This window comes from Orcinus orca, chromosome 3 (genome assembly GCF_937001465.1).
Source record: "Orcinus orca chromosome 3, mOrcOrc1.1, whole genome shotgun sequence".
In the NCBI taxonomy this organism is placed as follows: domain Eukaryota; kingdom Metazoa; phylum Chordata; class Mammalia; order Artiodactyla; family Delphinidae; genus Orcinus; species Orcinus orca.
The window spans coordinates 183,879,022-183,951,110 of NC_064561.1; the positions used below are offsets into that span (position 1 = coordinate 183,879,022).

The 72,089-nt window shown below is 48.7% G+C and overlaps 1 pseudogene; it reads left to right on the forward strand.

Annotated features, from left to right (window-relative positions):
• Window positions 1–45,793: 45,793 nt before the first annotated feature.
• LOC101276771 (eukaryotic translation initiation factor 4B-like) lies at window positions 45,794–47,599 on the forward strand (annotated as a pseudogene).
• Window positions 47,600–72,089: the final 24,490 nt, after the last annotated feature.

Genomic DNA, 72,089 nt, shown 5'->3' on the forward strand with positions numbered 1-72,089 from the left:
CTCAAAGATATAGCTCAGGATAGTATCAATGGCCCTTGAGGAGGAACTAAATGTCCAGGACTTTGCTTTATGGCTAAACTATTAATATTTTGTCTTGCTTAACTGTTTTCCTTTCTTCCTGCATTTTCACACTTCTCTGGTTAAATTTGCTCTTTGGAACTTAGGGAAAGCCTTGGAGGCTAAAGCTTTTCTACAAACAAGAGGCAGGGGACACGGGGAAGGTCTATCCCTGAGGAAGCCCCACAGCGTCCTGCTCGGTTTCATCCCCAGTCATCAGCCATTAGACTGCGTTTGCTCCTTTTTTTTTACTTAAGAAAAAGGATAGCCAGAACTAGAAGTTGTCCACTGCTCCTAACCCATGTAACACGGGGTCAAGACACATGTGTGAGATGTACAAGTGTAAAAATATCCATCTCTAGCATCAACATTGGAGCCTAGAGCACATCTCGACGTCATCTTAAATGAATAAAGTAATCACCGGAGAACATTATGTATAACTTAGAAATATTGCCTTAAAGAAATGCTATTCTGCTATTTAACTGGTTAATTTTAGCTCTTCTCTTCCAGACTTAACTCCTTTGTCTCACAGACTCAGAGAATGTGTCTAGTTTCCAGCGCAACAGATTTCGTCTCAAGATTCATGCACTTCATTTTGTCAAAATCTTTTTGAAGTTTCTTTGCTCACTTTTGCTTATTCCTCCACTTCAGTTTCAGGTCAGCAGCAAACACACCAGCTGTGAAATTAGCCTTCAGGCCTGCATGATCGCGCATCCAGGTGGGGGCGTGGGGGACGGGAGCCGCTCGCCTTCTTGGTGCTGCGTCCTTTCCCAAAGCGTAGACTGGAGATGGACATTTTCATAATTACCTTAGCACAACGGTGAGTTCGTTTGGAAAATTTCAGCAAAGCCTACTCATCTGTTTTGTTGTCGTGGAAAACTATGGAAGGACAAGCCATGGGAAATGAAGAAAAGGTAGGCACAAGGTAACTCAAAAAGTCCCCACTTTAAAAAAAAAAAAAAAAAGTCCCCACTTTAAGTTAAAACTTTACAGGGTCCGGAATTCAGAGACGAAAATACAGATCAAATACATTTTAGAAATCACAGAAAATGCAGTTCTATTTTGTCCTCTGATTCAATCTGTCACCAGCATATCTCAAACTCTTAAAATATGAATATAAGTCTTCATGATACACTTCCCTAAGCTCAGGGGGCCAGCGGCAAGGTTTTTACAGGAGGGAACCTGGGTGGGAGAAGGCTCTGTAGGTGACTAATGCTGCGAAAATAATCATCAGATTTCACGCTTACAAAGAAAACTTGAGGTCAGGACTCGTGTATTAAGACAGACTTAGATTCAAGGATACTGACTTTATTTTCATCATTCCTGTCTGGTTTTAAGAAAGGTGTGTTTCTCTACTGAGCCTTCCTGCCGTGGTTGGAAAAGCAGAGGCAGGTCCAGCATTGCCTGCCATTCTCTCTGGAGGAACCTAACTTCCACTGGGGTAAACTAGCCATATTTCCCTTAATCACTTCTAGTGTCATTCTCTGCCCCATATTTAGAATTGGGTGCTTATCTACTCCGTTCACGGAGGTGATGTGCATTTTCATGTCCCTGAACTTCTTACCAGAACAAACCTCCAGGTTTGCCTCCCTGAATCTCATCACAAAAACCACAAAACAAATACAACGAACTTTCAAATCCACATCCAATTGTTTTCTGGATTTAACTCATTGTTACTTGAACTGTCCTTTATTCTTCTTGGTGGATGTGCTCGTTCACGCCTCTTTCACAGTTGGTTCCCTTCAAGCCTCTCAACCTCATACATGCTCCTGTACAATTTAGTCTGAGATATTGTACAAGGGACCACTCATGGATGGAACCCAGTATCCAGCTAACCATGCTGTTTCCCCAAAACAGTGCATTGTTCGTTGAAGACATCTTCATGACTTTTGCCGTGAACATTACCACCATTATCTCCGACCCTCACTGACAATCGTCACCCACAATTATTGCCCTTGACAGTGGCCTCTGACCTTCACTGACAGCCATGGTCCATGACCATCACCCATAACCATTTGCTTATGACCACTGCCCATGACCTTCACTGTGACCTCTCACGACAATTGCCCACGACCGTTAGCCAGGACTGCAGACTTGTCCACGGATTTTAGCTTCCTCCACCTGAAGTTTAGAGAGTGCAGCCTATGACAACGGGATGGACTTGGATCCAGGATAACATCATTCCTGGAGAAAAAGGTGACACCCACGCTTCAACTGGGAGAGGTGGGCAGACCCCAAATGTGTGGGGAGTGACTGGCCACCCACATAACCACCTTCTCTCCCTTGTGCCCTGACAGCTCTGGGACTCCCACGTAGAGGCGGGAACTGAGGCTGTAGCAGCCGCGACAAGGTGGCCCTGTACTGACTGCATCCATCCCCATCCAGAGCGTCAGGCCCGTGGGGGCAGGAGATGAGCGCTGTGACCTGTGTGGTGCAGCGTTTTGCAGGATTTGCTTCAGTTCCCCAGAAGACTCCACATCTGTTTGATGCGTCCTGTAAAGAGACAGGTCAATTCACAATATAGGAGTTTTCAAAGAAAAGGTGTTTACTAATCTGTGAGCTATACCTGGCTGAGAACCGGGTGGAAACATAGACCATGTACCCAACTGCCTACTTTGTTCATTGCAATAACTGACAACGCTCAACATGAGTATTTTTATGTATTTTGTCCTTGTTAAAAATAGGGACTCGTGTATCCACTCAACACTGTCGTTTTAACACTTTGAAAATGTTCATCTTTGATTTTAGATTTCAAGAACCCTCCCATTTAGGCTACAGACTGTATTTACTGGCCCTGGAATGGCCTGGTCCGCATTTTCTTAAATCTCATTTTGCCTGCTGTGTCTAATTTTTAACCTTAAATACAGTATGTTTCCTTCTTTTCCCACACGGAGGAGGTGCATGGGTCGAAGCAGCAGAGACTCCTGTGGATTTCCTTCACCTTCACTTATTCTGCTGATTCGTGTTGATTATTTCCCTTTGGAGTCTGACTTTTTTCCTGAAGAAGAAATTTAACTTCTTGGTCAGAGGATTGTTGAGTCTGTGTTAAATGCAAGCCCACCTCTTCTTTCTTCCTATTTTTCTCAAAAGTAGACTGATGAGATACAAATGGTGAAATAGATTCTAAAACCATAAATGCTATTTAGCATATTAATAAATACTTCAGAGTACGTGTAAAAATATATGCATGTATGTACATGTGTCTGCGTGTCTACACACATAGGCACATACTGTGTATGTATGTATGTGTGTGACTGATCAATTTAGTTTTGTGCCTAAGTGGGTCCTTGACGTAAAAACTACCTAAGTAGGACAAAATAGGTCAAAATGGCTTGTATATTGGAGGTTTCAGAAAGAAACCCTCTTTCTTGTGAATTTTTCTCTACCATAATGCAACACACAGACACACAAATATTAAAGTTACAAGCTTTAATATTTAACCAGTGGCCAGTCTGCTGGGGTGCGTTGCTGATTTCCAGGGGGGCCAGTACAAGCAGCGACCCGTTTTAATAGACATCGCACCTCAGAAAGGGGAGGACTGTTAAGTCGTGACTGGGCTGGCGCCGTGGGGCACAATATGTTCTGTGGTCAGAGCCACGTCCTCAAGGAGCCAGAGAACGAGAACAGAGTCTTTGTTATTAATCCGGAAATTGCATTTTTAGAACTGATATTGTCAACTACCAAAGTCCTTATTCCTTCCCCAGTGGCATTTCTTTCCCTGAAAATCAAACAAACTCCCCTCTGCTCCTCCGAGGGAGCCGTCCTCAGATGGGGATGCCTTGGTCTGCGCGTCCTTCAGGCCCAGGTCTGGCGGACACCAGCCCCGCAGTATCTCTCCGGCAGATGGAGGCCGGCAAAGATGGCCTCTCCAAGAGACAGACTGTCAGGCCAAACGTGACCCAGAAAGTGCGGGGTGCTCTCGGACGACTGTTCCGGAGGGGCGGCTGCCACCAAATCCTTCCCTCCCCCAAGGCCGAAGGACCACCCTACACAACAGGACATGCCACCCACATGTGTTACTTTTATTTGCTAAAGGAATATAACTCATGCCCAGCGATGGGTGTCTTTTGGCCACCCTACCCTCCAATCCCAACAGGTTTTTCCCAGGGTGGGGTGGCCTCGAGGAGCCGTCCGTTTCTGAGCATCTCCACCCCCGTCCCCTCCCCACAGCTGGTTGTGTAGTGGGGTTATTGTGGGGAAGCCCGAAAAGGAGGATCGTGTCCTGAGGGAACTCAGGTGCACTCACCGGGGATCCAGGGACAAGGCTTCTGGTCCCGGCTCCCAGCTAAGTCATCTTGAACCATCTGGACAGTTTCCCCACTTGTCCCTGGGGATGAGCAGTCACCTGTTCCCTCCCCACGACTGGAGTGAGGCTCATACGTGTGTGCATGCACACGTGTGCGTCGATACAGCACACTCTACAACTGTAGAGTGCCATCTGTTCACTGACATGCTCTTTCTTCCCTTCCAACAATTCTGGACGCTGCTCACTGGGCGCGTTAAGGGTGGTGGGTGTGGGTTCAACCAGGAAAGCTGGACAGTGGTTTCAGGTCAAAGCTTCAGAAAACCCAAATGCCAGACTAATGGAACTGGCAGAGAATGGACCGTCCTGCCTGCTCGGGGATTGCGATGGGCCTCCCGTGTCGAGGGAGATCACGCTTTGCACCGCCCGCCCCAGCTGTGTCCCAGCATCCAGTACCTGCTGGACAGGGTGGATGAACAGCCTCGGGACCACAAAGGACAGCCACCTCTGTGGGAAGATCTGTAAGAAACGAGAAGGAAAGTGTGCAGACTTCCTACAGCCGCTTTCCTAGCCGTTCCGGGAAAGAGGGGAACTATAGAGGCCCTCAGCCCGACACAGGGGTTTGTAATTGCATGAATGCATTTCAATTAATACTGCCTTAAACACTTCCCTTATTTACAGTAGGGTCATTAACCCACGTGGCGATGCCGAGAAGTCTCCGGTATCAAAGATAAGACAGACAATTAATATAACGCGATACCTCTGAGCGCTCCTTCGGGCGCTTGCTTACGGGGGCTCTACAGCAATAAACCAGTTTACTCTCATTATTTAAATGATGAGAACCAACGTTCAAAACACATAAAACATGTCTTTAATGTTAGGAAATTATGTGCTTGTCCCAGACCTTGGCAGAAAGGCTCTGCAGAAAGGATGCTCTTTACGTTTCCTCCAGCTGGAGACGCAAAAAGTTACTCAGGTTCCAGACATCATGCTGGAAAATGGGTTCTTAAAAAGTTGTGCAGTCATTAATTAACCTCTGATTTCTCCCCCCCACCCCCCACCCCGTCCGGTTCCTGGCTACACGTCTCGCGTAGATGTAAAGTTATTTGCTTCTGCAATAGCCTGGCCACTCTGACTCCCCAGAAGTTTCTGCTGGATTTCTAGGCATTCTCTGGGGTGATCTCACAGCCATGGAGTCCCCTCTGCTGGCTTCCCAGGGCCTGAGACTCTGTGCTCTGGAATAAGGAGGAAGCAACTCAAGGACCTGCCGGACACTGGACCTCATTCCCCCGAGGAACTCAGGTCACGGCGTTTTGGATGAGGATGCCGCACTGACCAGACAGGATGATGCTGTTCCACAGCCAGGAGCACCTGAGTCAGGCCAGCAGGCTGGGGACGCAGTTTCCAGGTCCTCGGGAAGACCACACCGTGTTTGAATCAATGCACCACATCTGAGTCTGTGCAGCAATATGACTGTCAAAGGCACAACCACCAGAAATCAAGCTACCAAAGGTAAACATAAATTTAAATGGATGAATATGGTCAAACGTAAGGGTTTTCTAGATTGAATTCTGCTACTAAAAGAATTTCCTAGATTTAGTTTAAAAATAAAATTTACTTATGTGTGTTTTGCAAGAAATTAAATGAAAAAAATGTAAAATAAAAATATGGGGAAAATATATGAGGCAAATGCAAATAAGAAAAGTAGGCAGGCCACTGTTAATATCAGATAAAGTGAAAATTAGATTAAAAACATAAAATGGAAAAGGTAGATATTTTATAACAATAAAAGGTATAATTCTTGAAGAATATAGTCATGAGTTTTTATTCCCTTAAGAACAGAGCTTCAAAATATACAACAGAAAAATCATTACAAATGCAGGGAGAAACTGACAGATCCACAAAATTAGGGGTACCATTATCACAACTTTTAAAATTGATAGATAATAAAGTATGCAAAAAGGGAGGATTTGAATACAGATCAGCTCAACCTAATATATATATAAAATAAATTTCCTAACAGAGCATAGAAATTATTTGCAAACATCCATGGAGTATTTACAAAACAGAACATTTATTAGGCCACAAAGTTAACCTCAATGAATTTCCAGTCTATGATGTGGTACCAACTTGATCAAATATAATAAACCCACATTCACTCTCGTGAACATACAGACACACATTTACATCAGAATCCCCGAGCAAACATTGTAAGGAGAGATGAAATATCAGATGCCTTGTCTTTAAGTCAGGTACACACCATCATTACTTCCGAAACTATGGTCCCAGCCAATGCAATAAGGCAAGAATAAAATGATTCAGAAGTGGTATCTACTATAGAAAAGGCATCAATGTTAGTCAGTTTATGCAAAAGGTATGTTAATAACTTGGAAGAAACCATGCTGGTGAGTCAAAACCTGTGAATGGAGAGAATCAAATAAGGAGAAAAGAGAGGCGGACTGTAGAATGGTTTGCAGTTCTTTATCCCAGGAGTGAGGATTCCAAGAATATAATGGGATTCTTGTAGAGTTAAAATTCTCAGTCAGGGCTTCCCTGGTGGAACATTGGTTGAGAGTTTGCCTGCCGATGCAGGAGACACGGTGTCCCGGTCCAGGAAGATCCTACATGCCGCGGAGCTGTTGGGCCCGTGAGCCATGGCCGCTGAGCCTGCGCGTCCAGCGCCTGTGCTCTGCAACGGGAGAGGCCACAAACTCAAAGTTACTTGACTACCCTTATTTTACATCTACATATGAAGTTTAGCATTAGATTTTCAATTTCTACCCAAAAAAGGGGGGGGCCTTGCTAAGATTTTGATTGGTGTTTCACTGAATCCATATATAAATCTGGGGAGAACTGACACCTCAACAACGAGTCTCCCAATATATTTCTATATAAATCTCTCCATTTAATTAGGTCTATTTTAATTACTCAACAAAAATTTGCAATTATCAGTGTATAGGTCTTGCACTTTCTGTCAGATTTTTCCCTATGTACTTCATATTTTTATGATATTGTGAATGGTACTTTTTTCATTTTTATTTTCAATTGTGGTCAGTATATAAAGACAATTGATTTTTGTATATTGATCTTATATTCTGTGACTTTGTTTAAACTCACATATTACTTCTAGTAGCAGTTTTGTAGATTCCGTGGGATTTTCTACATAGTTAAGTGTGCTATCTGAAAATTAAGAGAGTTTACTTCCTTTCTAATCTGGGTGTGTTTTATCAGTTTTCTTGTATGATTGTTACCCTGGCTGGAACCTCCAGCACAATGTTGGATAGAAGTGCTAAGAATGGGTGTCTTCATCTCATCTTGCTCTCATGGGAGAAGTATTCAGAATTTCATCAGTAAGTGTGATATTGGCTGTAGGTTTCTTCACTAACTGTTTGGTTGTATTCAGCAGAGAAGCCATATGGTCCTGGAGTCTTCTTTGTGGGAATTTTTTTAACTATATATTCAATGTATTGGGGATGTATATATATATCCATCCATATATGTGTGTGTGTGTATATATATATATATATATATATATATATATTTGGTTTATCTATTTCTCCTCTATGAATTTTGGTAGTTTCTGTCTTCCAAGGTATATGCCTATTTTATCTAAGTTTTTTAATTTATTGGCATAAAATTTATTCAAACTATTCCCTTATTGTAATTTCAATAACTGTAGAACTGTAGTGATGCCATTTCTCTCATTTCTGACATTGGTACTTTGTGTTTTCTCTCTATTTTTTCCCCTAGTTTGACTTGAGGTTTATTAATTTTATTGATTTTCTCAAAGAACCAGATTTTGGTTTCATGGCTTTTGTCCAATGTTTTCTTCTGTTTTAATTGGTTTATTTCTGTCTGCTGCTTATTATTTCCTTTCTTCTCTTACTTTGAGTTTCATTTTCTCTTAGTTTTCTAATTCACTAAGGTGGAATCTGACATAAGTGACTTGAGACTTTTCTTCTTTTCTAATATAGAAATTTAGTGCTATAAAATTTCCTGCAAGCACTGCTTTAGATGCACCTTGAAAATTGTGATATTTCGTGGTTTTATTTGCATTAATTTTTAATACTTTCTAATTTCTCTCTTGATTTCTTATTTGACCCATGGGTTAGCTAAGAGTGTGTTATTTAATTTCCAAATATTTGGAGATATTCCAACATCTTTTTGTCATTGATTTCTAGGTTAATTTCACTATGATCAGAATATATACTTGTTATTACTTAAATCCATTTAAATTGGGACTTGTTTATGGTGCATTAATAGGCTCTATCTTGGTGCATGCTCCAAGTGCACTTGAGAAGAACTGTTATTCTGTGGTTGTTGAGTGAATTGGTCTTCAGATGCGCATCAAGTCAAGGTGGTTAGCAATGTTGCTCACATCTTCTGCACCCTTCCTGATCTTCTGCCTTTTTATTCTATTGATTACTGAGGGAAGAGCGTTGAAATCACTGACTGTAATTTTGGATTTAGGATTTATCTTTTTAGTTCCTTCAGTTTGGCCTACATGTTTTTGAATCTCTGATAAATGTTTAGGATTATTATGTCCTCTTGATTAATTGACACCTTTATCATTATGAAATGGCCCTTTTCATCCCTAGTAATAGCCTTTGCTCTGAAATAGACTTTGTCTCATATTAATATGGACACTCCTGCTATCTGTTGATTAATGTTAGTATCATATATATTTTTTCCATTCTTTTACTTTTCAACTGTATGTATCTTTGTATTTAAAGTGGATTTATTGGGACTTCCCTGGTGGCGCACTGGTTGGGAGTCCACCTGCTGATGCAGGGGACACGGGTTTGTGCCCCGGTCCGGGAAGATCCCACATGCCGCGGAGCGGCTGGGCCCGTGAGCCATGGCCACTGAGCCTGTGCGTCCGGAGCCTGTGCTCCACAATGGGAGAGGCCACGATGGTGAGAGGCCCACGTACTGCAAAAAAATAAATAAATAAATAAATAAAGTGGATTTATTTTAGTTAGCAAATTGTTGGGTACTGATTTTTATCCAGTCTAACAATCTTTACTTTTCAATCAGAGCATTGACCATTTACATTTAATGTGATTGTTGCTATGGTTGGTTTTAAGATTACCATCTTGCCATTTGCTTTCAATTTGTCCCATTTATTCCCCATTTACTTTGTTCTACTTCTGTGTTTTCTTTTGAATTCAGAGCATTTTATGATTCTATCTTATATCTTCTGTTATCTCACTAGTTATTGTCATTGTGCTATTTGAGTGATTGTTTTAGACTGTGTGGCACATGTATTTTACCTTTCACAGTCTACCTTCAAATGCCAATACTTCCATTCATTTCTCGCTCCTGACCTCTGTGCTGTCAAAATACATTTTGTTTCCATGTATGTTATAACACCAAATTACATTATTTTTATTTTTATACAGCTTGAAAAAATCAATTATCTTTCAAAGGAATCTAAATAATAAGAAAAATCCCTTTATATTTACCATTCTAGTGGCCGTTTGTGGTGCTCTTCTTTCCTTTGTGTAGATTCTGATTTCCATCTCTGTCATTTTTCTTCTGCCTGAAGGACCTCCTCAGCGTTTTTTATTGTGTAGTCCTGCTGGTGACAGTTTCTTTCAGCTTTGTATGACTTAAAAAGTCTTTATTTTGCCTTCATTTTTGAAACAGACTTTCAGTGGGTGAGGAATTCGGGGTTGGCATTTTTTTCTTTCAGTATTTTACAGATGTTGCTTCCCTGTCTTCTCTTTTCAACTGTTTATAAGAAATCTGCTTTCATGCTTATCTTTGTCCCTCTACTTATCTGTCATGTGTCTTTTTGTCTCCAGCTACTTTTAAGATTTTTTTCTTTGGTGCTGGCTTTATACAATATGATGATGGTGCACCCTGGTGTGGTTTGCTTCATGCTTCTTGCTCATGAGTTTTGATAAATTCTTGGATCTGTGGGCTTATAAGTTTCATCAAATTTAGGTATTTTTCAGTCATTATCTCTTCAACTACTTTTTGTCCTTCTTAATTTCTACTTCTTTCTATACCCGTTCGCTGTTGATTGGATAAACTCGATCTTTGGGATACTGGATATTTTTTATGTCTATAAAGATTCTTGAACCTTGTTCTGAGTTTGCCTTGGCTGGAAATCAGCTCGTGTAGTCTAGAGGGGTTTAGTGTCAACTCAACCAGGTTGTTTAGGGTGAGCTGCAGGGAGTGAATACAGACTATTTCTGCAAACAGCCATGCATCAGGTGTACTCAGCATCAGAGGTGATTCTAAGACCCTCTCTTATATACCACACAATTCTTTTAGTAATAAACTTGTAACAATAGTAATAAGCATGTAACGTAGGTAGTAGTAATTATTTTCTTGATGTGTTGTTTAGTTTTAAAACAATTTTAAAAGAACACACTTCAATTTTAAAGATCGTATGGAAACAAAGTAAAATATTTCAAGTATGAACAAAAATTTTCATTTGCCAAGCAGGAATCATATCTTATCATTTGCACTCTTTTTTTTATTTTAAACTTTTAAATTGAAACACAAATAGCAACTCCAAGTGGTCATGAGAGTGACAGAACCGGGTGTTCCTCTCTCTCCCTCTTGTCCTCGGGATCACTGTGCTGGTGTTCTGAGCTCCAAACCTACCATGGAGATGCGGGAACGCGCAGCACACAGGGCAGGGGACAAAACCTATCTCCAAAACAATCCCTAACCACTGAGAACAAAGAGCGACAGGCTCTGGAAACACATATGTCAGTGGCCAATTTTATCACTGGGCATTGGCCAAATTAATCTTCGTATAGAATGTGAATGTTTTACTAAAGTTCTAAAAATGAGCTAATAGTAGCCTATGTATATGTTATTATCCAAGTCATTGTGTGATTGTTTAGGACTCAAACAAACAAAGCTGCTTTCTAGGAGGAAGATTTGATGACTGGTGTGTGGCATCCACATTGAGTCCTATTATTGTTATAAACCCTCCACAGATGAGGTCACACGTCTTTTATTGGGGGGGGGTACACCTCAACCCACAAAAGCAATGTTGTATTGGAATAGTTTAAAGTAATGTAAATGTAAATTGCAAAAAGCTGTTATTTTATTAAAATGTTCATGTTGAGCATTCACTGTAATCATGTAAATTGGTCAGTTTTCTGTTTTGGGGGGTTTTTTTCTGTAAAAATACCTTTTCAAGGAAGGACACTTATCTAAGGAAAGTTACAGGAAAAGCACTGAAGGATTTGATGTAAGAAGGAGACCTCTGCATCTGAACCGTGGCAGGCAACCAGCACCAGAAGGGCAGGAGCTACTGAGAGCCAGATGTCGTCATTTTGGGTGAGGATGCCAGAGAGTCATCCAAGGAGAAGGGGAAGAACATGGCCAAGGTGTTTGCTGCTAAAACAGCTCCCAGTACGCCTAGTTAGCCCCTGAGAAAAACTTAGAGTCCTAATGGCATCAATGGGTAAAGTCCACCTGGGGTGACTGTTGTGCCCCAGAGTGGACAGGAGATAATCATCTCTCCTCTGATTTCTGCTGCCCAAGACGGTGAGCAAGGTGCTGCCTGGTGGCACATCCAGCTGCTGATGTAAATCTGCAGAAATAAAGACTCAAAACAGTTGTATATCAGAGTCCTGAATATAACTCCAGACACAGTTCACACCAAGTCACTGAATGTTGACATTTGGGAGAGTCAGGAAGAAAAAGAATTCTGTGGTGCCAACTTACACTCCCAGCTCATGTGAAATTAGTAACTATAAAATGACAACCCATTTTTGACAGCTAGACGTTGATGACTCTCATCAAGATGATTCACAGAGCGGAGGTTTGTTTTGGTAATGACCACATATTTATAATGGCAGCCGTCTGATACAAAGCAGCTTGGTAAGTGCAGGTCGTTTATGACGATTAACCAAATGAGTGATAATCAGAGGGCTTACCGGCCACCCAGCGGGTCCCGCACGTGGTTACGGAATAGCAGTAGGATAAGGAGAGGCTGCCTCTGCGGTTCAGGATTTCCACCCATCTTAAGGATCCTTAATTAAGGATCCTACCACTAATACTAGCTCCCTCTGTTCATTCCCTGTTTATTTTTATAAGGCAATAAGGGCAAAGGTGTAATTGCTCATCCATGTAACTTCACAACAAAGCATCCCTCACTGACAAGATCTTAACTAGATGGTAGTCACACCAAGGGATGACCGGATGCTTGCTTGTCAATCACTACGGAAAAGTCCAGATTTTCTTTGCGATAGATATTTTAAGATTTTCATCTACAAATATTAAAATTCAGGTTACCTGTAGGTTGAAGGTGTGGAAATTTAGTTTCCCACAGGTTTTTTTCCTCAAGCAATATGATCAAGGAAGATTCGTAAATATACCTTCTTACTTGTATCATCAAATTATTCTATATTCATAAAACTAAACTCAAAACGCACAGATGAAAGAACAAGAAAGAGTTCTGCCTTTAACAGCCCCCTCGTTTCCATAAGAAAAGGAAGGGATGACAGTCCTTTGTGTTCTGAGGTTTCCCCCCTTGAATTCCTAGCAAAGGGACGGCCCCCCAATCTTTGCTAAAAGACTGCTTATTGATGGACCCCCAACAGACGAGCATGGCTGAAGTACATGAGGCCCCCAAGTGTCTAATAGACAAATCCACTGTAGGAAATAAATAACAAAATATGATCCTTGTTCACTATACAGCAAGTAGGTACTGAAATCGGGAGTCAGCTGTGACCACCTCCCTTCAATCCAGTCGGGGGTCATGGATCCTGCCGCTGCTTAGCTGCTCACCTCAAGCACCTTGCCTTCCTGCCTCAGATGGTCCTTCTGGTGGTCCACGGACTGATCCCAACTGGACCCCACCCCCTTCTGTGGCAGCTTGGTTCTCATCTGTGGGATCGTTACCAAGTCCTGCATACCACTGACTAAAGCTAGATTACTGGATCCTTACAAAAATGACCATATGTATATGTTTACTTTCGTTGTTTTTAAAGTGACTTTTAGAATGAGAATATCATTAATAATGATCTTTTTCACTGAAATCCTTTTAACATCCACAGGCTATTAAGACATTAAAGAACACAGTATGGGGACTGCTGGCTGGCAAGGTGGCAAATAGGACCCTGCTTCATGAATGTGGCCTCGGAGCGCTGAATGCAGAAGACCGGCAGCTATTCAGGAAGAGACGAAAAGCAGGAAGCATACGGCCTTATGTGCTCAAAGCCTCAGGACTGAGAAGATAAGAGGCAATCAGGAGGTTTCCCACGTGGCATGAAATTGGAAGTTGGCACCCGAAGACCTGAGTCTTTGAGAATTTCGAAGGATGGGGAGTGTTTAATTTATCAAAAGTTATTGCTGTGGTGTGGAGCAAAATTATATGGAAGATAAAGTGGTGTGAAAGTTTAATATAAATCAAAGGTGATGTTCAGTAAGTAACAACTGTATTATCACAAATGAGGGGAATCCTGTGGTTCTTGGTGGGCGTGTCTGTTGGTTCCAACCTGTAACCCGGGAGGATTCTTAGGCCAGAAGCCTCTATCATCACGCCTCTGAATCTGACACTGGAAATTCTCCAGGCCCTCTCAGCAGAAGCAGCGACATCAATCCACTGACTTTCCCACCAATACAATTAAAGATTCTTCCAGAAGCCGAAGGGAATGCCCCTTCACAGTGATGCTCTTGGGTACCAGAAACTCTAAAATGAGCTCTTAGGAAGAGCAGGAACGCAGACAATGCAGGAAATGAAACTTATTAGAAAATGTTCTATGTATTTATATTCAGTGAAAGATATTTCCCACTCCTCCTCTCTATTTATTTTCTAAATTGAGTCTTCTGTATCCATTTCATCTTATTAAGAACATTAATTACAGAAAACCTAATTTCCTTTGTTTTTCTACCATATTTCTAGCATATTAATTTTGTATAATATTCTGAAATACTGGAAAAGCTAAAGTTTAACACTTCATGATATCTCAAATTTTAAATTGAAATTGCACTAATTTTAAATTGTTATTAGAATACAGAATATACATTTTCTTTAAGCTACCGAACAAAATCACATGAAGACATATACCAAATTCAAAAACATATGTATGTTATTATGTTTAATGAAATAAAAAAGGATCTGAAATCTCTAAGGAACCTAAAAATTTAAAGATAACAAAGATTTTAGTTTTCCCTGAAATTTCTTTTAATTGGTTTGTCTTTTTTGGTAGCAGCAGAGATATTTTTCTATCCTACTTCACATCTGCATGAAGTATGTACTATGATCTGAACAGTTACCCAGTGTCAGTATTGAACTTGGGACCCCCAGGCGTCAGAAGGCATCTCTGGGGTTTGGTGGGTCATCTATTCTGGGTCATCAACCTGGTCTCTTCTTAAGTGAACTCTGTCACCAGAGTTTGGGCTTTGGTGTACATTCCCTTTGGCAATAGCTGAAAGCCAAGATCCAGGACAAGGAGTTTGGATAAACACGATTAGACGAAAGAAATGGAGGGTTGATCGCCAGGTCGGGTCCTGCCACGGGGGACTCAGGGGTCTGCCTTGTACACATCAATATTGAACTGTGTCTGCCTTTGCAGGAATCAGCTTCCAGGAGTTTGCTAGCAATTGCGTCTAATACTCAATATGCAATAGGGATGCCTCTTTTCCTAATTTCAGCCATGATTAGATTAAATAACTATTTAAAGCAGATTTCATTAATGCCCCCACACTAACTTATACTCAACTGAACAAGGCAGCTTCACAGTAAAGGTATCGGGTGTCACCTTATTAAAATGAGGATTGACAGAATTTTGGTTAAGGATGACGTCTGATTATCTCGAACTAGAAAAAAAAATCCATCAGTATAATTCCATTTTCTTTAATGTACTGATGTAGATCAAATGTTCTCTACCTTAGTGTTGAAATTCTAATGAAACACTTATTTTAAAAGACCTGGTTCACTGTATCCTTTATTAAACCAAAAATTCTTGAGGGAAATATTTACATTTTGCTTTTCTTTTCTTCTCAGCAGTGTCTAGTATATGGTTGGTGATAAATGAATATTTAATGAATAAACAAGATAATGGAGGAAGGAAGGAAGACATGGGTCTCTTTAAAACAACTTACTATGTTAATGTTGGTGAGTTTAGAAATTTTAGGGTAAATCAAAATAAGTAAGTCTCTTTTCCTCGTAATTATAGATAGTCAACAGAATGAAAGATTTTGAAATCGACCATAAGCGCTAATCCTAAGAAAGTCAAGGGCCTATCTAGCATTTGGCACCAGTTACTGCTAAATGTTTTCCATACAGCGATTGCTTTAACTGTTAACATTGTTTGTTTTTTATCCCAAACTTAAGTCTTTACGTTATTACTTTTTCTGATGGCACAAGTAAATTTTTAATAAGTATTTTTAACTGAGTTGCAACAATTCTTTTTCTACCATAAAAGAAAGAAAGGAAAAGAACATGTGAAATAAAATTTTAAAAATCGCCCATACCACACAGAACTAATTTTATCTTTTGCTTTTCAGTCTTTATTCACATATGTACTATTTTAAAAGTTGCTATTATGTATAACTGATTCACTTTGCTGTACACCTGAAATTAATACAACATTGTAAATTGTGAATCAGCTATACCCCAATAAAAATTTTTAAAAAGAATATGTGTTATTTTGTACTCTGCTTTTTTTCTGAACATAATTATTACATTTTCCTACAGTATTCATAGTAATCTTTAAAAGAGCTATATAGTACTCATTGAGTACAGGTTCCACAATGTTTTTTATTATTATTATTTATTTTTGGCTTTGTTGGGTCTTTGTTGCTGCACACAGGCTTTCTTTAGTTGCGGCGAGCGGGGGCTACTCTTCGTTGCAGCATGCAGGTTTCTCATTGTAGTGGCTTCTTTTGTTGCAGAACATGGGCTCTAGGCGCGTGGGCTTCAGTAGTTGTGGCACACGGGCTTAGTTGCTCCGTGGCATGTGAGATCTTCCCGGACCAGGACTCCAACCCATGTCCCCTGCATTGGCAGGTGGATTCTTAACCACTACCACCAGGGAAGCCCCTCCACAATGTTTTTGTTTTGTTTTGTTTTGTTTTTTAAATAAATTTATTTATTTATTTTTGGCTGCGTTGAGTCGTCGTTGCTGCACCCGGTCTTTCTCTACTTGCAGAGAGTGGGGGCTCTTTGTTGTGGTGCACTGGCTTCTCATTGCGGTGGCTTCTCTTGTTGTGGAGCACGGGCTCTAGGCTCATGGGCTTCAGTAGTTGTGGCGCACGGGCTTAGTCGCTCCGCAGCATGTGGGATCTTCCCAGACCAGGGCTCAAACCCGTGTCCCCTGCATTGGCAGGCGGACTCTCAACCACTGCGCCACCAGGGAAGCCCCCTCCACAATGTTTTAACCATGTATCAATGTTGGGCATTTACACGGTTTCTAATTGTTCGCTGTTTAAAATAATACTCCAGTTACTATCTTTGTATATATGGGGTTTATGTGAGTTTTTATGAAATTCACATAACATGAAATTTACCATTTTAAGGTGTACAATTCACTGGCTTTTAGTCCCTTCACAGCATATTGCAACCTCCACCGCATCTCATTCCAGAGCATCTTCATCACCCCAAGCAGGAACCCTGTAGCCATTAAGCAGTCCCTTCTCCTTTCTCCTCCCCCCAGACCCCGGCAATCACTTGCCTGCTTTCTGCCTCTAAGGACCTCCCTTTTCAGGGTGTTTCTATAAGTGGAATCGTACAGTGTGTGGCCTTTTGTGATTTCCGGGTTCACCTGTGTTGCAGCGTGTCACTGCTCCATGCCTTTCTGTGGCTCGATAATACCCCCTGTAAGGACAGACACACAGAGCTCCTCCTTCACCAGCTGATGGGTATGTAGGTTGTTTCCACCTTTTGACTATTGTGAACACTACTGCTGCAAGCATCCAGATACACATTTTTGTTTGAACATATGTTTATAACTCTTCATTATAGCTAGAAGTGGAATCACTGGATCCTACGGTTATTCTATGTTTAAATTGACACAATAATGATATTATAGTGGTGGATATTTGTCATTATAAACTTGTCTAAACCCATGGCATGTCTATAGGTGCACTTGTTGAACAGACTGTCTTTACTCCACTGCATTGCCTCTGTTCCTTTGTCAAAGATCAGTTGACTGCATTCATGTGGGTCTATTTCTGGCCTCTCTATTCTGTTCCAGTCATTATTTGTCTGTTCTTTCACCAATACCACACTATCTTGATTACCGTAGCTTTACAGTAAGTCTGGAAGTCAAGTAGTGTCAAACCTTTAACTTCGTTTTTCTCTGTTAAAATAGTATTGGCTATTCTGGGTCTTTTGCCTCTCCATATAAGCTTTAGAATCATTTTGCCAGTATCCACAAAGTAACTGCTGCGATTTTGATTAGGATCGCCTTGAATCTGTAGTTCAAATTGGGAAAAACTGGCATTGTGAGAAAATGGAGTTTTTCTAATTTATATTCACAGAATATCTCTCCATGTATTTAGTTCTTCTTTGATTTCATTCATTAGAGTTTTGTAGTTTTCCTCATATACATCTTGTACATATTTTGTTAGATTTATATCTAAATATTTCATTTGGGGAGATACTAATATAAAAGATATTTTGGTTTTAATTTCAAATCTCACTAGTTCATTGCTGGTATTTAAGAAAGTAATTGATTATTAATATATAATAATTGTATATTAGCCTTGTGTCCTTCAAACTTGCTATAATCACTCATTCCAAGATTTTTTTTTCAATTTTTTTGGATTTTCTACATTGATGATCATGTAATCTGTGAACAAAGACAACAGTTTTATTTCTTCCTTCCCAATCTGTGTGCCTTTTATTTACCTTTGTTTTCCTTTTTCAAGATTGTTTTGGCTAATCAGAATTCCTTGAAATTCCAAATGAATTTTAGGATTGGCTTTTCCATTTCTGTACACGCAAAAAAGACCTTTGGGATTTTGATAGCGAATTGATTGTGTTGGGGAGTATGGCTATCTTTACAATATTAAGTCTTCCAATCCATGAGCACGGGATGCCTTTCCATTTATTTAGGTCTTTTTACATTTCTTTTGACAGTGTTTTATAGTTTTGGGTGTTCAGGTCTTGCAGCTCCTTAGTTAAATTTATCACTAGGTATTTTATTCTTTTTGATGCTATTGTTAATAGAATCCTACTTATACTGTCATTTTGGGGTTGCCTGTTGTTAATAAGTAGAAATATAACTGACTTTTGTATGTTGATTTTGTCCTCCAACTTTTGCTCTCTCATTTATTAGCTTTAAATGCTTTTTACAGATTATTTTGGGGTTTCTATCTATAATATTACGTAATCTGTTAATAGAAGAGTTTTGTTCTTCCTTTCCAATGTGGACGCCATTTATTTCTTTTTCTTGCCTAACCACCCTGGCTAGAGCTTCCAGCACAATTTGAAGAGAAGCCGTGAGCACAGACATCATCATCTTGTTCTTGGTCTTAGGAGGTAAGCTTTCAGGCTCTCACCATTGAGCATGGTGTCAGCTGTGGGTTTTTCCTAGATACTCTTGATCTTGTTAAGAAAGTTGCCTTCTATTCCTAGTTTATTGAGTCTTTTTATCATGAAAATGTGTTGGCTTTTTCACATGCCTTTTCTGAATCAGTTGAGATTATCCTTTTTTCTCCCTTCATTCTATTAATATGATATATTGCATTGTTTGATTTTCGGATGTTGAAACATCCTCGTATTCTTGGGATAAATCTCATTTAGTCGTGGTGTTTCAGCCTCTTAATATGCTGCTGGATCTGGGCTACTAGAATTTTTTTGAGGATTTTTGCATCTATATTCATAAGGGGTTATAGACCTATAGTTTTCTTTCTGTCACATGTCTTTGTCTGGCTTTGGTATATGAGGGTAGTATGGCCTCATAGATGTTAAGTAGAACTCTATTTGCTTATATGTTTGGAAAAGTTTGGGAATGATTGGTGTTAATTCTTTATGTTTGATGGAACTCAACGGTGAAGGCATCTGTCCCAGGCATTCATTCATTGTGAGTTTTTTTTTTAAATTATTGATTCAACCTCTCATTTGTTATAGATTTATTAAGATTTACTCTTTCTTCTTGAGTTAGTTTTGGTACCATGTGTGCTTCTAAGAATTCATCAATTTTGTTTAGGTTATCTAATTTGTCAGCATAAAATTTTTCATAGTATTCTCTTATAATTATTTTGATTTCTGTAAATTTAATAGTAATGTCCTTGCTTTTATTTCTGAATGTAGTAATTAGAATTGTCTCTCTATTATTTCTTGGTTAATCTAACCAAAAGCTTGTCAATATTTTTAGCTTTTCAAGGAACCAATGCTTAGTTTCATTAATTCTCTCTACTGCTTCTCTACTCTCTAGTTCATTTTTCTCTGATTTAATGTTTATTATTTCCTCCCTTTTTCTTCCTTATTTTACACTTCTTTTTCTAATTCCTTAAGGTGGAAGCTTAGGTTGTTTATTTGAGATCTTTTTCTTTAATGTAGGCATGTCTGACACTACTTTCACTCTATCCCACACGTTTACTACATTGTTTTCATTTTCATTCCTCTCAAAGTGTTTTCCAAAGTCCCTTGTGATTTCTTCACTGACTTGTTGGCTGTTTAAGTGTGTGTCATTTAATATCTGCATAGTTGTGCATTTTCCAGATTCCCTTCAGTTACTGATGGTTCATTGTGGTTGGGGAAGATATTTTGTAGCTTTTCAGCTTTTTTAAATGTATTAAGACTTGTTTCATGGTCTCACACATGTGGTGACATACGCATCACAAGCAAAGCAGACACCAAGGTAAAGGACGTTACTGGAGGAAAAGACAGGTTTTCATCACGCAAAAACTGTCAATCCACCAGGACAATATACGATTCCAATGAGTGTGCAGTTTCTTCTGTGTGCGGGGAGGGTGGCTCCCCATCGCCTCCCCATCTTCCTGGCAGATCTGCTGGATGAGCCAGAGGAGACAGATGAGCGGGTGAGTTACAGGCTGCAGCCCGGTGAGCCCTTAGCATCCCTGCCACCTCTCTCGCCGCCATCATGTCTCCTGCGCTTCATCCCCACGGTCCAGAGTGCTGAGGGCCATGAGAGTGGGCAAGGGACCCCGTCCTCTCCTCTGAGTCCCAAGTGCCTAGGACGGTGCCTGGAGAGGGACCGAGGCTTGTGGGACGAGTGGTATGAGTGAGCTGTCCGCTCAGCGTTTAAGGGCGGGGTTGATGAGATGTCTGTCCCGAGTTTCTCAGCCACCAGTGTCGGCTCTGAGGCCCCAAGATAACCCGTTTCTTCTCAGGGGCTGCTTCCCCAGGAGGTTCCTGAAACGGGGCATCAATTGGCTGAGGTCCTGTGGTGTCTACACAGCTCGGGGGAGGGGTCCTCTGGAGGCCAAATGGTCAGTGTTCAGATGCTGAGGCTTTTATAGCAATCTAGCACAGGATTTCCCCACAGTTAACATACTGACAAATAAAAATAAATTCTGCTTTTAAAGAGTTCGGATAAGTGTTGGCTGGAAACTAAGATCAAGGTAACGTTTCCTCAATCACTACCTTTGGGAGGTTGATTTGATGACACGTCTGGCTGCTTATGGTGGCTTAATAGGGCTTTTATTAGATGGAAAGTGGGGAGAAAGGGATGAAAAAGGGTATTAACTCAATCCTCCTCTCACAGCTTCCCTCTGAGCAGGTGTCCAGGTGTGGCCAAGCCCCCCAAGCAGTCAGAGGACAGGGCGTCTGAGGTGGGAGAGGAGGGCTGTCCCTCGGTCACCTGTCACCTCAGTGGCCCCCCTCTCGCCCACACCGCAGCTGTGAGGTTCGGGTGACCCAGAAGCTTAAAAAGGGCAAGACTGTCGATTCCACAGGGTCACTGGAGGAAGTCCCCAGAGTGCTGTTTGGACAGGGATACCTGGATCCCTGACAGGCTACCGTGGCACCTGGCATGCATCCTGGAGAGGCCGAGGAATAGAGAAAACCCCCCGCAGGCCAGCCTGGCCCCCAGAGGCGTCAGCGCCAGTGTCCACGGGAACACCGCTGGAGGAGTTGGGGGTAGGCATGGACCCCATGGGGAAGGCACAGCCACCTGCAGCAGATACAACAGAAAGAAATTTCCATCTGCAAAAGCTGAGTGGTGGCGTGGCTATAGCAGAAGGAGCATGGCCGTCCTGACCAGGCCTCGGAAACGTTGGTGTTTATTCCTCGTTGATGACGTCAGTTACCGAGTCTCATTCCTGCACATATAAAGTAAGAGCTGGAAAAATTTTAAAGCACAAATAATTAAATCCCCAAGTTCAGGAAGAGATTTTAACCCAACACTCTCAGTGACTCTAAAAGAAATAGACAAACAGGGATATGGATATAGAAACCAGAGCAATGTAGAAACTACCGTGGAATTGGCATGTGGAGAAGACATCTCCCGGGAGCAGTGACGTGTATTTCCGACAAGCACGTCCAGCCATTCTTCCCACACCAGGCCCCAAGCTAGGCCACAGCAAGTCCTAAAGGACTGAAGCTATCCAAAGAGTGCTGTCTGGTCACAGCACTCTTATCCTAGCAAACAACAACAATAAGGTGCCTAAACAAACCCCCATGTCTGGAAATTAAGAAGTAGAGCTCTAAGTAGCCAGTGGGTCAAAGAAGAACTCATGACAGAAATACAGCCACAGACTGAGCTGAAGGTAACAGACATCTTACATATTAAAATGTGTCCATACAGTTACCTTGTGCACAAGGAGATATTTACAGCCTTGAGATCATGTATTAGGAAAGAGGGAAAGCTGAAAAGTTACGTCGCTCTGCATTTATTCAAATAATGTTCACATACCTTAATGAAGTTTTCCAGTTTTCTCTAAGTACTTCTCCGCATCTCCCCCGGGTACCTCATGATTCTAGCAGCCAAGGCTGCACCTGGGGTGAGGATGATGGGGCACTGGCTTCAGCCTGAAAACTTTAGGTGCAGGAATGAGACTCGGTAACCGACATCATCAACGAGGAATAAACACCAGCATTTCCGAGGCCTGGTCGGGACGGCCATGCTCCTTCTGCTATAGCCACGCCACCGCTCAGCTTTTGCAGATGGAAATTTCTTCCTGTTGTATCTGCTGCTTGGTTTATCTGGTCAGGACTATTTCCGGGGGCTACGTTAGGCAGAATAAGGTGTGTTAGCGCTTGGACTGGCCTTCAGAGCTGTTGGGAGGCTGAAGAAGCAGCCGTGCAGGATCAGAGGTGCCCACAAGCAGGGGACACTGTACAAATGTCAGCCTGACACACAGGGCTGCCATGGGAGGTGGTAGGAGTGGGACCCTCTCTCACCGCCACCCCCGGGTCTCCGGCCGGTGCACCCGACTGCTGGTTGCGAGGGGCCGGAGGGATGTGGATTTGCAAACTTGCTCCTTGGTAATGATGTCAGAAAGCAGGTCTGGCCTCTGCGTGTGAACACTTTCTCATGACGCAGGTGGCTGTGCCTGCCCCATGGGGTCCACGCCTACAGCCAGCTTCTACAGTGACCTGGCCAGTGCAAAGCAGCACCTCACCTCACCTCTGTGCAATTCAGAGACAGAAAGCGGTGTTCCCGTGGACCCTGGCGCTGACGCCTCTGGGGGCCAGGCTGGCCTGCGGGGGGGTTTCTCTATTCCTCGGCCTCTCCAGGATGCATGCCAGGTGCCACGGTAGCCTGTCAGGGATCCAGGTATCCCTGTCCAAACAGCACTCTGGGGACTTCCTCCAGTGACCCTGTGGAATCGACAGTCTTGCCCTTTTTAAGCTTCTGGGTCACCCGAACCTCACAGCTGCGGTGTGGGCGAGAGGGGGGCCACTGAGGTGACAGGTGACCGAGGGACAGCCCTCCTCTCCCACCTCAGACGCCCTGTCCTCTGACTGCTTGGGGGGCTTGGCCACACCTGGACACCTGCTCAGAGGGAAGCTGTGAGAGGAGGATTGAGTTAATACCCTTTTCATCCCTTTCTCCCCACTTTCCATCTAATAAAAGCCCTATTAAGCCACCATAAGCAGCCAGACGTGTCATCAAATCAACCTCCCAAAGGTAGTGATTGAGGAAACGTTACCTTGATCTTAGTTTCCAGCCAACACTTATCCGAACTCTTTAAAAGCAGAATTTATTTTTATTTGTCAGTATGTTAACTGTGGGGGAAATCCTGTGCTAGATTGCTATAAAAGCCTCAACATCTGAACACTGACCATTTGGCCTCCAGGGGACCCCATCCCCGAGCTGTGTAGACACCACAGGACCTCAGCCAATTGATGCCCCGTTTCAGGAACCTCCTGGGGAAGCAGCCCCTGAGAAGAAACGGGTTATCTTGGGGCCTCAGAGCCGACACTGGTGGCTGAGAAACTCGGGACAGACATCTCATCAACCCCGCCCTTAAATGCTGAGCGGACAGCTCACTCATCACCACTCATCCCACTAGCCTCGGTCCCTCTCCAGGCACCGTCCTAGGCACTTGGGACTCAGAGGAGAGGACGGGGTCCCCTGCCCACTCTCATGGCCCTCAGCACTCTGGACAGTGGGGATGAAGTGCAGGAGACATGATGGCGGCAAGAGAGGTGACAGGGATGCTAAGGGCTCACCGGGCTCCAGCCCGTAACTCACCCGCTCATCTGTCTCCTCTGGCTCATCCAGCAGATCTGCTGGTAGGATGGGGAGGCGATGGGAGCCACCCTCCCCGCACACAGAACAAAGCAGAACCCCGCCTCCTGACGTCACCGATGGGGCCCTGATTTGTCCCAGGCACAGGGCCAGGTCCTCCCCTGAGGCACAGGTGGGCACAGGGCCGGATGCTGCCCTGAGGCACAGGTGGGCTCTATGAACACCTCTTAGTTCCCTTTAGTTTTCAGAAGCTACATTTCAACCCTGTGATGATTTTAGCATCACTTTGTTTCCTCTAGACCCTGACCTGAGCTAATCTCTTTCCAAAGACAGGAGGCATTTATGCATTGATTGACAAATTGAAATTCTTTTTTCCCTTCTTTGTGTTCCTGGAGGTTAGTAAGAAAAGCAGACGTGAACGTGAAAAGCCCCCCTGCTGTCAGTGACTAGAACCCACAAACACGTGTGGGCAGGACCCACGTCTGGGCGTGGAGCAAAACCAAGGCTTCAGAACCTTCACTCAGGTCCGAAAACCCTAGAAAAGAAGAGATGATCACAGCGGCACGCTGTTTCCATGAAGACTTTTCCTTAATATTCATTCCCTGGAATGTCACTGTGTGACTCAGATCCTAGTAAACCCGCCTGATGCGCTCATTCAGTCTTTGCCGGTGACGTGTTTCACGTACCATGTTTCTCGCCTGTCTCGGGATTGGCAGGGGCGGGCTAACTGCTCTAACAAACGGACATAAAACCCCACAAAATGTTACTTCCCTCTCAAACCACAGGGCAGAGCTGATGGGGCAGAGACCTCTGCTCCACACAGACACTCAGGGACCTAAGCTGTGTCCTGGCCAGCCCAGCATGGGGCCTTGAGTTCACCCTGGGCTGGGAAAGGAGATAGAGGACGGTTCCTTTATGGTCCGAGACCGGACATAGCGTCCATCTCTCCAGCCACAAACCACTGGTGAGACGCGAACAGTGCACAGGCACCATGAGCTGGGACTTAGCCATGTGCCCAGGGAAGGCAGACACACCATGGGCGTCAGCCTTCTCTGCCACCACGTTCTGTCCCGAAGCCCGAGGAAGCAGGTGCCACGCCTCCTTTTAGGTGGTCACGTTGTGGATGCTCGTGGCAAAACCTCAGGACCTGCCCAGCCCCGTCCTCCCAGCCACCCCCTCCTCCCTCTACTGAGAGGCTGCAGGAGACACGGGTCTGGAGGTGGAAACACACCTTCCCGGGGTCCCCGGTCACAGACTCACGGCCCTATCCCTCCCCTGACTCTCCCATCCTTGACTGTGTGTGGGTTGCCGTGTCCTTCCCAGGAGACTGTGAGATTTGGGTCCACGGTGCAAATCGCCAAGGGCAGGTTCCAAATGCAGGTCTCAGCAGCTGCGGTTTCTGCTGCCCTTTGGGACGAGATGCAGCAACGGGCCATGCCGCTGGGGTGTCTCCACACACCCCCCCATGTAAAACGGTGGCTGGATGCCTCCCCAGATCTCACTGAGTGTAAGCTGTCGGAGAGCAGGGCCTCACCCCACGTGTGCTCCCCTGGCGCAGGGCCTGTGAGGCCCAGGAAGCATCCCAGAGCCAGTTAATATTTAATGGGCGAAGATGGTACATCCTCCCAGGGCGATCCTGGGGGATCCATTAAGTGGCTCTTCTCCTCTGCCGCTGCCTGGATGTGTCAGGTCTCATCCATCTGGTCCAAATTCCTCAGTGTGTTTCAGGGGCCGTGAAGTCGTTCGATAGTCAAGTCTGCCATTGTTCGCTTTCACCCAGTTTGCCCCATTACTACATCCAATGATGCAATAGTCAAACTCAGACAAGGTTAAATTCATAGCACAGTCTAGGGTACCTGACATGGAAAACTGCTTTCCATTTCGGTGTATCGTCTGTGTGGCTATTTGATTCCAACATAAAAACCTATTTCTAAGAAGAAAGGCTCAGTAAAACAAGTTATAAGGAGGGAGCTCACACTGTTTTCTGACCTTCTCACAAAATATTTTATTGATAAACTTCTCCTAAAAACTCCTCACGGACTTTAAAGTTCATGAAGAGGGTCTTTTGGCAAAGACAGCATCAGGGGACGGGCCAAACCCAGAGCTTGAATAAACAATGAAGACTGTGTGTGAAGAGCCTCGCAGGCAATGGGAACCACACGCCCAGCCAGCACCCCAAGAGCACAGCAAGTTCTAATTTTCTTTTAGGGAGACTTCCCCGTTTTAACGTCCTCGGGACACCTCAGTAGGGGCCTCGTGGTGCCTGACAGGATGAGACGAGGTTTTTTCTTCCTCTCTTTCCAGAACCCCCTGGAGATGTTGTGGAGTTAATTACAGCCCTGGTTTGGAGACTCCTGCGCTCGGGCTGCGCGCTGGCGCAGAGAGGCTTTCCTGGGCTTGCGCGGACAGGTGTTCGAGTCACAACTGAATCGGGTCTCCTCCACCCCCTCTTTCTCCCTCCCCTCCTTGTCATAAAACCACCCAGCTCCTGCCAAGCCATTCTGGAAAGACACCCGAACCCTCCGCATGTCCCGCGCGGAGCACAGTTAATGAGTTGGATGGCAGGAGGCTTGGGTGGGTCACCCAGCACCTGGGCACAGAGGCTGCTGCTCAGATAATTGCTCCCAGTTGCTTTCAGATGCCAGAGAGGGACCAAGTGAAAGGAATTCACGCTCAGAAGAAAGGATTGGGGCAGACGGAAACAGAGGAGCCCACTCACCACCCGCAGTTGGCAGAGCTCAACCTTGGGGACGCTGAAACGAAATCAGACAACACCTACCTGCACTGAGCCAAAGAGGAAAGACCAGGATGGTCCGGGAAGGTACTGATCACGTCTGTATGTGTGGACCGGTCTGTGGTTCTTTGCAAGGATGGGCACCTGGCCTGGTTTAAAACCAGCAGTCCATCTGGTTGAACTGAGGCACTGGGTGTCTCACTCATGAGCCGGCTTGTGTGAGAACAGAGGGGGGAGGAGGGGAGACCAATTCAACAGGAAACACAGAGCCACCAATGCCCCTGGAAACACGTGGCTTTGAGGGAAAAAAAATTCAAGACAGCTGTTCAGCATGAGATACAGAGTATAACTGCGTGCTTAATGTTTTGTCATTTCAATGGCACCAAAGGTGGGGCTTTTGATATAGTTCTTTGAGGCTAGTGAGCCTCAGTGCCTCTGCATGAAACTTCTAACCTGTGCTAAAAATAATAATAATAAAGGCAAGAGCAATGAAAGGAAATGGAAGGAAGGAAGGAAGGAAGGAAGGGAGGGAGGGAGGGAGGGAGAGAGGGAGGAAGGAGGGAGGGAGGGAGAGAGGGAGGGAGGGAGGGAGAGAGGGAGGGAGGGAGGGAGAGAGGGAGGGAGGGAGGGAGAGAGAGAGGGAGGGAGGGAGGGAGGGAGGAGGGAGGGAGGGAGGGGGAAGGGAGGGAGGGAGGGAGGGAGGGAGGGGATAAAAGTACAACCACAGAAATATTTGTTTTCCTGGATATGTTTTGTCCTCTCTGACGATGAGAATGGTTTCCTCTCTCCTTGGTCAGAAGCCTAGAGAGGGGCTGTCCGAGCTCTCGGCAGGCATGCGTGATCCGCACTGTTCAGCCACCACCTCTCCTTCCCAGGTTACCACCCAGGCATCATCAAGCCTTTCCCTGGCCCCTTGGTCTCAGTGTCATGCTTGACCAAAGGGGAGCACCTGAGCGCTGTCCCCACGGTGCTGTGCTCTAAAGCCAGGCCCAGCTCCATGGCCGTGTGGCCTGTTAGTCACCCAAGGCCCATGCATAGCAAGGCTTCCCACTTAGTTTAATGCTTTGCCATAGCCGTCTTGAAATTCTTCACAATTTTTAAACAAGGGTCCCATGCTTTATTTTTCACTAGACCCTACAAATGCCACAGCTGGTCCTGTATCTGACTGCGTCTCAAGCCCAGAAAACACCCGTATGCCTGTTTGCAGCAGTGTCACCTGCAGTCGCCTGCACAGCCGCTGGAGCTCCCTGGCGCGCAGTCTCACGACAGCGGCGAGTCCAACATGAAGACCCCAAGGATGCCATTGCTGTCCAGAGGACCCTGAATTACCTGAAGGAAGCCTGAACTCCCCCTTCAGCTTCAGGCATGTTGCCACGGAGAGTATTTTGGGGTAAACATAAGGACTTTATGAGCAACAAAACTAGAGAACTCTTCCAAGCTGTTGTGGCACTGAGGTTCTGAACTTATGAACAGCACGGTAGTATTACCTTGTGGTTTCAGATACCTGTCGAGACCCAAATCCCATGACTTGCCTACATACAAATGGACAACTTGCCAGATTGCCTTTCTTTTGTTTCTTATAGGAAAAAAAAAATCACAGTTGTCTTTATTCAAGGAACGAAGCTCATCTAGCTTGTGGAACAGAAATGTAAGGGATAAAATAAAACGTTCCTTTGATTGAACCAAAGGACTTTACACTGAGTTTGGCAACCAGCCGTTCTCCCTCTATTTTTTGGAACGATCGGGAGGAAACAGTTTAACTGCAAATGTGAAGACAAGTTTCCTGCCAGTAGAGGTTGTTGAGTGTTCCCATGACCCACCCACGGGAAACTGTGGAATTTCCTCCTGCAAAGATCTCCCACCTCCCCAGGCAGACTCTATGGTTCTCAGGTCGTGTCTTCCAGATGTACTTCCTGTGGGTTTAAAAATCTCCCCGGCTGACAAACGGCACCATTGCCAGTGGAATGGCATCCAGCAGCCAAAAACAACGAAAGGGAGACTTGATGAGATGAACTTGGACACACTGTTCCAGAACCTTCATTCCCACCTAAGGAGCCAGTGCCCAGCAGAGCCAAGCCCATGTGGGTCGAGTTGGGTTGGGGTTTCCAGTCCCTGTTTGCCCAGCCTCTTTGGCCTATGGAAGGGCAGCCTGGCAGGTCCCTCACTGTCGAGCTGGCTCTCTCGGTATCCTCTAGGCCAACGCTGTCCAAAAGAAACAGAGTGTGAGCCACATGTGTATTATTAAATTTCCCACAGACACATTACAAACAGAAACAGAAACAGGTGAAAGCGATTTTAATAATATATTTTATTTAACCCCACATAGCCAAGGTATTATCATTTCAGCATGTAATCTATTGATTGCAACTGTTACTAATGAGACAGTTTGCCTTCTTTTCTTCTCTGAGTCTCTGATACCCGGTGTATAGCTCACAGGCAGGGCACATCCCAGCTCAGGGCAGCGACATCGCCGGCGCCAGACAGCCATGTGTGGCCGGTAGTTGCCGTATTGGACAGCTGAGTCCTAGACAAGGTGAAATGCCTCTGTGCCATCTTATTTCAAGTATAAAGTTGATATTTACGTGTACTAGACCTGGAAAATAACCCAATTCATGGATTTATTTCCTTCTGGGTGTTTTCCTTTGACTGCACTGAATTTTTAAAGGAGAAGTGAGGAAACACAGTGGTGGCCACCACTGGGCATTGGGTCTACCCTAAAAACTAAAAAGTCCAATTTTAGATGCATTAAATAATTTCCATGAGCAACTTTGCCCTGAATTTCCATATGCTGTTATTGGGCTCTTGTGGGTAGGAGAGACATAGGACTTAAAAGGTAGGGAAAGACGGGACTTAACTTTCGTTCTAGTTTGGAGATTACCTGAAGCAGTGAGAAGAAAGCCACCTCGGTTCCTAGGAGCTCACCCTGGGACGAGGGTTCTCGTGCCGGGGACGTCCTGCGGGGATGCTTCAGGACAGGGGTGAGGGAAGCAGGAAGGGGCGGGGAGGCGGTCTCAGCTGCCAGAGAGACCCACCCTGGTCCTATGGGAGGTTCCTCAGCCTCGGAAAGCCCTGGGAGCTGGTTGGGCACAGATTGCTGGGCCCTACGCTGCAGCATCTGAGTGGACCTGAGGGTCTGCGTCTCCAGCAAGTCCCCAGGTGGTGCTGTCACTGCAGGCTGGATTCACCTTGAGAACGGCTTTAGTCTACAGCGTGGACAGCACCGGAGTCCAGGGGCCAGGTCTGTGCCAACCAGTCACTGGGCACGGTGGGGCATGACCTCCTGGTCAAGGTGGCTCTTGCTGGCCCAGTGGAACTTGTAACGACCGTTGGAAGCAGACAGCTGCACAGTCAGCAGCACGCTCCCCGCCCTAGGGAAGTGGACACACCAACCAGAAGAAAGGGCCTGCGTGGGACATCGACCCCCTCCACCACCCGGCCGGCTCCGTGGATGGAGGTGGCGGAAGGGCCAATCAGCACAGGCAGGTGTAGCTGAGGAAGCAGCTTCACGGGCAGCACCTTCTTCACTCGAGTACCTGCACCCAAGCGGGGAGAGCAGCGCTGAAGCAAAATGCCCTGTGGGCCAGTGGTTGGGAGTTCTCATTTGTTAACACCTGGAGGTGAGAAGTGCTATGAAGCCCACCCCCCAGGCAAACAGGGTTGGGTCCAGGGTGTTCACAGGCTCCCCGAAGCTCCCCACGGTCTCAGCAGAAAGTCCCTCCAGGGATGCCAGCATGCTGGGGAGAACATTCAGGGTTCTGGTCCCCAAATAGGATCGGGGAAACCAGGGGTTCCCAGGTCCAGGGTAGCTGAGACAGGGCTGCCTGGTGCCCGTGGGCGTCCTGAGAACTGGCTGAGTTTCCCACCGCGGGTCAGTCCACACAAGAGGCAGAGCCATCTCACAGGACACCAGGACCAGGGGCTTTTCCAGGTGAGCTGACTGGAAGGAAAGTGCTGTGAAACCTGCCCGACGCAGCCAAAAGCCCCCATCCACCCCCCGGTCCGGGCTGGACACATATTCTCGTGTCCTGCCAGGACGATTTTAAGAGAAAATTAATAATACCTCGGCAAGTTTGGTCACCTAAGACATAAGCGATGACAGCCAGTCATCTTGTAAAATAAAGATGTAGACGATGCCTCCTTTCAGACCAGTGGGGACTCTCTCCGTGGGCACACTCGGCACACTTCACCCCAGCCAGCTGCCTCGGGTTACACCGAAGCCTGGTACAGAGACCGAGAACAGCAATAAAACACGACTAAGCAGAAAATATTCTTCATAATGACTTTCCGCGAATAGGAAGTAAGCGTCCAACTTTGAACCCTTGCAAATGAGAAGTGTTGTGGGCAAGAAGGAGCGTGGAGAAGGGCAGTGGGGAATGAGAGGCGACGTGGTACGAGGTGACGGACGTGGTACCAGGCGGTACTGCCTGAATTGCTGGGGCCTCTCTGAGCACGTCGTCATCTTACCTGGGATCAGACCGGACGTGATTCTCAACCCTCCACAGAGCTTTTTGTTTATGTGAGTTATACCTATCTGTATTTTCTACTAAAGTTAAAACTGAGGAAAAATTAAATAGTTATTGATTAACTCAATTTAAAAGTAACAAACCCAGACATCGTGACCTGTGGTCCCTACCGCCTCTTCTGTGTTTCTCTGTTCCACCATTTAAAGCTGTAAACTCCATTCTTAGCTCGAGGGCCACACTCAGCAGGCTGGCAGGCTGACCGCCCCACCCTTCCCCTGGAGCTGTGTCGTCCACTGCTGTGAACGCCACCCCGAGTGGCCATGGAGTGCTGGAACGTGGCTGGTCCGGACTGAGAGGGCCTGCGTGTGTGAAACACACACTGTTCAAAGAATTAGTACAAAAAGGAACGTAGAAGATCTTACTACATTTTTTATATTAGGAACATGTTAAATTAATAATATTTTGGATGTACTGGGTGAAATAAATTATATATTAAAATCTGTTTCCTCTGTTCCTTTTTACTTTTTTTCAACGTGGCTATTACACAATTTTAAATTACCCAGATGGCTTGAATCGTATTTCTATGAGACAGGGCTCATCTACAGCACCTTCATATTGGACCAGATGTCCTATATTTTCCTAGGACGAAATCTGCACTCTAAAAAAAAGTTTAAAACACACCACTTAGAAAATACTGGGGAAAAAATCTCTATCCATAAGCCTATTCCCCCATTACAAAAATTTATTTGCTAAGAACCGAAATATTTCCCAAGTTTCCCAGGCAAGATTCCTAAAAAAAACTTAAATATGATTTATTTTCAAAAGTAAAAGAAAAGAAACAGATCTCCTGGTGGGAAAGGCAGTTGTTGGGAGTGTGTTTCCGTGGCTGGCTGAGTGCCCTGCCCAGGTCAACATGGACTGGGGACAGTACGAAGTCGTTCATGGGCAGCTGAGAAATGATTTTAATTCCCACGCGTGTCTGAGCAAATTGCCGAAACGTAGCATTGGTTTTCCTGTGTCACCAGTTAGTAACCGGGCTGGATGAGGGGTTAAACTCCTAGAACACTGTCCACAGAGCTATGTGTCTTCACGAGGGCAGAGCCCCTGAGGACCTGCTTGTGAAGCCCTGTCCTCCACTGCCCTGTCCAGCCGACGTCCACCCTGAGTCCCTGCCCTGACGGAGCTTCTGTTTGGTGGGACATACGGACAAGTGCACGGACATTTACACAAACGGTCCTCTTAGCTGGCGATCGATGCTGCAGAGAGCACACAGTGGGGTAAGACAACGCATGGGGGTGGGAGGGTTTTAGGGTGGGCTGGCGGCCTGGGGCACATGGATGTCAGTGAAATGATGGAGCACGAAGACGGCACAGCTGCCTTCGGTAGAGGGCCACCCGCGAGAAGGCCAGCAGGGGCAGAAGAGGACAACGTGAAGGGCGGGAAGCCTGCAGCCACTCCTCCTGGACTCAAGTCCCAGGACGGGCCCTGAACCTGCCCGGGTTCCCTCTCCACGCACCTCCTGGGTGTGCTGTCGGGACTGGAGGGGCTGGCGCCTTCGCTCTGAGGCCCACCTGGCGAGAGGTAGCTGCAGCCGTGCCTCGATGGAGCGAGGGCGGACCACATGATGGACACGTGTCCCTGCAAGTCCCCTCCTCCTTCATCCCAGGGCGGGGCCAGGGAGGGTCCAGGGGGTGGAACGCAGCTCCCAGAACTGCCGTGTGAAAAGGCTTTTTACCCAATGTACGACTGAAGGGCTGCCTGAGGGGCCTTTGGGACGGTGGCACGCGTCTGTTTCAGCTACACACGTGTCTCATCCTGGCAAGGTCTTCCTTCTTTAACAGCTGGGGGAAACAAGGTCGGAGCTTCTGCCGCAGAGCAAGAAGGCTGTCTCGGCTGGAGAAGCGCCCAGGGCTGGACTGTGGGAGACCGGGGCGCCCCAGGAAGATCCCGGGGCTGAGCACTGGGGGCTGTATCTGGGTCAAGGGCGCTGATCTGTGTTTTCAGCGGGTAACGTTAGCTGCTGTGCTAAGAACAGACTCCGAGGAGTCAGGGTGTAGTCGGAGGAGGCCGCGCAGCCTGCAGCAGTCCAGGCAGGGGGGACAGAGCCGGGCCAGCGCCCCTGACGTGAAGGGGGAGCGGCAGGTGGGCCCGTCCTGCGGTGACATCCAGACATGGGTGCAAGGGCCCAAGAAGGACCCAGGATGGCACCTGGCTCTTGACCTGAGCAGCTTCGTGCGGAAGCTCTTTCGCCTCCCAGAAGGGCTGTCTCCTTCCCCAGCCCTCCCCGCTGCACCCCCAGGACGAAAGCACCTTCAGGAAAGCTCCCTGGTGCCCTGCGGAAGTGGCTCGGGCCGCCTTTGGGGAACAGCCCCTTTGTCAGCACCTGTGGGAATTTTACCATTTGCATGTCAAACGGACCTATGCAGTATCACCCTCTCTAATGTCTGACGCAGTTGTGTTTGTGTTATTCCACAATTTAACTTAAATATCTTCTCCTTAAGATGGACATTGCACCCTTTTTTCAGATTCCACATATAAGCGATATCATATGATACTTGTCTTTGACTTACTTCACTTAGTATGACAATTTCTTGTCCATCCATGTTACTGCAAATGGCATTATTTCATTCTTTTTCATGGCTGAATAATGAAAAGATACAAATGAACTTATCTAAAGAACAGAAATAGATCCACAGACTTAGAAAACAAACATTACCAAACTTTGGTTGCCAAAGGGGAAAGGGGTGGGGGTGGGGAATAAATTAAAAGCTTGGGATTAACATATACTCACTAGTATATATAAAACAGATATCAACAAGGACCTACTATATAGCACAGGGAGCTACACTCAATATTCTGTAATAACCTGTAAGGGAAAAGAATCTGAAAAAGAATATATACTTATGTATGTATAACTGAATCACTGTGCTAACACAGCATTGTATATCAACTATACTTTAATTAAAAAAAAAGAAAGAAGAAAGCTGAACATTGCACGGAACTGGCCAGTGTGCTATACCTCCTGCCATGAAGCCCGTCAGTCCCAGCCAGCAGCAGAGCGGATCCCATAGCTGGGAGAGGCCTGTTGGCAGGACCTTATCAGGCACCTTCAATGGTCACCCCCTGGGATGGAACTTGCAGCCATCTGCAGCTTTCGGAGCCATAGAGAAGCCGTTTAACCTTCCCATGCTAGTGTGTTTAATTAAGGAAAACCATGTTGCAACTTTAACCAGCAGGAAGGCAACAGGAAGCCGGGGTTCTCTGTGGGCCCGTGTTATACGCTCTGCCCACATCTGAGCTTCAGCGAGCCTTGGGGCTAAGCCCGGGGAGAGGCTGGGGCCCCCGGGCCACACGGGGTCGGGGCATGTGCGCGCACAGAGCAGTGGCCCTGACACCCTCAAGCAGGCTTCCTCCTCCAAGCTCAATTGCTGCTGCTTCTGAGGATGGGGGCCCACATGGCAGCCCTTCCCATCCCAAATCCCTCTCTCCACCTGCTAGCTCTCCTCCAGGCTGGGCTGGGGCCTTGTCTACACTCCTGGACCCCCCTGGCTGATGCCACCCACCCCCCGCCTCTGCTCTGAGGTCACCTGGTTACTGGTCGATCTCCCCTCGGTTCTCTGTGCAACCTCATCGTCCGCATCCCCAGAGCCTAACCAAGACCTGCCTTGACCAGCTCCCAGCGGTGCCTGCTGCCCACATGAACGTGCGGTTAAAACAAGCGTGGACGGTCAAGTGTGAACCACGCGGGCACGCTGTTTCTAGAATCCCCCACAATTCCTAGCACTTTTAAAGATTCATGCGTAAAGTTTTAGGTGAAGAAGCCTAACTGTCACCCTGAAAATGGACAACACAAAATATGCTTGACATGTTTAATCAACAGTTTTTGATCCTGTGATTGAAAAGGACGTGAGGATCTTTGGGGGAGAGCAGGAAGTGGCTTCTCACTGACAGGAAGAGCTCAGGGGGCCCCACATGGAGAGTTTTACGTCAGGTTCTCCTCCAAACATTTTCCAAAGGCACGCTGTACAAAACCAGCGAAAGCCATCAGTGCGTCCTCCCGCCTCCCAGGCCCTGCGCTGCTACACCAGCAGCTCTGTTTAAGTAACATTTCCTACTAGAGGTACAGGGCGTGCAACCCGCCCTGGGGCCCCCGGGTCCAGGGAGACATGTCCGCTCCAACCCCCTGTGGGAAGGTGTCTGAAGAACAAATTCTTGCCTTTGGCGCACAACGGTGCACCTGGGAAACAGACAGCTGACTTCATGGCATGGGGCCGCCCTGGGGGCTGGGGGACCACGTGGGCTGCACTCTGTGGGCTCCACGTTCCAGGACATGGGTTTTGTCAGCTCCACCCATGGATGAAGCAGCTGAGCCTCATGGTCGACAGCAGCAGGTGACAGAACTGATGTTCCAATCCAGCCTGGCTGAGCCCGGGCCCCGGGAACACTGCACCCCACAAAGCCACGCTTCAGAACTGCAGGAGGCCTTTCAGCCATCGTTCAACAGGAGAGTCGGTAGCATCCCAGTCCTGTGTGAGTTCAAGGCCTCAATTCTACCCAAAATCAGGGCCTTAGAAGTCAGCATGGAAACACAGATGTCCCTAACTGAAGAGGAGACAGCACAAACCAAAGTCATCCCCATAGACACAGCTGCCCTTGGTGAGAGCTTAGCTGCGCTGAGCCCTGCGGGGAGGGCCCTGCAAACCCAGGCTCAGGGAACTCTCGCAGCCTGAGGGCGGCACCAGGCCCAGAGAGGAAGCCCGGACACAGAGCGGTGCGGACTTCTGCCCACCGTCACCCGACCCGGTGTGACGGGGCTGGCGTCCAGCTCTGGTCCTTTGGGAGCTGCCATTGGCTTTCCCCACTGCCCTTCTCTCTCCCCGTGTTGGCAAAACCTGGCGAGGGGCCTGCAGGAGTGATTTCAGAGGGGAAGCATGCAGGGGGGAGCAACGTGGCAGAATCTGTTCAACTGACATCAGGGCCACAGGTCCCGCCGTGTGGCTTTTCACTCACCCACTGAGCGAACGTGCACCAGGCCTGAGTTAACTGTTGGGGTTTCTCCACAAAGTACTGCCTGGGTCTATCTAAACTCACCTGGGAATCTGCATTTTAACGCTGCTCTATCCCTTAGAGCAAACGCACTCTGAACTCACTCAAAGAACCGGCACCCCATTTTTTTTGCACCAATAAGAATGGTAATATTTTTCCTGTTAGAAAGCTACGTGTGACTAGTGTAATTCTTGCAGGGGTGTTGCAGTAACATTTATGAAAGAATGGTAAAGATTTTGTGTTAATACAATGTGACCCATAAGTAATTCTGAGGTTTAGAGTCAGAAGCTGAGGACGAGAAATCAAGAAATGTCTTCAGAACCGTAACTTGAGCTACTGTGTCTAAGCATCTTACAAAGAATAACATTCTGGACTCATTTTTATAGTAAGTGACGGACGATCTGTAAATGATCTGTGATGGGATAATTAAATCTAATAGCATGCTGTTTCTTCCAAGAGCATGCTGACGTGATTATATTGAAACACCCGTGATTTATTGAGGGAAATGCGGGTGCAGGTCTGAGGAACTCTGGAAGCCTAATTCCCATTCATAACACGGAACCCAGGAAAATTGATCCATGATCCGTACGGACCCTGGAGAAAGGGGCCATGTGGGGGGAATTATCCCCCAAACTCAACCAACTGAATATTGTGCAAAAACTGGGGTCTCCCATCCAGAGCGTATTTTAGCGTATTTTAGCGTTGCAGTGACGAAAAGTTTTACCAAGGACAGTTTAAGCTTGAAGTAGAGGAGAGTCCAGGGGAAATGTTTAGGTTCCTGACTAGAGAGAGGTTTGGGGGGTTGCAAATTGCAGTGAAGTGATGATCCAGGTCAAATCTTGTACCAAAAAATACACCGCCATAGCAGAATCTGATCCAAAGTAAGGGCACTCGGAAACCTCAAGTTTCCCAGCAAAATAAAAACTGTATTATAAAAAAATGTGATCTGAACACTTACATTTCCTACCATTGTTATTGCTGCACATAAGAGAATCCTTGCTGAAAACGCCCTCAGGGGGGTGGAGTGAAGACAATCTGTGTGTAGGGACAGAGGGGTCTCCTAAATGACTATGGGCTAAGGACAGACCATCCCTTTAAGGAAAAACGATCTTGATAATCTAATTGCCCAAGGTTTAAAAAGGAATCCCGTCTAATCCCAAGGCGATGACGGATGACGAATGGTCTGGGGGAGTGGGGACCCCTGGCCATTTGGGGAGGGCAGCAGGCTGATTAAGAAATCTCTAGTTCTTTTTCTTTTTGTTTCTTGTCTGGACCATGAACTGTGCCAAGGAGCCTCCTGGAATCTGGAGAGCATCCAGTGTTCCGTTCAGTGTTGAGAGAGGGAGGGGAGAGGGTGGGGGTAGAGGACAGCAGGGGAGGGGAGACCAGGATGAGTCTGTTTGGCCGTAAAGCAGTGAGGTGGGCACAGGTGATGGGAGGGTGGCCCCGAGCCTCGGGCAATGCCAGGTGCTGAGATGCGGAAGTCAGGGCGTGCAAAGGCCCCGGGAGCGGCCCGTGGAAGATGCCCAGAAGCACAGTCCTGGTGGCCGGGCTGGTTTGCTGAGCGGGAACGAGAAGTTCCACCTGGCTCAGCAGAGTGCCCACGCCACGCCTTCACCCCAGCTCCAGGGCCCGACGGGGCTCTTCCCCAACGTGAGAGAGAACCGTGACAATAAGGGAGACAGGGCATAGATTTTCAGGGGGCATCGCCTGGACCGCGGCACTGAGCTAAGAGGGAATCACACTGTGGAGAAAGCCCAGCACTTAACTTGACAGTAATTACCCAGAGTGATTAGCTGTGATTCTTAAGGACTCCTCAGCCCTTAAGTCCCGTGTTGTGACAACAGAAGGAGTGTGTTCACTCCTCCGAGGAGGAGGCTCGCGGCAGGGAAAGTGCTGCTGGGTGTCCTGGAACCCATCACCCTCCTTCCTCTGCAGCCGCGTCCCGAGGGCTCTGGACGGTGGGGGGAGGGGTCTGTTTGTTAAGACATCTCCCACAGTCGCAATTGGCAGGCCCCAGATTTGATCAACGGGGAAGCTGGGAGGATGAAGGAATGGAGGATGGATGCTGTGCCTGGACAGGTGCCCGGCTCCCGACCCTGCCGCTGGGGTCCACCATGGCGTCTCCCGCATCCGAGAGATGGGCGCCGCACTCTCGTTCTCCCTCAGCGCCGACCTGGGGCGATGCACCCTCCTGCGTGTCCGCTCCCCAAAGGGTGTGGCCACCCACCCCCGTCAAGGCCATAGCCCCACCAAAGCTGCCCTGGGAACCAGCCCAACCTCGCCTTCCTGGTGCCTGCTCTGTTTAAAGCGAATCTACGATGAAAGGAAATTGTTGGCTGGAAAGTGGAAACTTCTGCTGGGAAACAACTGATGAAAACCTGTAAGAACCATTAGAGCAGGCGGGTTCCAGCCGCTGACCCATTTCTGCCACGTGTCCTGAGGGTGGGCAGGAACCCAAGACCCCCTTGGTGGTGGGAGTGCAGTGGCCGCCCCTGGACACGTCGGCCAAGATGTCCAATGCGTCCGGCACCGGAGGGAGGCCCCCGGACACTCAGGGAGTGCTCACGGCCTGGCTCGGTCCTCAGCCCCAACGACCACTGTCCCCGCAGTCTTCGTCCGGTCGTCACAGATGCAGGCACAGCCTCTCGTGTTTACAGCAGGATCAGCCCTCTGTCCATCCGGGTCCACCAGGCTCAATCGGCAGGAGATGCATATCAGTTTTTTGCAGGACTTACCGCAAGGCGTCACCTCCCAGACCGTGGGGTCTGGCGAGGCAGGTCTGAAGCCCACAGGGCAGGCCAGGCTGGGACCCCGGGGCACCGGCCCATGCTGCCGTCCACACGTGAGCTTTCTCCTTCAGGGGAGCCTCAGCTCTGTTCTTGAGGTCTTTCAACCCATTCGATCAGGCCCACCCACGTAATCCAGAAAAATCTCCTTTATTTAAAGTTCCTTGGTTATGGACTTCACTCGCGTCTGCAGAGCTCGCTGGCAGCGAGACCCAGATGAGTATTTGATAAACAACAGAGCTGCGGCCGAGCTACCCACAAACCTGACCATTGCTCTGCCTCGCTGGCAGGCGGCCCTGCTACCTGAATCTGTGGGTCAGCAGCAGGGGATTCGGGACAAGGAAAGCATCCCACCCCCTCGTCAATAGAAGAACAAAACCTGTACATCTTTGTAGCCTCTCGTACGTCTCTGCTTGCGCTGCATTTTCCAGAGATGGGACGGAAGCTGGAGCCGAGCCTCTGGGAGCCGGGGTGTGTGTCTGAGAGTTTTAGATGCCAGGTTGGCAGCCCAGTGGCATTCAGGGCTCCTTTGAAGCAAACTTCGTGTGGAATTCAGGAGGCCAGGAGGCCAAGAATCCAGCCCTGGAAGGTCACTCATTGTGAGGTCAGGGCAGGTCACTGCAGTTTTCTGCCCCCGTTTCCCCGTCTACAAAGCGAGCCTGAAACCACTTGGTCCTGTGGGTCACTCAGGGTTGATTGAAAGAACAAGATTCAATCAGCTTCATATTTTACATCAAGATGATGAAAAGAATAGAATAAATGCATGGCAAGAAGCTGGTTTCAAGGGAAAATAGACTTCACTCCCTCCCCTCACCCTGCACCCTGACTCCGGCTCTAGTCCCCCCCAGCGCCTGGTCCACGGAGGCCAGGAGACGTGTCTGTGGGGCAGGTACAAGGGCTCTGCCAACCCTGCTCACGTCGGCCTCATGTGTGCTGCTCAGGTGTTGGATGGGGCAGACGCCCCGACGGGGCCCCCACGGCCGGGCAGCTCCCAGGAGACCGGTGTTCACGCCAAGAACAACCAGAGGGGCTGTCGGAAAAAATAAGGTGTTTGAGGGCATCAGAGACAAATCTCAGGCCAAAGGACTTGAGCGTCTAACACCAGGAGGGAAAGAAACTGGAGAGGAAAACAAAACTGTAAGACAAGAAAATGACGTCTTTCGTGTGTTTAGAGGAAGAAAAGGTCTACCTAAAATTCTACTCCCAGAAAAAAAAATACCCTTCAAAAGTGAAAGAAAAAGAAAGAGACCCTAGAGAAGTGTCTAGAAAAAGGGCATCAAAGGGACTTCCCTGGTGATCCAGGGGTTAGGACTCAGCCCTTCCACTTCTGGGGGCCACTGGTTAAATCCCTGGTCGGGGAAGTAAGATCCAGCATGCCGTGTGGCGCGGCCACAAAAAGAAAAAAAAAAAGGCATCAAAGTCACATCTCCAGGAGAACACGGGACGCCGTCCTCAGGCAGAAGAAAGTGGTCCCACTCAGACACAGCGACGCAGATAAATAAATACAAACATTTACTGCAAATGCTCTAAGGAAGGACCCAGGACGTGAGCTCTGCGGGGCGTTGGGCGTGCACACGTGCATTTAAGAGGCTGCCGGTTTCGTGGCTGCTTTTCAAAATCGCATGGACACTAACCTCAAGCCCTCTTGGGCTGAAGGACCACCCTTCTTTGTTCCCGGCATCCTGCCCAATATAGATGCAGCTCCGACAGCATCTCTGCCCTGGCAGGTGGGTACCACGCACCCCCCGGCTGCCCCAGCCCTGTCAGCTGCAGCACTTTGATCCAGAAATACAAGTGTGGATGGAGTGAACAGAAGGTCCCCATCCGGTCTGATATGTGGGAATAAACAACCCGACAGAGATGGGCAGAAGCTGAAGAAATCAAACCACACGGTGGCAGGAGGCATCCTCTGAGCCCTGAGGTGAGGGGTGAGGTCACCAGATGAGGGAGGTAACGGTCAGCCTGAGGTCCACGCAGCTCCAGGCGCAGGGCCGGACTCGCAGGCTCTGGCTCATGAACTCCTGAAGGAGCCCTCGCGTGGCGTCAGAGGCAAAGGAGAAAACTGCAAAGTTCAAGGCTTTGAAAACACACCTCTCCACATGTGGTAGGTAGGACATGCTGTTAATGTTTGCGTCTGTTTATCTGACGTCAGATGGCATAGAAACAGAGGCTGAACACTGATGGGCCACAAACTAGTCTTCGTGGACTTGGGACACCCACCCCTCCGCAGACCCTTGTGTGAAGACCCCCACTCCACTCCAGAATCTGTGCTGGGGCGGGCGGAAGGGTCTCCTCTCCCCGGGGCTGCGGAAGGGCCAGTGTCCAGGAGAAAGGCTGCTCCGACCAGACCCTCCTTAGATCCACTGCAGAGTCAGGGCTGACCTGGGCTCTCCCTGCCAATACCTGGGACAGGTAAAGCCAGGTACCAGGAAGACGTGTGCTAGGCTCTTGTCTGGCATTTGTAACATCAGCTTTATGACTGTGATGTGGTGCATGAGACGTGATGGCCCAAGCCTGCTGGAACACAAGGGCCTCCTTTGCACATTCTATCCAGGGATGTGCAAAGGAGGTCACAGCTGGATGCAAGGTCATGGTGCGTATTGGGCATTTAAAACAGTGAGTGGAAAGGTCACCCACTTCTCCTGCGTGCACTGCAGACACTTCTTTCTCCAACAGTCGGCATCCTGCACCAGAAGGAGAAGACACTGCTTCTGAGTAGTGAAAGCAGCGGGCCCGCGGGACCTGTTTCCACCTTCCGGGGACCTGCAGGTGAGCCGGTGACGGTTTATTTCAAAACCACCAGAGTCCTCACCTTAAACTTTGTTGCCGTTTTATTATCTCTCACTTGGTTTCCACCCCAGCATCTGCAAGGGGGAAGTGTGCGTCGCTCCGTCCCTCCTTCCCCAAGGGCACGTGGCTCCACCATGAGCGCTGAACACCAGGGGCTGTGCGGGACAGGGAAATGGGCGATCACACTTGTGCAACCTTCAGCGTTTTCTAAGGTCTAATTTTAACCTGCATGATTCCATAGTAGTTTAGGGCTATGCAGTCTTTGGTAAATTAACCTAAATTAGGCTAAGCTTTACATTTTGTCATCAAAAATAGGAATAATAACCCAACGTGTAAAATTATCATAACAGAAAAATGAGATACTATTAATCAAATGTTCAGTAGAGCCTCTGCTGCGTGGTAAACACTCAGTGATACTTAACAAGTCAAGAAAAGGATACGCTCCCGTTCTTTAAAATCCAGCCACTATAAGAGAGTAAACACCGTGGGCACTGGCCCAGCGCTTAAAAAAATACATATTATAGTGTTGAGAGAGAGAAATAGAGAGCGAGAGGTAAGAATGCCCTCCAAAGTGGTGATAATTGAGCCATCTGACAAAGCAGGTCTCTCAGGCAACCCCACCTGAACCCTTGAATCAATTCAGCAGATTGAGACACGCCCCATTCTGGCGCCGAGGCACGTGGACCAACAGCCAAAGCACACCCTGTTCCCGCTTCTCCCGATTCCCTGTTCATCTGCCCCTCCAGTCGTGTGTTCACGAATCCTGTCAGTTGTGTGCATTTCCAAAGTTGTTTGGGGCAATTGTATTTGTTATTTAATTATATTATTTAAATATCAAAACCATTAAAATGTGAATATAAAAGAAAGACAGAGTTTTTAATAAAAATTGAGTCAAATACCCTAGAAAAAGTGAGAGGGAATGGCTCAGGGGAGCCTGCTGGTGTTTTCTCAGAGGCAGCAGTGAGAAGAGGAGTTTCACCCACACAGCGATGGACCCACTCGCCACAAATTCCCCACCAGGGACACCAGAAGACCGCAGGGCGCTCTCACAGAGCTAAGGGGAAAATTGGCTACTGTCCACTCGGAAATCAGTGAGCAGTCAGATCACCCCTCCAGATTGAAGGGAAAATAAAGGCACATTCAAAGACAGTACAGTAAGACTCAGGAAGCCCCCCTGCAGATGGAGCGAAGGGCATGGTCAGTAAGAAAAAACTGAACCCATGCTCAAGAGGTAAGAGGCCGGGAGAGATGGTAACCAAGGAAATTGACAAACTTCGATAACTTCAGCGAGAGTTTCATAACAAGGAGACAGAAAAGTGCTAGATGACTAGTTTCTTAGATAGGCTGGTGGGAAAGGGAGACTGGAATTAAGGGTCCCTGTACAATCAGGTGATTCATAGAGATATTGATTAGCTTTATCCAATTTATAGTTAGATCTGAACTTAAAACCAACGGCAGGAAAAGAAGGAAGTAGATTGTATTAATTTAATAGAAGATGGGAAAATGGGGGTGGGAAGCAGCAAAAGCCACAGCAAATAGACAGTAAAATGAGGTGAGACTTTGTGACCTAGGGTTTGGCAAAGGTTTCTTGGTTTCTATGGTAATAACTGTAAAGGAAAATTGATACATTGGACATAATTAAAATGTAAAACTTGTGTTTGTTAAGACACACCATTAAGAATATGAATAGGTCAAACATAGACTGAGAGAAAATATCTGAAAAGCGCATACCTAAGAAAGGACCCGTTTGGAGGACGCACAGAGAAATCATACAACTCTATGATAAGACGAACAACCTAATACAGAAGTAATTGAAGATTCACTTCATAAAAGAAGACGTGAGAATAGCCAATAAAATGTATTCGGCATCATTAATCATCAGGAAAATGCAGACTATGACATCCACGCTATGCCATCACTGAAATGGGACATCCCGCATTTGGGACGCGGCCCTTTACATGTTAAACACACACTCACCTACTCACCAGCACAGCCTCTCCCGGCTATTCCCCCATGAGAAATGAGTGTGTGTCCACAAGACATCATGTACACAAATGCTCACCGTAGTTTTGTTCCTGACACCCAAAACCCAAGCGGCCCGCTGCCCACCAACGGGAGAGCAGACGACAGACAGCGGAGTGTGTTCAGACCACAGAAGTCGCTCCTACTGTCACAAGGACCTGGGTCAGTGTCAGAAGCAGTCCCTGAGGGAATGAGGTCTCACACAGGAGACATCGATTCCACTCCACACCAAGATCTAGAGGAGGTGAGACCAATTAGGATGGAAAAACAAGGCAGCTGGAAAAGCCAGTAGTTGCCTCTGGGGGGCTCGGGGCACGGAGGGACAGGGAAGGGGCCTAGGGAACTTCATGGCCTGGAGAAATGCCTGTCTTTTTAGAGGGTCAGTTTTCATAGGTGGATACATTTATCAAAACACAGAGAAGGTTCATTAAGATGAGGACATTTTCTTTATAATTTACAAATATTTATAATATTTATCTCCAAATTTTAAAAAAGCTATAAACAAATACTGAACTTTAGATAATAATGTGTGTGCTGAAAATTTAGGAGGAAGTGTACGGAGGTCTCTACTGGCTTCGATATGCGTCGGAAACAGGGTAGACGCGAGGGTGTGTCATGAAGAAGTACAGGGAAGGGTGCAAGAGAACCGAGGCAGTGCGTGAACAAGTGTTTGCTGTAAATCACAAAATTCTTGCTATTTTGCCGCGTATTTAAAATTTTTCATTAAAATGTGGAAAAAGTTAATGTGAAAAAAATAAATTAAATGGTAGGATTAAGACCAAGTACGCTACCCATCAAACTAAAGGAGACTGACTAGCTCCCTGCATTAGATGCACAGACACAGGCCACCCCTCATGGCATCCTTTCTGTTCGCTAAGAACCAGTTACGGGTCACACTCAGGGGAGGGGGTCACACCAGGGCTGGGACCTCAGCATCTCCAGGGGCATCTTAGAAGACCCCCAGCACCGTCCCCTCTGCTCTGGTTCCTGTCTGCCCCAAATTTCTCCTACTTGTCGCTGAGTGATACTCACAGCCTATGACCATGTGTCTGTCCTAACCTATCCTCCACGCCCTGCCCTCCCTGGAGGCATCCACTGGAAGGGTTTGGGTGATGACTCCAGGTCTTTCTGCTCTGATGACGCGTATATCTGTGCACACTTTTAACTAAGGCCACAGTTTCCCACATGATGACCAGGTGACCTTCATTCTTGTCCTCGGTTGGTCAGTTTAACAGACAAGGGAGGTCATGGCCTCCATCCCCTTGCTGCTCAGACAGGGTCCAGCAAGTGCCCATGTCTACAGATAAAACCTGCACTCTTAGTGGGGACAAGGGCTTCGTTTTTTTTTGTTTTAACAAACCCTTGTGTCGAGGGCTGACGTTCAATAGATGGTAGCGAGGAAGCTGCTTTGCCATGTATGAAATCCCAGCCCTGACAAGGTTCTTTTAAAACCCAAACTACTTTTGCATTAACAATGTTTTATGTATTTAAAAACTCATTTTTCTCTTGAGCTAGGTACAGCTGTAGTAATTCATGCGATGTTTAGCAGGGAGGAGTCTGAGTTCTAACAAAGCACAAATCGGCCTAAGGAAAGGATGAGAGCTAAAAGGGAACGTCTGAGTCCTGCATCTAGGCTTTAAAATATGTCGTGTGATCTCACCTGCAAAAAAACCATCCTGGGGTTGACGTGATCCATGGTGTCAAAGAGAAAAATCCAGCCCGAAAGGGCTTCAGAAGAGAATCAACCCTCAGAGAGGCATTTCTGGGAGCGTTCTCAGGGAGCTCTTCTAGCTCTTTTGTTGTAAGGAAAACTGAGGAAAGTATTGATGCTATAAGGAAACTGCAGCCAAGGAGTTTCCTGCTCAGAGACCACGTGGAATGAAACTGGGAAATATTCTAGTAGGTAGACACGAATGCTGAGAATGCCAATCAATGGAGATGGGTGTTATTCGAACCAGGTGATGGGTGCACCAGTTACAAACCACTAAGCTCGTCACTGGCATAAATTAAAACCTGAGTTTCCAATAAAAATAGTTGTGCCTTTGTATTCTCTCGCTCTCTCCCAAATGGCGGCCCCAGCAAAAAAGAAGAAGAAGAAGGGGAAGACCGTCTCCCTGACAGACTTTCTGGCTGAGGATGGAAGGAATGGTGGCAGAAGCACCTATGTCCCCAAACCAGACAGCTGAGCTGATGAAACAGACGACCTAGAAGGACATGTTTCAACCACTGGCAGAGTAATGATGATGACGTGTATAGGGCACCTCCAGATGACCGTTCCATCCTGCCCACTGCTCCACGGGCTGCTTGGAAACCTGAGCCATTGACTGGAGCCATCTTCCCGAATTGCCACCCTACACTGCTTTTCTAGGGAACCTGCCCTATGATACGGCAGAAGACTCCATTAAGGAATTCTTTAGAGGATTCAACATCAGTGCAGTGTGTCTACTGGGTGAACCCAGCAATCCTGAGAGGTTGAAAAGTTTGAGTTATGCTGAATTTGAGGACCTGGATTCCTTGCTCAGTGCCCTGAGCCTCAGTGAAGAGTTTCTAGGTAACAGGAGAATTCTGATTGTTCTTTCAGCCGAGACAGAAATCAGGATTCTGAAAAAACAGATGCAGATTGGAGGCCTGTCGTGCTGCAGCTTTGATGGCCACCCACCTAGAACAGGTGATGAAGGCTTAGAGACAAATATAGAGATTGTTATTATTCAGACCGATAGCGTGATGGGTATCGGGACAGTTACCGTGATGGCCCACCCCAGGACATGGATCGATATGGAGCCAAGATTGCTATGATCACAGAGGCAGCAGAGATTACAGTAGAGGCTGCTATGCCAGGATGGGCAGTGGCAGAAGAGCGTTTGGTAGTGAGTACCATAGGATGACGTCTACAGAGGAGGTGAAGACTGCTATAAAGACAGATATGACAGACAAGATGACCAGTCATGGAGCTCCAGAGATGCATACTCTTGGGATGACTGTAGGCATGATGATAGATGTCCCCCCAAAGACCCAAACTGAACCTAAAGCCTCGGAGTACTCCTAAGGAAGATGATTCCTCTGCTAGCATGTCCCAGTCCAGTCGAGCAGCCTCTCTCTTTGGAGGAGGAAAGCCTGTTGGCACAACTGCTAGAGAACAAGTAGAAGAGCCACTATAGAAGGAACAGGAGAAACTGCGACATCAGCTGGATGAGCCAAAGCTAGAACAACGGCCTCTGGAGAGATACCCAAGCTGGCAAAATGAAGAAACTCAGGAACGGGAATGGTCGAGGACAGGAAGTGAGTCATCACGGACTGGGACCTCAGCCACATCTGGCAGAAATGCACGAAGGAGAAAGAGTGAGAAGTCTCTAGAAAATGAAACACCCAATAAAGAGGAAAACTGTCAGTCTCTAACTTCTAAGCCTCCCAAACCTGAACAGCCTCTAAAGGTAATGCCAGCCCCTCCACCAGAGGAGAATGCTTGGATGAAGCGAAGTTCTAAACCTCCTGTTCGATCTCAGAGCTCAGACACAGAGCAGCAGCCCCCTACACGTGGTGGAGGGAAAGTAGTTCCAGCTCAGCCATCTGAGGGAAGACCAGCAAGGAAAGATGAAAATAGAGTAGTTGGGGTGAGTGTCCCAAAAGACCAGAGTGGTAACTCCAGCCGTGGTCCAGGAAATGGAGGGAACAGAGACCACTGGAAGGGGTCAGAGAGGAAAGATGGCAAAAAGGATCAAGATGCCAGATCTGCACCTGAGCCAAAGAAAACTGAAGAAGATCCAGCCTCTAAGTTCAGTTCTGCAAGGAAGTACGCTGCTCTCACCACTGATGGTGAAAATGAGGGAGAAGATGACACCAAACAGACCTCTGCACTCTGTGCTTTCTCCTAGTCTCTCTCCCTGCTGGAACATTCGAGAGCAAATCAAACCTCTATACAGACAAGAAAAAATAAAACTCACCATCTCTGGAAAAGAAAACTTTGTAAAAAGCACATACTCTTCCCATTCTCAAAGAAGTGTCTTCACTTTGTTTCTTAGAGACCTCCAACTCCACGTAAACTGTCTAGTGGTAAAGTGCACTCGACACCCAACCACACACTCCAGAGTTGCTGGGACACTCACGATGTTCTCGTCACAATTTCTCTACAGTCCTGGGATTGTTGATTATAATACTAACTGTATATTCACCTAAGAAGCTTTCGAAAAATCCAGTATGAACACAATTCACAAGTCGAAAAATGTATTGTCAAGTTATGCATCCTGCTTTTGAATTCAGGAGTGATGGTCACTAGCTCTGGCAGATGAAAGATGGGGTCGCCTTCTTTGACATGCCTTCCATGGAGACATGGGGTCTATGTCCCCTCCCCTTGGACCTGAGCCAGCTCTGTGACTGCTGACTAATAGAACACAGAGAAATGATGTGACTTTTCAAATCCAGGTCTTAAAAGAATGACAACTTCCTCTTCTGGTCTCTTGGAAAACTCACTCTTGGAGCCCAAGGTAACCGTGGAAGAAGTGTGACTCTCTTGCTGGAAAGATCATCTAGACAGACCTTTAGACAAGCGGAGGGGATGAGAGGCCCAGATGGGTCTGCCTTCCAGCCATCCCTTTCAAGGTACCTGAGAAGTGAGAGAGAAATCCACGTGAAAAGTGGACCCTCCTGCTGCAGCCACCTAGCCTGGCATGGATCAGTGAAACCTACTCAGAAAATCCCTTCCTGCACTCCTGAACCTACAAACCTTGAGCAAATAAATGGTTTGTTTCAAAGTATGAAGTTTGGAGATAATTTATTTCACAGTAATATCTTCCAGGAACTGAATTTGGTCCAGGGAATGGGGACCCACCATACCAAAAACTTCAGACAAGTGGCTGGAAGGGCCTTGAGCTGATGGTGGATGAGGGTTTGAAGGACAGAAAGAAGATTGTCCTTTGGGGGCTAGAGAGAAGGCAGCCCACACTACATAGCAGCAGAAAATCCAGCTGCAATGCATCCCATGGCAGCACAGAGAGGAGAAAATATACTTACTGAGCTGGTGGATTTGGTGAAAGTATTTCCTGGCAGAAAGCTGAAAGTACCAACGAATTTCCTAGACACATATGATAGGATACAGACAGAGAGATGAGGGTATAAAAATATAAATAAATAAATAAGAAATATTTAGTTTTCAGACAGAGTTAGAGGAAACATAAACTGGAACCTGCTGAGTCAAAAAATAAGACTGCCTCTTGACTGGAGCCTCTTCAGTCTGCAAAAGACTCTCAAAATAAGAAATGACCTCAGGGAAAACATCAAATCAGGATGAGCACAGTTAAATTGTGGCCTTAGTATGAAGATCTCTGGGGGTAGTTGTAAGACCCTTTGTTGAGACCTTAGAAGTATGTCTAAGGTCTCAACAAAGGGTCTTACAACTACCCCCGGAGATGTACATAAAGGGTCTTACAACTACCCCCAGACATGTACATTACGATCTCTAAGAATCTTAAGAATTCTTTCAACTTGACTAGAAAGTTGCTAAGGATCTTATGACCCTGGCCCCATAGGTCCTGACGTGCAGTCCTGGAAGGGCCTGTTCCAGAAAGAGATGTGGTATAAACAGAATATATTATAATCTGATACACAGGAATCCCACAAGGTTTTTAAAGAAAATATATCCTCCAAGACTGAAAGAGGCAGAGACAGGACAAATACAGGACTTTGACTCTCCCCCAATTTTCACACACAGGAAGCAGGCAGAGAAGTCTTCTGATCTAGAAACATCCTGCCATTTCTTATGGAAAAGGAAGGATGTCTCAGAGGACAGAACCAAGTGCAGGAAGGTCCCAATCAAGTAACTGCCAACATGTGCCTGGTTGGACATCAGGGTTGCTGGGGACCAGTGACTTCACATGCTCTCTGCTGTCCCATTTTTTGAGCAGGCATGTCTACTTTCTCCCGTGTACGTCTCACCATTTTACACTGGATGCAAGAGGGAAAGATAATTTGTCTTCTTAGCTCAGAGCTTTTAAGATCAAAAGGAACCCTTTTAATGGAATCCTGCCCAAGGATCCTTATCCATTGGTCTGATTTAGTTCAGGAAATCCTGGACTTTGACCCTGAACCTGATGTTGTGATGAGATTAAACTTGCAGAGATCTTGGGAGGGAAGATGAGTATATTTCACATGTAGGAGAAACGTAAACAATTCCTGGCCAGAGAGAACACTGAGGCCCTCTCGAGATGCATATAAATGCATTCACTCTCCCTGCTTTGGGGTGTGGGACCTCTGTCACCTCTCCTTAAATCTGGACAAGGCTTGTGACTGCTTCACGTGACAGAATGTGGCAGATATGGCCCCGGTTTCCAGACGCAGACGTCAGAGGTAAGGAAGGCCTCCACTTTCTCTCTTTTGGAATACCCGCTGGGTCACCATGTCAGCAGTCCAGCTACCCTGCTGGTGGCCATTAGGTGAGGCCCTGAGACCACGTGGAGTGGGGAAGGACATAGCTGCCCATCAGGCACCAGATGTGTGAGTGAAGGGACCGTCTTGGAAGTGGACCCCGAGCCAGCACCTCAAAGACCAGGGACAAGCCATCCGGCTGAACCCTGCCTCAGCTTCTGGCCACAAAGTCTGGGGCGAAACAAGGTGGTGGCCTTAAGCCACTGTTACACAGTGCTTGTGGCCTTGGAAGTACCCGAAGTATCCTCCTTATAACCTGTTGGCTTCATGTCGCTAAGAAACTTTACAGAGAGTGAACACTCCCTGCCTTAGCCTCCAGACAAGCAGAATGGCTACCAGTTACCAGGGCAACCAAGACCTGTGTGATTCATCTAAGATTAGACGGCAACAGCCTTGCACGAGGACAGCAGCTGTATTGCTCACCCCCTCCTCTAAGCCCTGGATTTTCATGAAGCTTGGCATCTCCAGAGCCTACTTAGACTGTAACTTACCTTGTAAGTGAATGTCCTTTTCCCCGATTAGACTAGACTTGCAGTAGAAGGTGCAAGGAAGCCGCTTTCCAGATTCAGAGCTGGCAGATCCTTTAAGAGCAGTCATTTCTGAGCTGTCTCAGGTCATGCTTGCTTTTCCTAACATTAGTTATACTAGAAATGATAAAATATTTACGTACGAGTGTTAGATCTTTATGTCCTTAGACTACAGACATTTAACATCTCTTGAAGTTTTTATTTACTCAGCCCATCAGCGTTCTGCAATTTGACCATCCAGTGATCAACCAAAACTGAAAAGTTTGTTTCTCACGAATTTTTGAAAGCCCTTCTACATTTTTATCAAAGTCTTATAACTAAGAGGAGCTATAAAATGTATTATTTCAAAAGTTGAGAAAACGAATATTTGAACTTTATTATCGGAGCTCAGAGTCTTAAATGTGAACTATGCCATGAGCTACCCCACACCCTCAGTTTGCTCTGGAACTGACCAGAAGAGCAGAAAAATAGTTGTTGGTTTGCTTCTTTATGCAAAACCTGTCATCCCCAAATCAGCAAGTGCTCCATGGAATAGATCTGTGATGGGACCTGCGGGGTGTTATTATGAAGATACACACTTTCTCCTAATACTGTTATGTCACTCCCAGGCCCAAAGGAGAGGCACAGAGCCTAACATTAGATATTTGTAGGCTCTTCATGCTAGTGGAAAACTATGTGTAAGTTCTGCCCCTTTCCGAAGATTGGTCGTTGTCTTCAGTAAATTATCATTTAAAAATCAGTAAAGCACTCCATATGAAAGACAGATGGGGACTTCCCTGGTGGTACAGTCGTTAAGAATCTGCCTGGCAATGCAGGGGACACGGGTTCGATCCCTAGTCCGGGAAGATCCCACATGCCGCGGAGCAACTAAGCCCGTGCACCACAACTACTGAGCCTGCGCTCTAGAGCCCGCAAGCCACAACTACTGAGCCCGTGTGCCACAGCTACTGAAGCCCGCACACCTAGACCCCATTCCCTCTAACAAGTGAAGCCACAGCAATGAGAAGCCCGCGCACCGCAACAAAGAGTAGCCCCCGCTCGCCGCACCTAGAGAAAGCCCGCGTGCAGCAACAACGAACCAACACAGACAAAGAAAAACAAAAAAAAAGACAGATGTATGTGTTGAATAACAAACATTTTGGAATAAAGCAATATTATTTCCAATGTGGCTTATGCTATAAATATGGAACCCACAACAATAAAATTAGTTAGAAAATAATATTCAGATTTTTATTTCTTTGACTTTTAGCTGCAAGACTTGAAAACTACGTCCAGCCTTAGTTCATCTGAACGGCCAGAGTTCAAAATCCCAGCTGATTAGAGCTTTATTCTTAGCAAACAACGATTCTGAGAAATTGAAAGGTATATTTTCTGTGCAGTTCATGTATTCATTTCATTGTACAACACAGCCCAGGAGATTTGAGGCATTTAAAAGAAACTTTCCTGTTTTCTCTCCCTGGCAATAGATTCTCACAGTACAGACTCTGCCAGTTCCACTACTGACAACCCCAGCTGGTGGGTGAGGTGCGTGCCGAGCCGCCATTCCCGGCTTCTCAGGCTCCCTTCCGGACTCCACGGCCAAGCAGCCAGCCCCTCAAGTGGTGACCTTGGTCCATCGGGGAGGCCGGTCTCAGGCAAGGATGGGAACCGCATCACGGGAGCATCGCTTCTCTCGTCAGCCCTGTGAGCCCCCAGACCCCCCGCCTCCTGCCCCGTGGCTGCCTCCCCTGAAGGGGCCAAGGCTGATGCTGGGCTCCTGGTCAACCCGCTGGGCACCCTAGCTCCTCTCTGGCGACCACAGCTCCCACATCGGTGGTTTAATCCCCCAGCTGGTGGTGGGCCCGTGGTCCATCTGGGACCTCGGCAACCCCACCCTGAGCCTCCAGCATCTGTGCTCAACACTGTGGCACGTTGAGGGATGGGCCAACCAGAAGACGTCTCCACCCTCCCAGAGGCCAGGAAGGAGGGAGCAAAGACACAGTCTAAAACAACTACCTGCAATGCAGAGGAAGCATGGTGTGGGTGGGAGAGGGAGGCTGAGCCAGGGGGTGGCCAGAGGGAAGGGGTAGTGCGCGGGGGAAAGGTCTCAGATCTGGACGACCTGAAGGCAGGTGCCAGCCCAACTCACAGCAGACCACAGGGACCACACACAGTCCCACGGGGATGGCACGTGGGCCAGCGAAGGAGAGGCTGGTCCATCTGTGAAATGCCAGCTGAGGGTCCCAAGCTGGGAAGCAGCGTGATGTGAGTTACATTTTTCGGGGTCTCTCTGACAGCGGTCAGGCAGGAGGCAGACCAGGGTGGACGCAGGGAGGGCAGGGCTCAAGGCAAGAAGTGGCCGAGCCCTGGAACTCGAGCACGAGAGGGCCTGGAGGGTGGGCAGGTCCCCCGAGCTCTGGGCCTGTCGCTGGGCTGGGGTCACCATGGGCCCCTCTGCCCAAGCCACGCTCCACAGGACCAGAGGCTGCTGTGGGCCCATAGGTGACCCCGCTGCTGCCCTGGCCCCATCCACTGCCCTCCCCACAGGGCTGCGGGCATCCAGCGGGCTTTCCTGGCGGGAGACAGGGAGGGGCTGCTGTCAGGCCCTCATCCGGGACAGTGCAGGAATCCCCCCGCCCCGCATCGTACCCCCTCCTGCAGCTCTGACCAACTGCGTGGCCTGTGCCCACCTCCTGCTCCAGGTCTCAGGACCGAGGTTTCGAGAATGGTGGGAGAGGCGGAGCCCGCGTGGCTAGTGGTACCCGCAGAAGGGCAGCCTCCCTGATGCTCATCTGACCGGGAACTCGGCAGCACAGGCTGGCCCCGAGGACACACGCCTCTATTTCTGAAGGACAGCAACACGCGTCTCACCTGTAGGAGTGGGGGTTGACTTTCTGGAAAGTACCACCACCCAACAGCGAGACCCACTCCCCACTGACACTGGGAGGTTCCCAGCTAAGGGGACCAGCACACACTCGGTCGCGTGATCGTGTACGTTGTATCAGCAAAGCCCCGTGAAATGCAGAAACGCAGCCCCCAACCAGCCCATCCTGGGAGACCCTGAAGAGGCTCCGGGTAATCCAGAGGAAGGTCCCCCTAAGGCAACTGACAGACAGAACCCACGGCCCAGCCCCACGATTCGGCCCCAGCCTCGCCGTGGAGAGCGTTCCTCGCTGTGCAGTCACAGCGGGCCAAGTTGTCCCAGGCGGCTGAGTTTGGGATGATTATTTCCAGACCCGTTTCTCCCCTCCTTGTTCTAAGCTTCCAGCATGACCACGGGAGGCTGTCGATTCCCATATGGGGACACTATTTGGTGAATGAGTTTAACCAATGACTCGGTCCCGGGGTTTCTTTCTTCAGCTCAAGAACCTGAGGCCACCAAGCCTGATCTTCAAATTATTCATCAGTCTCAGCAGAAAAGTGAAAACTGACATTTAGTTCGAAGGAAGCCCTCTGTCTACTCATAACACGCGCCCTAAGGGGTGAGGTCATTGTACCTGCAGCCTCCCGGGACACGCAAATCATTTCCCAGTCACATTTTCTAAAAGATAACGGTGGCGTTACAATCGAATTCACTGGATAATGACTAAAATTTTAAAACCCTCTCTATTTGAATCAAGGCATTATTTTTCTGATTCTTCTGTGCTTTGCAATCATAAGTTTCAAAATGGCTGATTAGCCATAAATCAACATGTAAGGCTCTGGTATTATTTTTTTATACAGATGAAGATGTCTGAATCTTTGCCGGTGCTCACCCGGTGACCTTCTGCACGCTTTACTCTTTCTTCCAGGTGTGTTGTGATTCCACAGGTGAGTAAACCACAGCCACTGACATTTGACTAGACTCGACCTTTCCTACCCAGACATCCCTCTGGATGGCAGGTATGTGACTCAGACACAGTCCTCAGAGACCAGGAACTGCACGCCTGGCACACAGTGCTTCCTTTTACGCAAAAAGGACCTTGAAAGAAGCAACTTCCTCTAAACCTGTAAATTACACCGTAAAACCCTCAAGCAGGCAGGGCCTCTCCAAGCCTGGTCTGCACTGAGGGTCCCCGGCTCCTCCAGCACCCAGGTGTCCCCAGCCACAGGCCGAGGGCAGAGACCTCAGCAGGAAGAGGCCACGCGAGGGGGAGAGGGGGGAGGGCGAGTCCGACGTAAAGGGCACCCGGCGCACTGTTAACTCGCGGGAGGGCCTGACGGCGCCTCCTTTCTTCTCCCTGAGCCACCTGGAAGTGAAGGTCCAAGCACCTGCACCACACCTTTGTTCTGAAGCATCTCAGGTCCGGGTCCGTACAGATGTGGCCCAGGTGGGAGCCCCGGACTTCAGCAGAGAGAGGGCAGACACCTGCGATTGGCCAACGTGCTGAACCTCCACCCACCCAGAGCCCGCAGCAGCATCGCCCTGACGAGGGCAGAGGAGGGAGAGATATCCCAGAAGAACACCAAACCCCATCTTCATGGAGAGCATCCTTCATCATAAAGTCTTAGAAAGGAAGGACGGAAGCAAGGAGGAGTGTTCCAGCTTTCAGGTCTTGTAAACTGATAAAAACCCAGCAGTGATAAAGAAACTCAAAAGTTCAGAGAGAAACTACTTTTACGACATTCTTCTTCCTTAATAGCAGGCTTCTGAGGGCGGGCTGCAAGCTACAACAGCAGACAAGCACCAAACATCCTGATACATTTATCAAGAAAATAAAACAGACTTTTCCATTGTAGAAGTATATTTAAGGCCAGAGAAATATGTCAAAACTAAGATGATGAGGAAAACGTCAGGTTCAGAACAGCTGCTCCGTGTGAATGCATTTTGTTCAAATAATTCGGCTCTAAAGATGGAGAAGCCCGAACACGTATTTGCCGAGCTATAACAGTGGTGATCTCTAGGTATTGGGATTATTATTATACATTAGTATTATTATTACTACTACTACTATCATTTGCTTCTCTGATGTACATTTGCCATTTATGTAACATTTGCAAAGGTAAAAAGGTCATTAAACACTTTTTGGACAAATAGCCTACTATCGCTTTCATGCTAGAAATTGATGCAAACCTGCTCTTCCTATCATTGGCACTTTAGAAAGCATAGCCTCTGGAATTTTTGATGAAAAAGTCCAAGAAGCCTGCCGTCCGTCCCGTCTGTAGGGGGGTGGGGCACATCCCCCAGACCTCCGCTGCCACCGTTGTTTCCTCGGCAAGCCAGGTCCTGCGATGGACCCTCCGTTCAGCAGGGCAGAGTCAGCGCCGGCCCAACCAGAGGAGGCTCCCCAGAGACAGGCCCCAGCTCCCGGCGCAGCCCCGCCTGTCCTCGGGGGTCCCCCGTGCAAGGCAGCTGCACCAGACACTTGTTAAAACAAGACTCAGCCCAAGGCCCTGCAGCAGGATGGAGCCTGAACTCAACTCCGAATGCGACGGGGCAAGCGGCGATTTGCAGGGACAGGACGGCCCCTGAGAGCAGCCGGCTGGGGTCTCGGCAGGGAGGGTCCTAACCGGATGCCGGGGCAGAGGGAGCAGGGGCAGCCGCTCGGCAGGACGCTGTCACAGCCAGGCAGCATCCCTGGCGTGTGGGAGCCACGCCGGCCCAGATCGCACGCACGCCTCCCAGCCCCGCCTGCCTTCCAAAGACGCCGTCCCTTCGGCCTGGGCACAGAAATCCACTTGCTGTCGAGGAACGCGCGGAGGCTGTTGGTTGTCACGACTGCGCTTCACGCTCTAGGCTCCTGAGCTCGCGTCCCGTCTGACCAGGGCCACCTGGACATTACTGTCCCGTAGGGTCACGTTCTCCCCAGAACCTGGGAGGAGGACGGGGCTGCGGGCGCATCTCAGGCGTCACCCACCTGGAGGGTCCCCCGGGCATGGGCGGGAAGCACGGTCAGAGGGCAAAGCGGGGCCCTGTTCTCTTTCTCCGTGTCCAAGGTCGCACACAGAATCCTGGCCTGAGCGCGAACGTCCCCACAAAGGAGCAGAACCCGGCCACAGTCACATGGGGCAAGGCGGCTGTCCCCACACCTCTCACGCATTGATTAATCTTATTCACAGATGTATCCAATCAACCAATCGGAGCATATTGACTGCACGCCTGCCGCGTGCCAGACACCAAGCAGGGCCCTGGGCAGAGGGTCAGCGGGGGGACGCGGTCCTGCCCCGTGGCACCAGGTCTGCTGGGGTGAATGCCATGGAGTCCTTAGAACAGCTTGCGTCTCCTGGTTCTTAGGATGAGGATGAAGCCACTAATACCTGGGGAAAGAGGCAGGATAAAGAGAAGCAGGGCATCTTCTGCTCCAACGTACGTGTGGCCGTGCGGCCAGGGTGGCTTCCCCCGCGTGCCAGCAGACAGCCCGAGAGGCAAGGCTCGGGCGCGGTGTACAGAAGCCCTCGCCTCAGCTCCAGGCCAAAGGAAACCTTTAACTCACTGTGTTCGCTATGATGAAGCTCTCATTTCTGCCGCCCCTCTGTGTGAGCCACGGGGAAAGGCCGAGAGGAAGGGGAGGTGGGCAGATCTTACAAGGCCCTGGCAGCCGGCCTGGGACTGGACCCGAGGGCAGAGGGCACAGGACAAGCAGTGGATGCTGCCCCCGGAGCCCCTGTGCCTCCGAGTGGAAGGAGATGGACGTTCTGATGCCTGGATGGTCAGGCCACCTCCAAGCTGCTTGCTCAATTCCCACTGGCTCCAGAGAGAAAGTCTGGAAATGCAGTGGCTGGAAACTAGAGGCCACAGTAATTGCCCAGGGTCTGCTGAGATTCGCTAACTGCTTCCAGAAAGGGAAGGGGGTCCCTGAGCAGTGGCAGCGCGCCCCTCAGGAGGGCCCCAGCCAGGCACCCGCTCAGACGGAAGTAACGTGCATCTCATCACCTCGACCTCGGGATCCAGGTGTGTGGGAGCAATACCACGTGGCAGGTCCCTCAAGGCAGAAACTTCTCCAACTGCCTTCATTATTCCACTTTCTTAGGAAAAATGCTCTTTCTTTGGATACAACTTTGGGCTTTTCTTTAAAAAAATCTTTTTAAAAATTATACGTGTAAATCTAAGCATATTTTCCAACTGATTCTCATTGATTTCCAAGCCATCAGAAGTCCTTACCTGCCTTGGAGCCTTGGCTAAAGCTGGATGAGGTAGCTCAGGTACACTGACTCACCAAACTCCCGTAAAATAAACACTCAAGAATGCTAGGAGACAAGTGGAGAGGCTCCGAAGGCCCTCTGAAGCGTTTATCTTCTCTTCACAAATTTCAAGCTTTCTTTCTCTTTTAAGATTTTTTTTTTTGATGTGGCCCTTTTTTTTTTTTTTTGTGGCACGCAGGCCTCTCACTGTTGTGGCCTCTCCCGTTGCGGAGCACAGGCTCCGGATGCGCAGACTCAGCGGCCATGGCTCACGGGCCCAGCCGCTCCGCGGCATGTGGGATCTTCCGGACCAGGGCACGAACCCGTGTCCCCTGCATCGGCAGGCGGACTCTCAACCACTGCGCCACCAGGGAAGCCCGTGATGTGGACCATTTTTAAAGTCTTTATTGAATTTGTTATAATATTGCTTCTGCTTCATGTTTTGGTTCTTTTTGGCCCCAAGGCATGTGCGATCTTAGGTCCCTGACCAGAGATCGAACCTACACCCCCTGCATTGGAAGGCAAAGTCTTAACCACTGGACCACCAGGGAAGTCCCTTCAAGGTTTCTTAAAGTGATTACACACATACTCCGTGAGCCCTGTCAGGACACAATAGCCACGGAAACGTGTGTGAATATTCAAGCAGCATGAGTTGTAATAGTCAAAAACTAGAAACAAAACACATGCCCACCTAGCAGTGAATTTGTAGATGCAATATAGCACATCCACAGATAGAGTCCAGCCCTCAGTGGAAAGGAACAAACTCCTGATGCATGTTCCATGTGGATGAACTAAAAAAAATGCTAAAAGAATTTATGCTGACACAGGAGAACATATATTGAATTACTCCATTTACATAAAATTTCTAGAAAAGGAAAAGCTATACAGATAGGAAACTATGGAGGCAGTGGTGGTGAGAGTGGGGATTGGGGCACCGTCACACTATTTGATGTGTCTGGACGTTTGAAACATTATCAGGCATTTGACAGATGGATAAGAGTGTGTGGGAAACGTCACGCTAGTTTCCTAGAAAATTAAGCAGTGAAAACAATTAGGCAAATATTAAAGGAAAAATGCAAAGTTACACAACCAAAGGAAAATAATCACAGTGCATCGCTTGGCCCGGCAGTAAATAAAAACGATTTAACCAAAACTAGTGATAAAAGTATGTTGAAAAGACAGGGGAAGTCATGTTAGAAAAGATACAGGTTAGGACACAAGAGGGTTAAACTGCAAGTACCAGGAGGAAGTCGATAGATATGGTCTAAAATGAGAAACCAAGACATAGTAGGATAAGAGTATTATTTATAAATATAGACAACAATCGTTGTAGAAATAGGTAATAGAAAGAGAGGTGTTTCTGGGGAGAAAAACTGGTGAAGCCGGGATCTGGAACAGGATTGTGTTCCACATAGTATTGTTTGATTTTTAAACTATGTTTGTGTTATTTTTGAAACAAAACTATTCTGAAAAGCAAGGGCATCAAACAAAATGTCATTACAATCTACTTTTGCCATCTTTTCAAAAGTAGATTTTAACTCCAAAAATGTTGAAAGAACAAAAATTAATTTAGTTCAAGAAAGACTCATTCATATTTTTTTCTTATTTGTATCATTTTGCTGCAGATAAATGAAAATTTCCTCATGTTCTGGAATCAGAACCGTCAGCACAAAGGAAAGTGGCCAATCAGAGGAAGGAAGACATTGTTGGGTAAGGCTTTCAGGACAGGCCCTCTTTGCCTTTCTCCCTCTTTTTCTGCCTCTTGCCTGGAATGCAGATGTGATGGCTGAAGCATAAGCAGCCACAAAAGGACCATGAGGCAAACTGAGGAGGGAAGCCTAACAAGGTGGAGCAGAAGGGTAACAGGAGCCCTGATACCTGAGGAGGCTAGAGCTCCCATGACAGCCATGCACTGCTCACCTCCAGCCCCCTTGGACGTGGGAGAAAGGTGTGTTTTGTTTCGTTTAAGCTACCAGTGTTTTTACTAGCCACCTAGCTCAGTTCCTTGTAGATATAGCTTTGCAGAATCCTCTTTCTATTCTCGCTTCGTGGACATCTAACTATCCCTCTGAACGCTCCCAAAATTAATCTATTTCGTCAGCAAAGATTATATCCATGGGAGCCTGGCAAGGAGCTCAGAGCTGGAATTCACGACTTTCTATACAGTAACCTCTTCGTATTTCAGATCCCCCTCGTTGAAAAGCTTCTCTGAATATTGATCAGCAAACACCTTTTCAGCAATTCACACCCACCATCCTACTTCTGTCCTTAGGCCAAAGGTACCCAATCGAATTCCTCTTCCCAGACAGTTACTGAGCTAAACATCTCCAGTGGTTTCTGCCTCCACCAATGAGATGCGAGTGTTGGAGGGGATTTCCTGGGAGCGGGAGGAGTTCCCAGAAGGCGAATCACACCTAAAGATCCTCTGGCCACAGCCCTGATCAGTCGGGCCACTCGCTCCTCTGCTAAGGTGACAGCTCACTGGGGCCTGCACCAAGTTGGTGGGCACAACCGTGGGTTGAATGGTGGCCCCCCAGAAAACACACCCACACCTTCATCCCCAGACCTGTGAATGGAACCTTATTTGGAAAAAGAGGCTTTGTAGGTGTAAGTAACGCAAGGATTTTGAGATGAAGAGCTCATCCAGGATTACCTGGGTGGGCCCCAAATCCAACCACAGAGACCAGAGGAGAAGCCACGTGAAGACGGAGGCAGAGACTGAGAAGATGCGGCCATGAGCGCAGGGACACCTGGGGCCCCAGCAGCCGGGAGAGGCCGGAGGACCCTCCCCTGGAGCCTCCGGAGGGAGTGCGGCCCTGGGGCACCTCGGTCTTGGACTCCTGGCTCCAGAGCTGGAGACAGCAACTTCCTTCTGTTTTCAGCCCCAGAGCCTGGGGTGTTTGTGTGGCCACAGGACACTAGCACTCCCTTCTCACGCCCCCTGCCCTGTGGCATGTTCAGGACCCCCCAAGCTGCCAGGCCCCGGGTCCCCCCCACACGCTTCTCCATGCTGCCTCCTTGCTCCTCACCTGGGGGTTTCAGGTTTGTCAAGTCTGTGCCCCAGAGACCTGGGTGGGGTGGGCGGCCCCCAGCCAGGGACCCAGCCCCTCCAGGGGAGAAGGGGCTGATTCTCCACAGTCGGGGCTGCAGGGCGGGATAACCCCACTTTGTGGAACTCCAGCAAAGTGCTCGCCTCCCTCCACACACACACACCCCCGGCTCCCGTGCCCTGGGCCCCCTCCTGAGCCGCGTCCCCTAAGTGGCCACTTGATGTCCTCTCCCCAAGCACAGATGCCTGCGAGCCTTGTTTCCGTGGTTCATTATTTTTCTCAGGAAAAGTAATCAGTGTTAAACCTGTTCACCTTCCAGAGATGAATGTCTGGCGGGGAGCACATTAACTCTACCTGACCCTGCACCCGCGCCGCACAGAGATCTTTGAAAAGGTCCCGTACCCGTAACTGGGAAGAGGTCCTGAGGGAGGAAAGTGGCATTCGGATATTTTCCTGAAACGCACGCACAGAATTTGGGGAAGGAGAGAAAACTCCCTTTACATGGTGCTTTTCTATTTGGACGGGTACACTGGCCACCACCCGTGTCGTGGATGGAGTCCTCTAAGCCACGGCCACAGCCGGGCGCAGCGTGGCCTGGGCCGCTGTCACCGCAATGCAGAGTCCCCGCGACAGAGACCACGCGGCTCGCAAAGACCAAGATGTTTCCTCTCCGGCTCTTCACGGGACTGCTTGCTGCGTCTGCTGACACAGGACAACGGGCGTCTGCGGGAAGGGCCGTCTGCTGACACAGGACAACGGGCGTCTGCGGGAAGGGCCGTCTGCTGACACAGGACAACGGGCGTCTGCGGGAAGGGCCGTCTGCTGACACAGGACAACGGGCGTCTGCGGGAAGGGCCGTCTGCTGACACAGGACAGCGGGCGTCTGCGGGAAGGGCCGTCTGCTGACACAGGACAACGGGCGTCTGCGGGAAGGGCCGTCTGCTGACACGAGGACAGCGGGCGTCTGCGGGAAGGGCCGTCTGCTGACACGAGGACAGCGGGCGTCTGCGGGAAGGGCCGTCTGCTGACACGAGGACAACGGGCGTCTGCGGGAAGGGCCGTGTCTGCCTGACACAGGACAACGGGCGTCTGCGGGAAGGGCCGTCTGCTGACACGAGGACAACGGGCGTCTGCGGGAAGGGCCGTCTGCTGACACGTGTGTCGTGTCACATTTTATCACAGTCGCCGAAACGAAATGAAAGCAAAGACCCAAAGTCCTCGTCTCTGGTTATCTCTGGGTGGTGTGACGGTGAGCAATCTTTGTTTCTCTGATCCTTTCTGTGTGCCCCAAATGTTCTACGATGAGCATTACAACTTACCCCAATAAATGGTTTTATAAAAGTTGTCATCGAGTAGCCCCAGCCCACACTGCTGTGTTTTCCCCAGAAGACAGGACCTTACGTGGGGTTAGGGCTCAGCCAGGGGCAAGCGGAGGGTGAAGGATAAGAAGGACCCTCCCGGAGAGGAAGAGGGGGAGACGACAGCCTGGAGCACCAGGGGCGCCGGGTGGACTCGCGGTGGGCAAGGGGCAGAGTCGGCCGGGACGGTCAGGGAAGCTGGCGGTGGGGGAGGGATCCCGCGTTCCTTATTCCCAGGAGGGAGTGAACCCTAGGATCCCAAGGGCAGGGCGAGCACAGCTGAGGCCTCGCTCCGCGGGAAGTCCCAGCCCCCTCCTGGCCCTTCGCCACGCCCCCAACCAGACTAAACAGAGGGGCAGCGGACACTGCAGGTCCTTCTGAGGGCGGGTCTGGGCATCGGGAGGACAGAACAGAGGGGTGTACAAGGGTCACTCCCACGACACGGGGGTCACTCCAGGACACGCCGACACGGAAGCAGACCCGTGGGTGAGGACGTGGCCATAACTGCCAATCACTGACCTCCAGAGCTTTGGGAAGTGTCCGCCGTTTGGGTGTGGTTTCCCTTATCTGCTTCTCTGTAACCAAACACCCCGAATTTGGCGCCCCTTGGCCGGCATGGGGCCGGCGGGGGTCCAGACCTATTACACCGTGCTGGCCTCCTGGAGGCCAGGCCCCTTCGGGCCAGTCTGGGAGGTCCCAGCAGGGCCGTTCTCCGAATTCTCTGGAAATATGTACAAAGGGGGAGGCAGCGGGAGCCGCGTCCAAAGAGCAGGTCTGAGAGGCTTCCTGCACTGGTCACCGTGTCCTGGCACAGGTGTGATGCAAACGTCCCGCCGCTTGCGCGAAGGAGGACTCGCTGTGGACAGACAGACGCGGCCCTGCAACTCCCACCTGGCTCCCGGCCGTTCTGGCAGAGGCCTCGTCTGCAGAGGGACAGCAAGACGTCCCCCAGCTGTGGAGTTTTCTCTGAGGCGGGAGCAGCACAGCCCTATTTCCCACAGATTGTTTTTTCTTGATTAAAAACTGATTTTCCGCCGTGCTCTCAGAATTGCTTTTTATTGCCTTTGGAGGAATAGAAGGAAGAGGAATAAAAAATCAACTGTAAATAATCTTCCTCGGAAACGAGACTTGAAGAGAACAAAACCTAATTTGTCTGATTTTCTTCTTCGTACAATAAGCGCGTACTTAATGAAAACGGTTTACGCCGTGTGTATATCATCTTTATGTTCTGAGGGAAATGCGGAGAAATCGCGCTTTTAAAATACGCCCGGGATCAACGCAGCGGCAAAAGAAGCCCAGCACGGCTTCCGTGGAAACCACTCTGCACACCAGGTGGCTTTTTTGTTCCCCGATACCCCAAAATTCAGGTAACATACACTGTATCCTACGTGCTCAAGCCAAAACTGCATAATCTGTGGCATAGTTGAAATACTCAGGTTACAGCAAGCACCCTTTTGAAATCACATATCTCCTGTTTACTATAAATCCCTTTACTTGAAGGAAACTAACAATTTAATAACATGTCTCCAGGTCCTGCTCTGATGGGTCGACTGAAATATAAGATTAAAAAAAATGAGAAACAGCAGATAGGAGAGACGACCTCTAGGACCTGGGAGACCCCACGCGCACGGCCGTGGGTGAGGACCTGGCGGCTGCGCTGAGCCAGCGGGTCACCCCTGAGCCGGGGGAGGGGCCCGTTCCCCTCCCCAGAGGAGGCTCCAGATGGGGCAGAGCTTGTTCTCTGTGGACAGTGGAGGTGGCAGCCGATCTGGGGTCAGGGAGCCCCAGGGTGGACCTGCCCACAGCTGCCATCCAGCCTGGCTTCGGGCTGGGCCCCCGGCCATCGCTTTGAGCACGTGGCTTTACGTACATCCCGGCCGAGGAATCCCCGTCTGATGGAGCCCTGGAACCCGCTGACGCGACGCAGAGGCCCTCCGACCCAGGGCCGCGCCGACCACCTGGCTCTGCTCACAGCTCCACGCTCTTGCCTCCCGATCTCCCGCCCCCAGACGGCTCTCAGGGACCCAAGGGACAGGCATGCGGGGGGTGCCCCACCAGGCATGCACAGGGCATGGCCCGGGGATGGGCCCCCGTGTGGCTCTTAGGTCATCGCCCCTGCCAGCCTGGCCTGAGGGGACTTATGTCCCCCCACAGGGACCCAGAGGAGCCATGGGGCAAGGCCACGCAGACAGAGAAGGGACCCAGGACCCTTCTCCCACGAAGGACGCTGAGGCTCTGAGAGCTGTAAGGGCTGAGACCGGCCTTGGAAGAGGCTGGGGGAGAGGGGCTGCCGGTGCCCGACTTGGCGAGCCCCGGGCGCTGCAAGAGGCTTCAGCATGCCCCCCACCACCCACGTCTGGGAGGAGGACAGTCGCGGGTCCTGAGGCTGCCAACTGTCATCAGTGCCACTGTGCGCACTGACTCCCTGACCTGCTTCAGCTCAGGCTCGGGGCTGAGGAGAGTAGACAGACCGCAGACAGGTGGGCTGTTTCCACTGCCCCTCATACAACCCCTGCAGAGACGCCGGCCCAGCAGCCCTCACACACCCTACGCAGCAGGACACGGCCGTCCCCTTGGCCTTTGGATCCCCAGCAGCGCGAGCCTCTGACCTGCGTGTCCTCCAGGTGCGGCTGAACGGAGGCCTGCTTGGGAGGCAGCAGCTCTCCCCTCGCCAGCTAGGATGCTCACTTACGACAGTGACAGTTTGTGGCTTGTTCTTCCCAAGCTCTATGTGCAAGAAAATCGTGGAAATTTTGGCTGCTCGATGGGAGAAGCAACCAGCTGAGCATTCTAGTTCTCCGCCGATCCCCAGGTCCAAGCCAGCATTACGCCGGATGAAAGCAACCGTTGCCTGAATTTTCTCCTTTCCGCTGTTCTGATTCATCACCATCTTTGTATCTCAAAGTAGTGAGAATGATCTTTTCTATAAAATGCAAACATCACAATTTGTAAACCCTTTGGCGTCTCCCCGTAGCTTTTGCAGGAAAATCCAGCTCCTCTCCAGGTCCCCAAGTCTCTCTCTCCTCCCTCCCCGCTGCCCTCTCACCCACCTCCCCGCACCACCATTCCTTGAACTTCCGGGAAACCCAGGCAGCTCCTTCCCTTTTAATCACTCTCTGACTCAATCTTGTCCTTCAGGTTTCAGCTCAAATATAACCTCCTCCAAGAAGTCCTCTGACCTCCTGTCTCAGATGCCCCGCCTCCACTGCTCTCCACCCCTGCTTGTCTCCCTGGAACCTCCAGCCTGGACCCTGGACCGATGCTGTCACCTCCCTCCAGGACATAAGCTCCACGTGGACAGGCCTTCCTGGCTTGGCAAACTCATTAGTTTACACATAAAACAGATGCAGAAGAGAAAGCTGCTGCTGACCTCACGCACCTTATTTTTCATACTACGCATAAACGTGCACGTACCTGTGCATAGATTATATGCACGCATATGCTTATACCTATGCACGTATGTATGCATGGGGCTCGTATGTGAGCACCAAAAACATAAAAATCCTAATAAGAGCCTGACTTGCCTGCACTGTGGCTTTTTGATCTTCTTCAACCCCCCATAATAGGGAGAACATTTCTAATTACCACCCATTTTCTTTGTAATGTATCATCTCTGATGCTGGGTTTGGCCTTGAACCAGGCCCCGGTCCCGCTCAAACGATGACATGAACTGACTTCCAACGTCCAAGCGTGTTTTTCAGAAGCACCGTGGCCCGGGACCCTTGAGGGATGGTTGTCGCATCTTTTGCTGATGAGCAAAGAGTCAAAACTCTGTGCTGCTCAGTGCAGAGGTGGGTTTCTCCACATCCAAGGATGCAGTTTTATGCAAATCAGGATTTCAACCACCCACAGGGACACAGAGAAGTCACCTGGGAAACGGACGCGTCTCCCAGGCTAGCAAGGCAAGACGATGGGTTCCTTACCCTCTCTCCGGTGTCCCTCACTGTAGGGCCATGGGTACTCGGGGGTCTCACTGTTTGCTTGTGCACTGCACCCCCAGTTCCCACCTCCTAACTGAATAGAATGGAAGGGGAACAGAATGTGGCCTAAGGCACAGGCTTCCACACCAGACCCACTGTGTCCTAATCCTCTCCTGTCTGCGTGAGAGACTGGTAGGTTACTTCACTTCCCTACATCCATTACCTCATATGCAAACTGTATAAATACCCTGAAAGTGTGGTTTCTGGGACTGGATGAGATAAGATGTTATCCTACCCTGGGTCCCTCTCCTCCAAAAGAGCAGAGCCTGAGGCAAGGGTCTGCGTGCACACGGGCAGGTGAGTGGAGAGACGGGCCGGAGGTACGGTGAGCAGTGAGTGACAGCTGTCGCCAGTGTCAGAGTCGGGAACACAGCGTCTGGAAAGTACTTCCAACAGCTAGATGACCAAATTCGCTGACTGGTTTCCACCTTTAGCGTTTAGGCTCATTTATCATTTGGGAGAAAAGAGGCGTGGCAAGGGGAAGCCAGGAGGGCAGAGAGTGACCGAGAAGGAGAGACAGAGAACCAAGGGGCTTTGGGGATTGCCAAGTCTGCCTCTGCGGGCTCTGACTCATCAGAAGATCGCATCTGTGGACAAACGTTTGTCTCCCTGGTGGACGCTGGGTTCCCCTCCTGCCTCTCCGCTCCAACCCCACCGCCTCCCAGCAGGAAACTCAGATCAAACAAGCCGGCGCTTGCATCTTCTCCTTTAACGGGGAGAAGCGTGTGTCTGTCCCACGCCTGGCTCACCCGCAGTTGCTCCCAGCCGTCCCTGCCACGAGGCTCGTCAGGTTACAGGGTCTAACTCCACGGCTGGTGCAGGTGGGTGCTATCCTTCTTCTTATACAAAACTACTCACTACCTACTTAATCTACCCTGCTCTCTCTACCAACCTATGGAGCCAGTGATCAGAAGGCAATCAACTAACCCAAGAAAGAAAATCGGGTCTAAGAGCTCAATTTCACTCTTACTATTTACTCGTAATTGAAACGAGTTTAACCTCTTCTCCGCTGACTTGAGTTAGTGGTGCCCCAGAGACCATCACAAGCTCTGCTCCGTGTGAGGTTGGAAGGTTTAGTTGGTTAAGGGGATCCAGTAACCCAGCACAACCGTATACTCGGAGAGAAAGTTCAAGAACACGGTCACGGTAGACAATTTAGGATTTTCTTGGCCGCGAGCATCAGGGAGCCTAGCCACAGGCTGGCTTCACCCACAATGGACTCGTCATCCACAGTGGGGAGTCGTGGGCAGCACAGGACCCACTCTGACCCCTTATGGGCCCTTCTCCATCCTCGGGCCACAGTGACCACGTCCAGCAGAAAAAGAGGTCCTCTCTTTCTGTCTCCTTTTATCACCAAGAAATCTTATCCAGAACCCTGAGCGGACTTCCCTTCACCTCTCGGTGGCCAGCACTTGTCGCACGCTCGTGCTGGTGGCTGACAGCTTCTGAGGCGGCTTCCAGCGGCCCTGCCCCCTGGCTTCAGGTCCTCCCTGTGGGTGTGGGCTGGACTGGTGACTATGTTCATCACATCTGAGGTCAGGCTGCACACATCTTAGGAACAATCTGTCAGGGAGATAAATCACTAAGCCAGTGCTTGGCCAGTCACCGGGGCAGGGAATCAGGATTCATCCTTGGAGCTGAGGTCACGGTCACCCTGGGGGAAGGGTGGGCACCTGCCCAAGCCAGGGTTTCCCACGAGGGAAAGGATTAGGCAACCGGGAGTTGCACACTGCTTGGGGGAGCGACTGTGAATGCCTGAATTCCTTCATTCAGGCCCATCTTCTGAGAGCCCACTTCTCTGGAAATAAGCTACATCTTAAGTAAGTGTTAACAGTGCCCTGTGGAATTTTGTGAGCCTGGTCCCTGACGGATGATGGCAGGCACTGTTTCCCAGCAAGCAGAAGAGTTATGTGTCTCTCGCCTGGCATTGGGCTGAGCTGTGAGTTGACGCACTGCTGGCGCTGATGTGCTGTGATGAGGGCCTCTTCCGTGATACACTACGATTCCTGTTATTGGCTGGACCTTCCTGAAGTCTCAGCAATGTGGCAATGGATTAAACCATGGAAAAGTGGTCGAGCGAATTGGGTTCCTTTTCTCTGTCAACTTGCTGGCAGACACTACTGAAGAATACTTTTCCAATGAGGTGCTTATGAAAATCATTTCTGAGGACCATAAAATCAATTGAGTGTAGAAGAGGAAGCTCTCGTTCCAGGAAACTTTGCTAGAAATTCAGAGTAAAGGGATGCAAGGAATAAGCAAAAGAAGGAGATGGAAGGCAAACCAACAAAGGACTGTTGAGCCCAGCATCCAGGATCACCAGCCCCGGCCCAGGCCGAGGGGGCGGGGAGCGGGGGGCTGCTTGGCGACACACGTGTGTGTCGGGAAGTTCCAACAACACGTACCACCCAGCCTTCCTCTTCAACCAAATGGCTGTGTCAGGTGAAACATGAAACGGGTGACAAAAAGGAGTGGGGTCTCCAACGTTCAGAAAAGCTAAGTCAAGAGGGAGATTCACCCCTCACATCCCTCTCCCTAGAGCTTCCAGGCTGACAGCCACCTTGACCGTGACCATCCGGACGTGCTCGGGGTTTCCTTGTTGGAAATGTGCTGGTCATTGCAGACCTCCCGGGAGGGTTATCTGGGAAGCACGGGCCTGGCGGACCAAGACAGGATGACCCTGGGGTCCAGGAGGAAGGGCTTGGCTGGAACAGCCAGCTCTGACCTGCTCTGACACCCCCCCCAGGGACCCAGCAGCCCCTCCTGATGGGTTTCCGGTTAGGGGATTTGGGGTTCTAACAGAAAAAGGGTTTTAACATCCATGTCTCTCACAATCCTTCCCCTTCGTGCCACTTCAGACAGGATAAGAGCCCCAGACCACCTACACCGTCTGCTTCCACTTCTACCCCAGCAAGATGCCTGATGGATAGAGTCCCCGACACAAACCGCAGTACTTCTCACACTCTCGCCAGGACGTCCAGGTATTGTGTCGCTTTAACGAAAATCACACCTTTTTTGCAGAGGGGTGGTGAGGACAAAGGTCGACCGGCCTCTCTCAGATGGTGGCAAAATTCATTCTGAGAAAGAGAAACATGTTTTCTCAATAGCTACCACAAAATGTTATCCTGTAATATAAAGCAGGATTCCCTTTTACGGATCAAAACATTATTCCAAGAATAAGTGTGTGGAAAATATGAAATGTGGATGGAAAACAAAAGTGTACCCTTTACCATGGTGACGGTTAGACTCTCGGGCTAGACTCCAGCCCCACATGAGAGCTCAAAGCCCCCGCGTGGACACCATGCCCCTGGGGAAACTGACAGGACAGCCCAGGGCCTGCTGCACCCGTGAGCAAACCTGCAGCCCATCCTCCACGTCTTAAATGCAGCGACATGGTGCCCAGGCTGTGGCCTAGGAAGAGCACTTGTCTGTAAACGTAGCCAGGACTTGAGGGAGAAATCGCTAATGCCGGGACTGGGACAGGAAATACGCAAGATGAGCCCAGAGCCTGCTGCCGTGCCAGGAATTAGGGAGCCCTCCAAGACCGCTTCACCAGGAAGAGGCTCCCGCAGCCAAAATGGGACAGTTTAAGCCCCAATACGGACAGTAACTGCAACGGATCAAAATACACGAGCCAGGTTCAAATCCAGGTGGTGATATTGACTCTCCAAAACAATCCCTTCTATCTCGCCTCTGGCGGATTCTGAGACATTAGCTCACTGTTTGTCCATCTCTCCCATGCTGTAACAAGTGGTGGATCTGGGCAAGCTTCTCCTGACAGAAGTGTTCCAGCTCACAGGGGCAGAAAGATTGGGAAAGTTCCGACGGCACCGTTTTCCAGATCCCTGCTGTCTTCGGCAGTGGTTCCCAACATCACAGAAAAAACAATACCCCTCTGAATGGAACGCCTCGTTCAAAGTTGTCTTGCCCACGCTGGACCCAAAGCTGATCAGGTTTCCAAATCTAACCGCGATGCACAGGAAGTACGGCAGACAAAGGGGAATGTTGATTAAGTCCATAAGGGCAGGGTCGGCAAAAGCAGGAACAAAGGAACTTCGACAGGACAAAAACCCCCGCTTCTTCAACAGCCACAAAACAAGACGGCAGCAGAAAAGGGAAAGACAGACGGGACGTCTAAACACTCAGAGGAACTTGGGAGAGCTGTCAGTCGAGCACAGGCTTGATCCACATTGAATCCTGAGGTTGAAACAAACTGGGAAAAACAGGGAAGTGCAACCCTGATTGCGTATTTGAGGATATCAAAGAATTATCGACTTTTTAGGGGTGATATTTGTCCCGGGGATTTTTCATATCTTTTAGAGATAACTGAAATATTTACAGATATGATGCCCTGAATTTGCTTCCAAGCAAACGGGTTGGGGACAATGGGTCAGATTCTCCATGAATTATGTAAAAACTGTTTGATCGAGGGACACCTGCTTCTCCTCTCCAGTCTATGATTCTCTTTATCTTTGTAAATGTTTGGAGCTTTCCATAAGCAACCTTCCAGGGAGAGCTAGCGTCTTCACGATCCCCACGTGTGTCTTCTACTTTGCGTGAAAGGAGAGGCCGAGCGGATAGCCCTGCACGCCATGGGTCCACACAGTTCCCCTGCCTGTGGTGCAGGCAGGTCCAGCCACATCCCCTCTGAGCGGCTTGGCCCTCTCTCCCGGGTGGGCTGCTGGAGAGCCCCCTGCACTCAGTAACAGGGTCCCTGCAGCCCTGTGGCAGCAGGAACAGGTGTGTCTCAGTGTGGCTCCGTCTTCACACCTCCCGGAGCAGGGCGTTACTCCGGGCCACCAATGTAGCTTGGCAAGCCTGCGGGCCATGCTTCCCGGCCTCTGACCCACTGAGGCTCCGCTGGCCACTGACAAGAGGCTTCTGTGATGTCAGCCTGCTGTCAACTAGAGGCCAGGTATGAGGCGAGGCACCAGACAAAACTGAGATCACAGGAGAGCATCGAGATTAAAGCCCACTGCAGCTGGTGTGGTGGAGCTCACTCTACAGGCAGTCATCCAGGAGCAGCGAAGGGCACACCATCGTGGCATGTTGTCAGTGCCATGATCGCCCAAGAAGCCTGTGATGTGGGGGGATTTAACAAACTTGTAAGCCACGGTCGGAGGCCCACTGTAACATAACAATATCAGACCTAGAAAACAAATCAGAGGCGAACACACACATCCCGGAGGCGAGGCAGCGAGGCCAGGCAGATACGCATCGATTTCCTGTCGCGCACAGGCTTGCAGGGGCCTCAGCCAGTAGGAGACTCAGCCCCGCCGTCTAACGATAACGCTTCGCCCGCCTCGCCGTCCGGGACTCAGCTACGAGCCGTGTTTCCCGGAGTCGCAGGAAAACACTTAAAACCACCATCAACTTGGACACAACATTCTATTTCTGGGTTTCCCATGAAAGCATCCCCTCCCGTGTAATCCACCCCTCTATCTTCGTGGCATATTTGGCTGCGATAAAGGTGGATGCTTCCAACTCCTCAGTGAGCTCCTCTGTGCCCTGGCAGCTGCAAAGACAGATTTGTGTAAAATGTAAGTTTGCAAACTACCGGGTCAATGGTTTTTGAAATTTTTAGTCCGTAGAAAATTTCAGAACTCAGAACTCATGATCTTTCAGACCACTTGGCCCAGCGTCTGGTCTGGGAAGAAACCCTTAAGAATTAAAGAGAATCCCAAACTCCATGGATAAACAACAAGGTCCTACTGTAGAGCACAGGGAACTATATTCAATATCCTGTGATAAATCAGAATGGAAAAGAAAATGAAAAAGAATAGATACATATGTATAACTGAACGCATTGCTGGACAGCAGACATTAATACAACATTGTAATTCAACTATACTTCAATCAAGTAAGTAAAGAAAGAAAGAAAGAAATCTGGGGTGGCGGGAATAGAATTAAAGGGAAAACCAGCAACATTTTCCCAGTGCTGTGAGGACGCTCT